This window comes from Gastrolobium bilobum, unplaced genomic scaffold (genome assembly GCF_033153095.1).
Source record: "Gastrolobium bilobum isolate Gb01-03AN ecotype WA unplaced genomic scaffold, APGP_CSIRO_Gbil_v1 utg2195, whole genome shotgun sequence".
Taxonomy (NCBI): domain Eukaryota; kingdom Viridiplantae; phylum Streptophyta; class Magnoliopsida; order Fabales; family Fabaceae; genus Gastrolobium; species Gastrolobium bilobum.
The window spans coordinates 178,111-239,058 of NW_026895782.1; the positions used below are offsets into that span (position 1 = coordinate 178,111).

The 60,948-nt window shown below is 33.0% G+C and overlaps 4 protein-coding genes across 8 annotated transcripts; 1 reads left to right on the forward strand and 3 right to left on the reverse strand.

The window, feature by feature from the left end:
- Nucleotides 1-836: 836 nt before the first annotated feature.
- Nucleotides 837-12,171, reverse strand: LOC133295863 (uncharacterized). Of its 3 annotated transcripts, XM_061494728.1 has the most exons (16): nt 12,022-12,171; nt 11,658-11,837; nt 11,526-11,577; nt 11,331-11,438; nt 9,471-9,555; nt 8,097-8,151; nt 7,361-7,751; nt 6,489-6,595; nt 5,742-5,801; nt 3,991-4,089; nt 3,766-3,876; nt 3,544-3,615; nt 3,329-3,445; nt 2,837-2,986; nt 2,280-2,380; nt 837-1,325 (listed from the first exon to the last, which is right to left on the reverse strand). In XM_061494728.1, the coding sequence occupies exons 1-16, from the start codon at nt 12,082-12,084 to the stop codon at nt 1,001-1,003; spliced, it is 2,076 nt and encodes a 691-aa protein (XP_061350712.1). In that variant the 5' UTR covers nt 12,085-12,171; the 3' UTR covers nt 837-1,000. The 3 variants fall into 3 exon arrangements, with proteins under 3 accessions (XP_061350712.1, XP_061350714.1, XP_061350713.1); XM_061494730.1 differs by lacking the exon at nt 6,489-6,595 and having other exon boundaries at nt 7,356-7,751; XM_061494729.1 differs by lacking the exon at nt 6,489-6,595 and having other exon boundaries at nt 7,356-7,751; nt 11,331-11,450.
- A 23,463-nt stretch (nt 12,172-35,634) lies between these two features.
- LOC133295950 (serine/threonine-protein kinase PBL34-like) lies at nt 35,635-39,828 on the reverse strand. The gene is made up of 6 exons (XM_061494887.1): nt 39,410-39,828; nt 38,324-38,643; nt 38,090-38,225; nt 37,258-37,391; nt 37,055-37,178; nt 35,635-36,442 (listed from the first exon to the last, which is right to left on the reverse strand). Exons 1-6 carry the CDS (start codon nt 39,534-39,536, stop codon nt 35,991-35,993), a joined length of 1,293 nt encoding a protein of 430 aa, XP_061350871.1. The 5' UTR covers nt 39,537-39,828; the 3' UTR covers nt 35,635-35,990.
- A 9,028-nt stretch (nt 39,829-48,856) lies between these two features.
- On the forward strand, nt 48,857-52,142 carry LOC133295883 (uncharacterized). 3 transcript variants are annotated; one of them, XM_061494768.1, is made up of 4 exons: nt 48,857-49,200; nt 49,456-49,636; nt 51,399-51,574; nt 51,654-52,142. In XM_061494768.1, exons 1-4 carry the CDS (start codon nt 49,039-49,041, stop codon nt 51,912-51,914), a joined length of 780 nt encoding a protein of 259 aa, XP_061350752.1. In that variant the 5' UTR covers nt 48,857-49,038; the 3' UTR covers nt 51,915-52,142. The 3 variants fall into 3 exon arrangements, with proteins under 3 accessions (XP_061350752.1, XP_061350751.1, XP_061350750.1); XM_061494767.1 differs by having other exon boundaries at nt 49,456-49,615; nt 51,378-51,574; XM_061494766.1 differs by having other exon boundaries at nt 48,860-49,200; nt 49,456-49,615; nt 51,354-51,574.
- Nucleotides 52,143-54,601: 2,459 nt separating this feature from the next.
- Nucleotides 54,602-55,689, reverse strand: LOC133295948 (calmodulin-like protein 3). Its single transcript, XM_061494885.1, has one exon. It carries the CDS (start codon nt 55,574-55,576, stop codon nt 54,905-54,907), a length of 672 nt encoding a protein of 223 aa, XP_061350869.1. The 5' UTR covers nt 55,577-55,689; the 3' UTR covers nt 54,602-54,904.
- Between the last annotated feature and the right edge of the window lie 5,259 nt (nt 55,690-60,948).

Consider the following 60,948-nt stretch of genomic DNA (forward strand, 5'->3'; position numbering starts at 1 on the left):
TACGTTTGTCTTGTCCACTGGGTACATTTTTAAAATTATTATCAGTACCGTATCAGTAAAATAATAACTGAGTAGGAATATTACGGAATTATCAAATAATTTAAATTTGAATGTGACACTTTGTGGGAGTACAGTTTTAGTATTCCAACTAATTCTCATGTTTAAATAGCGTAGGAATACCTCATAAGAATAAAAGAATTTCAGAGTGATTCATTTACCATTCGATTAGTTCTCTACGCCATCCTAAGGAGAATATATCCCAAATTCATTTAGCATTCAAGCTTAAGTGAATATATCCCAAATTCGCTTTTGCTAGGGACTTTTGGTTTCCTTATTTATGCAAGTCTTTTGGATGAACTGATTAACACAGTACTGAAGATTACGACGATTTCAAATTCAGCAAAGATAAAGCTGAAAAATAAAATAAAATAAAATAGGGCAATCTGGTTCTAAGCAACTGGGCTAGTGTGCCTTAAAATGCAGGTAAATAAGAATACCTAGTTCGCTAGCCTCTGTATATATGCATGCCATCTTTAAGAGATACGATATATATCTCTACTTGATGAAGTTAACAACTAATGGAATGGAATTCCGCTTTGAACCAGAGATGCCTTCGAGTTCGAGAAAACAGGAAGAGTATCAACTCACAACGATATACCTACTACAACTTTTATTACGCTAATTCTTAAAAGTAATCTATCAATTTATGTTTCACGGCACAGTATATAATCTACGTTTATTGGACTCGCCTCTAGCAATAAATACTGCCCTATCTTTGTGATTGTGAATTATGTTCAGCCATTAATTACTAGAGAGAGTACACCCCTTGCGGCAGGGACAAATTCAATGGCAATTGATGCACTTTGATTCAAGGGTACATATATAATGAAGAAATGCATTTAATATGCGCTAAACACCGTATTCTAACCAAACCAGGAAATACAAAATGAGGTTCATATATTCATGTATCACTAAAAAATATATGAAATAGTGAATTTATTTACAACACTTCATCTTGTTGGGCGTAAAACGAACCATCATCAACAGGCAACGATGGTGGGGTTCCAGGTGGTATATGAGCAGCACCGTTCTCACCAGCGCATATGCATAGAGCCTCTGCATCTCTGAGTGTTGCATCAAGGTCAATGTGACCACTTAGCTCATTTATAAACTTCAAAAGGGTGTCAAAGTCCATTTCCTCTCCCATTATTTTATTACGGTATCGTTTCAAGACTGCGACACATACATACAGGTGCAGATGCTCAGACGGATAATGTGTCCATAACACTTCCCACAAGCGCATTGTTTTCTCGTAGTCGAACTCCCTGAAATGTCAATCAGTATTGTTTAGTTGTCTAAATAAGTATGGTAGATAAAAGTCTCAGATAAAAAAAGGCAAGACTAATCAGACTTGCAAATTAGAAACTCTAATAATATCACTAACATCAAGTAGATTAATTTGTAATCTCTTGAGACACAAAAAAAAAAAAACAAAACCACCAAACATTTAATCTCTACAGAACCAATTCTATGGATAATATAATTTCCGCCCAAGATTCTCTATAACTGTTGAGGAAACTGTTCTCAAGAGAAGAGAGACCAGACTTAATCTTCTCAGGTACGGGTCAAGAAATCTGTTAGATTTTTTTTTGTTGGGTGGGAGGGGTTTGTTCAAAAAAAATTGTTCAAAATTGAAACAGGATGAAATTCTTGGACATTCTTATCAGACAGAGGGCGCTTGTTCTCTGCAAATGTAAAGCCTGAAGTGCTCTTCCAGTATAGAATCCTTCTGATACATCTTACGAGATTTAAAGCATAATCACCGTAAAGTGTTAGCAACCTAGAGAAACGTTGTCCACAATCTGTATATCATAAGTCCAAATTAATTTTCACAGATTCCCTTCAGGTAAAACACAGATTCATTACGCTAATCAGGAGGCAAAATCATCTCCAGCAAGCAGAGAGAGGAGGAATATAATTCAGTGAGGACCCAGTTTTCTCAAAGAAAGCAGTTCAAACAGAGATTCATCAGGACCATTCAGTTGCAATCGAATGGTAGTTTTCAGCGGTATATTTGGTTATTGAATTTGAATTCTATCCAAAAAAAATTCCATCGAATGACAGCTCGCCTTTTCTGTTGCCGGCATAGGCAAACCATTTTCAAAAGGTAATAAGGACAAAATAACTACATTTGACAACATAGAAACTCAACACTACAAAAATCATATGTACCAAAAATTATTAAACAACGACAATTATAGCAAATCAAGGAACCTAACCTTTTGAATTGAATCAAAATCCAGCGGAAACAAAAGAAATAATTCAAGCAGTCACGCTGCTTAAAATAGTTATGCAATTGACCATCCAGCAATTCCACCAACTGTAACAAAGAAATATATTTAGTTAGGAGTGGCAAAGGATGCCAAAAGTAATACATCTCAGTACCAGAATTCCTACAAAGGTTTGGAGACCAGTTATCCAGAAATATAGCATATATGGTGGGATGGTGACAGATAGACATACCAAAAGAGAGAGACTCTCAAAGTATTTTTATCAAGCTTTAAAGCTTAGTAAGCTTTAGGTTGAGGGGAAGTGTTAAAAACCATGTCTAAGTTCATCTGGTCGCTATTCAAACCAACCTCTGCCCTCCATACCCAAACCAAAAAAAAAGTTCATTTGGTCAAGGTTCATTGTACCTCTTTGGTTATGTAAACTCCTCTCCATTGTGTAGTTAATAAAAACAGATATTTTCTCTCTGAAATTCAACACTAATCAATAAAAATTAATAATGGGGTGTGTATGTGGCTTGTCAAGGAGAGAGAGAACAAGAAAAAACCTTAGATAATGCAAAAAGTTGTGAGTGCATGCCATTTTGGTCACGATTAAAATTGGGTCCAAGACGTTCCATTAGAGCAACGAAACACCAAAATGCCTCTGATTCATCACCCATCACAAACAATATTGGAGACAGAAGATCACTCATTCCCTGCAAAACAGCATATATATAAGATCCCTAATCATATGAGACAACAATCCTCAACCATTACTTGGTTTTCAAATTTGAGGAAGGGGAGAGGATGGTATACAAACAATAAAGGGGCTTGACGATTCATGGTTTCAAAAGATACTCGATTCAGAAAGATAATAGCTACTAAGATAATACTCCCTGACTGTAGTGAATACATAATATTTTTTGTTTAAGCAAATCACACATGCATATACAAGAGGGCCTATAACTTCAAAAAAGTATAAGAACCAAATTTTTGGTGTTCCAGATATATAATATTAACAACAATTAAGATTAAGCCCAAGATCCACTGCATAGTACCTGACAATAACCAAGATCAAAGTTGTAGAATGAATATGTCAACAGGATATCTCGCAGAACATTAACATTTGGATTGTCATCCCCCTCATAGAAAGCAAGTGATCTATCAGTCCTCACCTTCAAAAATACAAGAAAAGAGAGTTAAACCTAAACAAGCATCATTTATCTGTTCATTTGTAGTCATTCTAAATCAGTTGCCCTAGTTTCCAACTTACCACATCTTTCTCAATAAGACCTTTCCTTTCCCTAAATTTTGTGAATCTTTTAGCCTGTGCCGAGGAGATACTCTACAGAGGAAAGTACATAAACAAATCTCTATTTTGAAAAAGGCTTAATTGAGAGAATAGAGAATACGGAAGAAAAAAATTGTCAAAAGTGATGGTAATATCCATTATTAGAATTCATAATTAAACGAGGATTGATTCAAAAAACAAAACCTGCCACTGGTTCTTTAAGGTCTCATACTCCGACTTCTTAACTGACTTCAGGTATTCTCTCTCAGCATATGTTGATTCATATGAATAGTATCCCAAAAGCAAACCCCAAACCTATCATTTATATAAAAGCCTTATTAGAGGAAGAGCAAACCTCATATGAACAGTATTTTAATTTATAATAAAAAATACTTGGCCTAAAATTCATCACATACACAATACACAAACCTCATTTCGTAATTTGTGGTCAAGTCCACCATAAAATATTCTCTTTCTGAAAGCTTCTGAATCTGTGACTCGCCCTTCAAAATCCAAGAAGGTAATCCACTGCAGATGTTTGACCCCAATATGCAATTAGCAAACAATATCTCAAAACTTTAAGTATAAATCTTCTAACTTGATAACATGAATGATATCCCTCAACAATTCTTACAATCAGCATAGCCAAGAAGCACACACCAATTAAACGACAGTAGCTTGAAAACATTTCATTTCAAGGTAATATCAAGGGCACGATACCAAAACTACTGCATAAGTTGTCACATCACCTCCAGAATGCTCCTTTATGGCACAGTACAGTTAAAAAATAACTTAAGGTGTGTTCGGGATGGAGGGTTTTGAAGCAAAAAGAATGGGGGCATAAATACTTCATTTCGAGTAAATATTCTCCAATTTAAGAATTTTTAGAATGAAAGGAATGAAATGATAGATTATCATGAAACCTTATAATCCCTCGTTCATTTTTTTGGATACATCTCGTTCATTTTTATGAACACTATATAACTCTCTTAATTCAAAAATGAAAATTTTACCCTCCCTTTCCTTTCCCTCCAAAACCCTCCATCCAAACATGGTAACAGAAAGGAATTGACATGAAGTCACGTATCCATACTGACACCTAAACTTTCAAAATTCATGAAAATAAAAATATGAACCAGATCAAGACATAGAACTTAAAACTGATAGAAATTCGGCATGCACACTTGTCTAAGACACTAGTACATAAGCATACCATCAAATATGCAGGATGAATAAAATTATTTCGGAGTTACTTTCTTTCCACTCTTAACTCCACATTTTCATAGATAAGAATCTGCATTGTGTTACAGTTTAAATCCTTGAATTTCCTTTTTTTTTCTAAAAAGCACAAAGTTGTCCCTCTTTTGTCCCATTGTTACACGTTGTAAAATTAAATTATTAAGAGTTAAATTACAATAACCCCCTTGATATTTCAGCCATTTCCAATTATCATACATAAAGTTTATTTTGTAACACATAACTTCCTTGAAGTTAGGGTTAGATTATTAGAATTAAAAACATTGATCACGAGAGAAGCAAGTGCCTCTTTCAATAAAAGAAGGTTGAGTAGCATGTGAGCTGGCTCAACTCATTTCCAGCACTACCTATGGGATGCTGAATTTTCAAGAATTTAACGCTTTTTAGTCTAACCCAAACTTCAGGAGGGTTATTTGTGATTTACTATTATTCTTATTTGCAACAAATATATCATTTAAGATAATAAGGAAAGAAAATATCAATAATTAGATTATATACACCTGATTGAATCATAAACATTAAGGAACTTCTTTCACCCAGAGATACATTCTGTTGACACTCACAGAGGAAAATATAGAAATATAAACGTATATATATATATATATATATATATATATATATATATATATATATATATAGGTGTTGTGGGGGGGCTTGTCAAGAAAAGAAAGCTAATTGAAATTCCAGGTGAACAATTAAGCCAAAACCATCATACTGCCCATCTAACTTTTGGTCCAGCCATCACCAGAATGAAACAATCCTTCTAGGTTGTCATTTGCAAAAGCAACAATAAGGAAAACTTGCATTACAATAACGATGATCATCATGACAAGTGAGCATTTCCAAGAGAAAATCATGCATATAATCTTATGCTAGCAGCCTGTATAAGAAACAATATCATTTATGGAACATACAGCTCATACCTCTTCAGAACCTAAAGGAGGTTGCCGCGGTTTTCCCCATACTAGTGATAAATTATCAAACTGTTAGAAGAGAAACAAAAGAGGATATCATTAATATTATTCGGTGTAAAAGGGATCAGGAGAAAAAAAATAAAAAAAGACAGCTATATATAGTATGGAAAACATGAGCAGTATCCTAAATCAGTCCATATCCATACACTGATACACACCAAATATGATATTACTTCCATAACAACTATATTAACACAGATTGACAGATGCCACCAAGGCACAATGTGGACAAGTCAATTGACATATCAGACAATTTTTAATACAGTCAATATCACCTTGAACAAATTCTAGCACCTAAACTTTCTTTTCAATTTTCTGTTTCCGCTTTCTGTAATTTCATGTTTTCGGCATTTCGACTCTTATGTATCTGGGTTGCTGTAAGGAGCTAGTCTCCTCTGTTCTTCATGAATAGAAATACAGTTCCAGCAGATGCACAATATCCTAACTAGTTCATATTGTATGTCACAGCAGGACTATTTCTGCAAACAACCGGTGCATGATTATAATATTACCTAAGCACCCATTATCCATCAATGACAATAAACTATAGATCTTTAACAAAACTCTCTGTAAGACTCACCAATGATAATGGCAAAGAGAGTAGCTAATGAAAATTATTGTCATTGAAACACTCATGGTACAGATTTTAACAAAAAATAAAAAGGACTGTGACCCATAAACAAGACATTCCTGTACCTCCTTACAACTGATAAGCTCAAAAGTTCCCACACTGGTGGCAGCTTTCTCACCATGTTCATGTTTCAAACATGAAACATTCTGTTTAGTTATGATGAAAGTCCGTATCAGATGGTCTGAGAATATAACTTCAAATTATTCAACATTAGCTCAAGCTGTGGGGCTGGGAATTGCATCAAGACTTAAGGGATTTCCTCAAAGCGTATTTTTCTGCCATAATTTTAACAGTCGGAACACTTACAAGATATAGGCCATAAATCTTCACACTGGATGCAACTGAAGAGACTTAAAAAATCCCCTTCTGAAATGCATTATCCAATAGGTTTGTTCCAGGCATGACATAAATCAACTTAAGCACTACCTTGATGACCTTACTATATACACTTATATTTTAACCAAGCTCTGTCTGCACAATATTCTCAACACTGCCAAAGCTACTGCCTAATGGATAATGGTAAAGAGAGTAGCTAATGAAACACAGCCAACAAATTAAGAGATCCCAACATATTGTTCACAGGATAAAAAATACACGAGTAGACATAATTACAACATCCTGTACTAAAGCAAAGGTTGCCAAAAAATTAAAAGGAAAATAAATAAACAAATTCTAAAAAAATCCGATTTTAATGAAGATATATACTATTATTCCACAAAACTACACACAACGGGGAACCCTTAGACATAACATATTGATTATAAAATGCCATTTCACCGTTCATTCAAAGTTAATTATATTCGGGGTAGAAGATACCAGCAAAGTAAGCACCAAACGTTTCTAATCCAAATAATTTTGCAACTACAACAAAAGTTATCTTGCTGACGTTAAGCTAACAATTACAACATCAGCACCAAAGAAAAAGGGGTTACCTCCTGAGAATCTGAGACAACAGGACTTTCATCAGAAATGTTTCCTGCAACATTGGAAGGCTTCTTAGGATGATCAAGGTTAGTCTGGATATGGGTTCTCCTCTCATTGGCACTAAATCCATTACTCTGGTTTTCACCAAAGAGTTGTGAAGTTGTTTCACGGGCAAATTTTGTGACAAGAGAGAACTTCTCTAAAACATGAATAGAGATGTCCCGAGGATCATGAACTTTATGCCTTGGTCTCCCATGGAACTGAGTAACACTGGCACTTCCATTATTGATATCACTATCAGCCCCCTCTTGGTTCTCATTCAAAGTGGATTCATCAACTGACATATTTGAAGGTCCGCATGCAAGAGAAACAGCCCTGGGCAGCTCCAAGGAGGACAAAGTTCTCTGGAAGTCAATTCAAGCATTAGAAAGTTTAGCAGGCCAAATAAAATGACATAATATTCAATGCTATAAATTAAGTGGCACTCAGAGGCCTAAGGGAACTCCAGATGTAAGCATTTGCATTCTTCCCATCTTTCTTGCTAGAGAGACAAGTTATTAACATTTGGACTGTCAAAATAAAAGAGGTTACTCGTGATCTTGTATCACTAGCGACATAAATTATCCTCCTTTTGTAAACATTTTCCTTCATATATACTGTTGACATTGCTAAAAGTCAAACATAATATGCATCAATTATCCAGTTGCTAAAACCAAACAAACTTCAATTGAATATCACACAGCACACACCTGCAGTGTATTCTGAAAATCATTCACAAGGAAAATGTTTGCATCTTCTGCAGACCTGAAATGCAGCACAACAAGAAACAAAAAAGAGATATTTAACATATGTCTCCATTTGGCACACAAATAAGAGCAAAATTGCAAGGAAAAAACAACTAAAAATGATAGATGTGTGCTGTCAATATAATGTTTTTCTTGATGCAATGAACATGGCAATGAATTTGGAAGTGTATAGGATTTTATTGGAATCATTCCAGCATCAAAGAGTGATTTTGATGCATGTGGAAGAGGAAAAGGCTAGTGGAGATAGGTAATTATAGTGTGCAGAAAACATGGGCAGATGATCACCAACATTTGTAAAACATTGTGCCTAAGGTGTCATGAGATGTGTCACACAGCTGATCACTTACTTGAAACTAAGAATGATTAAATTTTTCACATAATACATAGAGAATTCATTTAAAAAGTTTTATGATGACAATCAAACAATGCCCACTGCAGTTTCATCAATTTCAGACACAGTGAAACAAAAACATCATTTATAAATAAACAGTAACAAAAAAATTGGCAACAACTTGAGACAAGACTACACTGAAAAGTAATTATCAAAAAAATTAATCAGTCTATCTCTCCACCGGACAAAACATGGATTTATTCACAAATCAATTCTTATGACAATTAGAGCCCAGGAGTATTGAGAACTTATCGAATAATCAGCACATTAGCTCTGGTGTATGATTAACTGGTATAACAAGAAAAAATTGCCAAAGAAATGAATAACAACACAATTTTGTAGAAACAAAGGGAAATGGAAAACACATCTTGATTCATTTTCTCTGAGATTCCAAAGATAAGCCTCTAAAAAAGAAACGGAAGAAAAAAACAGAAAAACAGAAAAACAGAAGATAAGCCTCCAAAGATATCTATGAATGAATTTTCAAGACATATTCAGCACATCTTCCCATGTAATCAATCATAAGCAAAGAGAAGCATCTCTGTAAACAATCAGCTGAGAAAAATATTATTCAGGGCCAGAAGTCATGATGTGATGATAAGAAGAATATTTTGTCATTCCATTTTCAATTTTTTTCCTTTTCCCCCTTTAACATAAAATGTTATCATTCCCTTATTATATTTTTATCTTTCCCTCCTAAACTCTTCACCAAGCCTAGTCTTCTATTGATACAGCAAGACAAAGAAATGGGAATCAAATAACTCCTTTTGAATTGGTCATGGGGCTAAGCCCCATAACCACCCCACAGGCTTTCTTAATTCCCAGGTAAATTTCAATATTTTATAGTATATCATCAATAGATTGGTGATTGTATTATTAATTAGCCACATGAAAAAATAAAAAAGGGCATGAAACAAGAAGCCAACCTCACAAGAAGAACATGTTGCTTTATTGTAGCAAGGAATTCTTTGACTCCTCCACTATAGAAGTATAGTGGAGGATAAGCAAGTCCTGCAAAAAGATTTTATTCACACAAGATTGAATTGTAGAAAACAGAATATAAAGTATAAGTTGAGTCAAATATCTAAACCTGCCCTAGCTATAACTATCGTTGCCAAACAAACACAAACATCTTACTTACCAAATCAAGATTACCCAGAACACTTAAAAATACTACAACTAGATATAATTAACAGAGATCACGTCAAGAATGAGCCATAACTGACTTTCAAAGAGAAATCATACATCCAGCATTTAAGTGCAGCAGCAGCTATGCACGCACTCAACAGATAAACAAAAAAAAGGAAAACAAAACAATTTTTTTATTGATATAATTGGACCACACAGATCAAGGGTAGAAACAACCAGTGCCCAGTAATTGAGAACTTGGAAAAACGGGAAGTTATTAGTTAATATAAAAGTTATTTAATAGTTATTGATGTCGGAAGCACGGATGCAAGAAAACCAGTAAAAACATGTCAGGAAACAAACAAATATACAACTCCCCCGACTTGCAAAGGTAGGGGTGAGAAAATTCTTATACACAATCTTACCCTTGTATTTTTGCAAAAAAGCCATTTCTTGACAAAAACATCTCAAAATGATTTTGAAATGCAATAAAGTACATCAACTGCAAAAAAGACATTTTCAAAATGCGTTGAACTTGGAAAAAAGCATCAGAACAGACAAATATGTTTGCATTTTCTGAAATGTATCATTTAAAAGGAATAATAGTGTGACTTTTTAATATATTGTACCGTTAATTTTTTAATACATTAAAATATATATTTTTTACTATTACAATACAAGTATTTTGCAAGGGCGAGCCTTGGAGCAGCGATAAGGTTGTTTCTTGTGATTGGAAGGTCACGGGTTCAAGCCTAAAAAACAGTCTCTTTACAAAAAATTGTAAGGGTAAGACCTCAGACAATCGATCATCATCCTTATGCTCACAAGTCAGGGAGCCTTGTGCATTGGGAATTTGCAGTGTATAAGAAATGTCTTGCACTACCTTTTTACTAAATTTTTCAAAAGTTACTCTATCCTGTATCCATGCACTGCAGTAAATCAATGCAGATGTTAATATTGTGCATTAATCTATCACCTACTTCTAGAAACATTTTCCTATTTATAAAATTTTCCCGTGCTATATACAGGTTAAAGAGTCAAAACCTCCACAGTTTATTAGGCCCAAAAACAAATGTTCTCAGTTTAGCTTTTCCTACATCAAGCTGGCGGGCTTATTCTAGGTTCCCTTTAGTCTTTTCTTGGGCTTATAAAAATCAGCACTGTCTGATGCGAATAACCAATTTCTCAACATTTAATAACCAAGTTAGAATAGTATGATTGCAAAAGCTATCCACTTATTGAGTATCTGCTCAGAGAATTGGATATATAGTTTCTGCCAACTTGCACATTAAATCCAAGGGAATTCCATCCTGGCACATTAGTTTAGTTACTTTAGCCAACAAAAGTGCATAACACAAGTAGGAATTTCAATTCAAATACCATATAAAAAGAATAGATTAATCCACCCAACGCAGTATTTCATCTACATTTATACCCAAAATAATAAAGTAACACCCCGTAATAAATTCGCCATTATACATGAAACCACATGTACCCCACTATGGCCTTATGATTCAATATATTATCATACGCATAAATACACATAAATAGTAAGGTACCTGGTTGCTACAGAGCAGGGTGGGGAACAAAATAATGAAAAAAAATAAAAATAACCCCAACTGATATAAAATCCATTAGATTTATCAACAGAAAATCACCTGACGATAGAACAACAATGATATATTGCCATCCAAGAGCAGGATTATGCCTCCGGATGGACCTGATGTCAGTGAAGGGCACCGCCCTTATGGTGTAAAGTTTTCTGTCTAAAAAAGAAACTGAACAAATTTCAACATAGAAACCACAGTGCACAAGGCAGTAAAGTCATCCAACCTACTCAAAATGCAAACTACCTCTATCAGACAAACTGGCCTCTGAGCTATTCCCCTTGTAAGGTATCCAAGTCTACAACGAAAAGAAGAGATTTGTATAAACAACAAATCATACCAAACCAAAAAGTAACGAAACAACCAACCAATTATTACCATAAACAAGGAAGAGCTTTGCTTAATCAACTTCAGTCTTCCACTAATTCTTTCGGAGGCGAACTGAGTCGGATGAATTGCTACATTGTCCTTCGAATATACAATTTCAGCACCGTCCCGATCACTAGACGAGGAGCTCTGTTTGGTTCTGTCGCTCTCCAGCATCATGCTTGCCGATCCCTAATCCGAATCAATCACACAAAAAAAAGCTCGCGAACTCAGTTAAAATTGTGATAGAAAGGATAAAAAGCAGCGCAAGATTAGATTATTCAATTGATTCGAGAAACCCTAATTGAAATGCAATTGGACTGGAGGAACCAAAAGGTCACCGGAAATTGTGAAGTGAAAAGGGCGATACTCTTACTTGTTGCTGCGACGCAGCGTAATCGGCATCGTCGGACAAATCGTGAAGCTCTGATTCTAGCATCGGTGAATTTCGCAGAAAACTGAAAACACAGAGCGAGAGAGAGAGAGAGAGAGAGGTGCCTTCGAAGCGAAGGAAAATCTGCGTTGCGCGAAAATAAACAGAAATGCGAAAGGAGAGGTCGTGACGTTTGTGTTGTTACTTGTTGTTTGTCTTCAACGCGGGTACACCGTTGGATACTAGCAGCAGCAGAAATTAACGGCTGAGATCGACGAATTACCACCACCGTGGTATTTAGTCAACATAGTAACTAAAATAGTGAAATTACCACCACCGTTGGATACTCGCAGCAGCCGAAATAAACGGCTGAGATCGCCTTTGCCTTCCACCACCGCCTCCTTGTAAGAAACTTCCGTTAGTTTGTTTTAAATAAGTTAATTTACATAACAAAATTTATCATGCTATTTGTTATTATTATTTATTTTTTGACAAAAATATTTTTGTGTCATTTTAATTGAAATTACTGTGAAATAATTTTTATATAATAATTACAGATTTTATTATATTTTCATATTAGTTTTATTAAAAGTTTAAATAGTTTGTTATTAAATTCTATCAAGAGACTTTAAAAATAAAAGATTTTTCTTTGAAAATAGAATATATTATGTTTTCATTAAAAAAATAAATTCTTTTCCCCGAAGGATTCAAGCAAACACGATAATACTTGTACAACGTTGACTAAAAACACGCTTTTTTTTCTTTTTCTTTTTTAAGTTTAAATGACAATAGCCCAGAAAACCAGAAACAGAAAGCAATCAATATTTTTCTTTTTTAGTAGGCAGCAATCCATATTTTTAGTTATTGATTACATACGACCAAAGCATTAATACGAGTTTTAACTATCAAAGCTAGGTCAGCTAAGAAATCACCCTTTTAGCTTATGTATTGAATAAATTTGAAACATAAATGTTAAAACAGTTTTATGGAAATTGTTCATGAACGAAGTGGCGTGATCTCCATCAATTAGTTTTCTTCTTTTAGTAAAACCATAATTAGCATTTGTAAACTAAAAGGCAACAAAAATGTTGATGAGTTATCTTGCAATAACTTATCTCTATATAATAAAGGAATTTATATTTCTTATACAACATAAGAATAGTTTTCTTAGGCTACACTTACATTGTTTTACGTGCTAATTTTTTTAATTTTTTTATTTACTTTTTTTAATGGGGCCATCTAAATATGTGTGTGTTGCAAAAATTCTCATCTTATGTGACATAAGAAGTATAAACTCCTATAATAAATTATGACGGAGATTATAATCACTTGATAGTTTGATGAAAATCAAATCAATTGCTTTCATTTAATATTATTTATAATTGTTGATTTGATTTTGATTCAATAACTACAAAATTGCGTGGTTGTAAGAGAATGTAAGAAAAAAGGAATTATAAATATAATCTTTTCCATAAAATTTAATTTTAATTTTTTATTAAATTTCTTTTTCTTGAAGACACATATATTTCATATTGGTTTAATATTTTTTATATTTTTAAAAATATCGTTATTAATTTTTAAAGTTTTTATGTTTTTCGAATTTATGTTATTTATAGATTTATCTATGTTATAATTTTTTTCTTTTTTAACTATTAGCTGTTTATATTCTTAAATTAATTTATCATTCATTTTTTACATTAAAATTTTATTTATTTTTTTCAAATCTGAACTCCTCATTTATTATATATTAAATTTAGAATTATTATTTTTAAGTTTTTTATATAATTTTTTTTAAATACAATCCTTATTTTTTTAATTTAAATTTGAATATTTTTAAATCAATTATGCATATAATTTTATAATTTTAAATTTTATTTCTTTTGATATGCATTTTTTTAAAGTACACTTGAAGTAATTTATATATACATTTTTTTATAATTTTTCAATTTTTTAAAAGCATAAAATACTCGGCATAGTATATAAGATATTTATTACATACGACCAACTGTTTTGGTCACTATATCATATTTAAATAATACTTAAATTGTGAATAAAATAATTAAATATTATGAATAATATTCAATGAACTCCTACGCGAGAAAATATTAAATAAATATAATATAAATTATAAAATTATTAGTTTTTCTTCTACTAACAACTTAAACTTTTAAGTTAATATCATTTTCTACGCACAAGATATACACATCTTTTATTTACTCCCACTATCTTATATACACATTGATTTAAGTATCCTGAGACCCTTTATCGTACATATTCCTCTCATTTTTTCATCTAAAACTTATAAAGAAATCTCCTTCGGTCATCATCAAGTAACGCTCTACAATTTTTTACTAATCTAGATAATTTGGATTGACCAAATAGTATGTGCGTTTAGTTTATATATCACATCACGTTTGAAACATGGAGTGGTTAATTAGTATATTTTACTTTCATCCCCACCAGTTTCAGAACACTTTTTCTCCTTCTTTTTCTCCTTCTTAATTAACCTCTAGCATTTCACCTACTCATTTATAATATTTAATTATTTCATTAATAGAATAAGGGTGGTAACTTAATGAAAATTGAATTTTAAATCACTTTGTCATAGAAACTATGATACATACAAATAATTATTTCAATAAAAAAACTTATATTTTTAAATAAAGATAAATTAATAATTTTATATTATACTTGCTTGGAGGCTAGGTGGCCGAGAAGACTTTACGACGTCGGGGTATCAGCTAGGGAGATGGCTATATGTTCAAGTTCAACTATAGATTAGTTATGTGACACGATTTAGGTTACTACATACAGAGAAAAAAGGAATCTAAACCTGAATCTATATGAAATGGGTCTAACAGAATTGAGTCTACAACACTAGGCCACATCAATATGTATTCAACAATAGGGCAATGTTTTTCTTTCTTTTTTTCTTTTTTTTGGTATCCAATGTTTTTCTTCTTTAATAAGAGACAAGAATTACTTCCTACACATATATCAGTGTCAACCAACCTTCTTTTTTCTTTTTAAAAGTAATGGACCTCAATAAACTATTTCTATTGCATAAAATAACTATCATATGCAATGTAAAATAATTATTTCCCTAAGTTTTAACAGGAAAAAGAAAAAGAAAAATAGCACATTGGTTTTGTGCGAAGAGAATGAATTTTCCGTATTAAGAGGGAAAATATACATATATCGGATCAATTTACGAATTCAGTATTCTACTATTCTCGTAAATTGTGCTTTGTAGGTTTTCGAGAAATGCAATTTTCTTGGGACTTTACCATATTGTCACTTTTTAGGTAAAAAATTACTGTATTGTCACGTCAGGAAAAAAATTTGTCAGAATTTCACGTCACAATCTCGCTGGTCTGACAAGCGGGAATGGTCTGGACACGTGTCAGCGTTTTAATGGTCAACCATTCTCGCTGGGCTGACTAGCTAGAATGACAGAATGCTGACACGTGACAAAAGTACAAGCATTATCTGGATGTCTGTACTTTTGCCACGTGTCAGCATTCTGTCATTCTAGCTGGGCAGTCCGAGAATGGTTGACCATTCAGATGCTGACACGTGTCCAGACCATTTCCGCTTGTCAGACCAGCGAGATTGTGACATGGCATTTTGGTAAAAAAAATTTCTGGCGTGGCAATTCGGTAATTTTTTATTAAAGGAGTGACAACATGGTCAATGTCCCAATTTTCTTACTGTTGTTTTTATTATTTTATTATTTTCATAATTATTGGATTGTTTAAGTAATAGGTATTATTTTATTTGTTTTGTTATTTGAATTTCAACTTTTCTAAAGAATAGATGATAATTATTAATGGAGTTTAATTAATGTTAGTGGTTAATTACTTTAATGGTTGACTTGTATTATTAATCTAAATATTGAAATATTTGTATAAAGATCACGAGATAAGAAAAAATATTTTGGATATTTGTTTGTGTGCTTGTGTTTCCTGAATTGATCTCAACTCCTTTTATCTTCTTCCAAAATAGGTGTATGTAACAAATGTATTGTAAAGCTGGGTGGATTTATTAGGTATCTCTTATTCTTCACTCCATTGCTGGAGTGACATAAAATTAAAAGACTTAGCTAAACATTAAAATGAGATTTTCAATTTCCACTAAAAAAATGAGATTTTTAATTTACTTAATATTATTTATTTTTTAGACTATTTAATTGCAAAGTTGATAGTTATTACAATCAATGTTGTTTAACATTTATTTTTTAATTAATAATATCTCCCTCTAGATATAGATAGATATATTCCATTTAATATTGTACTATATTGTACTTGCACAATTTCTCTTAACATTATTAATTTTGAAAATAAAAATAAACCATCAATGTCAAATTAAGTGGTTATTTTGTTTTAAGTGCTTGTTTGATATGTTTTATTTTTAACTTTTTTTTATCCTTAAAAGCAAAAACTTAACCAAATATAATTTTGTAAAAGCTCTTATTATAAAAGAGCTTTTTTTATAATAAAAAAAGTTAAAAGTTAAATGGTCAGGAATAAAACTTTCTTTTGACTCTTTGACCCATTTGGGCTCTTCCCAAATACAATTCACCTGTTTGGTATTGACTGGTACGATTTTATAGTTAGGGGTGTTCGGTTCCGCCCTAGGTCCAGCGGAATGAGTTTTGCCCCACTCCCTAGTGGCAATGATAAATTATCTTTCATGTTATGTGTAAGGTTTACTTAAAAGTTAACGCATTTACATATTCTAGCACTTGCTTAGAGTCTATTTGGATAATTTCTTTTTTAAGTTAGAAGTTATTTTTAAGTTAAAGTTAAAAAAAGAGCTTAAAAAAAAGCTAAAAATTGTTTGGTGATTATATAAAAAATTTAGCTTAAAAATACATATTTCAGGAAAAACATATCTCTCTCTCTCTTTATGTCTTTTCATTCCAAAAAATACAAAATTTAAGAAAAGTTAATAAGAGCTTAAAAAAAAGTTTCTCCTAATAATTTTTGACTTCTTTTTTTTTCATTATAAAAAAGAGTTTTTCATTATAATTTTTTTTATCAAAACATGTTTGACTTAACTTGTACTTATAAGGAGAAGAGAAACTAGAAATAAGAGGATTCAAATAGACACTAAATCTAATTTTTCGAGAGCATATTCTCCAATTGTGTTAAATATGTAGATCTCTCCTCAAGATAATCTCTAAGACGAACTTTTTGAGCTTGAAGAATGGCAGTTTGTGTTGGGCACAAAATAGAACTTCTTGTGTTAGGATACCTTGTCTTGTGGGGTGTGTATGTGATATAAATAGAAGTTAGGTAGTGTTTGATTCGGGAGAATTTTTTTTTACTAGGGAAATGTAATTGATAGGGAAATAGTTGGAAAGTGAGTTTGGTAGGAAAATGTAAAAAAAGTTGTTTGGTTGACCCAAATATTACCAAAGAAATTTATTTAAATATGCAAAATTTATGTTCGGGAGAAACTTTGCACCTGTTTTTTCACTTCCCCAGTTATCTCAAAATATCACATCTCAAGTGGTATTCTGCAACAGTGAATTTCATCTAAAAATCAACACAAAAATTATTTTCCCATCTATCCTATTTGCCTGGTATTTTTTTAAAAAACCTAAACCAAACGTAGTATTTTCCAATATCCACTTACACTTTTCCATCAATCCCAAAATAAACCTTCAACCAAACACTGCCTTCAAATGATGGATGACTTGCATACGCAAAAACGGATAAGGTTGCTTTGTGCTTTGTCTTCGCTTAAATGAATATGGTACTACTACTAGTTTTTTTTTTTTTTTTTTAGGTATCAAGGGGGAAAGGGTGGGGAATTGTGTGGGGAAAATCAAATTCAAGCATTCCGCTGGGGTGGGGGGCGAAACTGCTTAAGAAAAAAAAAACAGGTAGGTTCCAATGGGGTAGGGGCGAAACCAAATGTTCCCCTATGGTAAAATCATCTCACCCAATACAAAACACATTAATTGGATCTAGGAAGACCCCAAATAGGTCAAATAGTCATTTTTTTTAAATATGTGTTGGATTTTTGGAGTCCTTATATTTATTTTATAGTTTTACTCTTATTCTAAATTTGTATTTCTAAAATTTATTGTTTATCTTAATAATCAATCCTAATAACAAACTATTTTATCTTCCCTCTTTCAAAACTATTAGAACAACTTTATATAATCACCATATAGCTTTTAACTTTATTTTTTAAGTTTTTTTTTTTTTTAAATCTAATTTAAAAATAACTTTTAACTTAATAAAAATATGTGTCAAATAGGCTCTAAGTAATATTCAGGGTTAAGATAGTGCTTTTTTATTTTATTATCTAAAAGACCAACTGCCAAGAAAATAACAGTAAAAAGGATTTTTAAAAAAGCTTGATTTTATTACATGGATGTAGCCACGTTGGGAAAATAAGAAATAAAAGGAGCAACTAATCAATTTTTTAAAACACAGTTCGATATAGAAAATAAGAATTGTGGGAAATAATTAGGTTATAATTAACTAATTAATATGAATTGAAAAAATAATATTTATGGGATTAGTGTTTTTTTTTTTTTATATCTAGTGGTAATTTATCCTTTTAAAAGACATAAAATTGTGTCATTTTAGTCAAAATTATTGTGTTCTATAGTGAAAGAAACAAAAATTACGCTGAAGGAAAATGAGAGATTTTTTAATTTAAATATTAAATAAAAATTACTAATTTTAACTAGAATGATTATTCTTTAAAGGATAATTTTTTTTCGAAAACTTATTAATTATAGACTAATTAAACAAGAGTCTTAATTTTTATGAATAAATATAAATAGATTAATGTTTCTCTTAAGAGAGAACTTTATCTCGGAAAAATATTAATCCATAAATATTATAATAATAATATAAAATTATAACCTTCCTTAAAGTATAATGTTATTAAATTACGAGACTTAAAATTTTGGGAGCCTCGGGCCTTTCCTCGAGAAGATTTGTCCTTTGATTTTAGCCTGGCATTTCCCCAAAATTTTGGGCCTCACACTTCGAAATGTCAATAGGAAAAGTCAAAGTTCGTATTTTCTGCACTCATAACAAAAAATGATACAGCATAGAAAAAAAAGGAAAAAAAAAAAATTATTGCATTGTCAAGGTAGAAAAAATGCATGTGTATGCGATGCCCCTGCCATGCCTACTTTTCTTTTTCCAAATTATGCTGATCTGCATTTCTGTAATTTACACAAGATTAAGCAGATTTTCTAATTTCTAATTTTTAAAATCAAGCTTCTGCATTAGCATTGAACAGTCTCTGCTATCCCTAAATTCTTATTTTTTTTTAAAAGGAGAGTACAAGCTCATGATGCCCGAAATTCCACTACTGTGTAAGCGTATAAGATACGATACTCATAATCCTGTAACATAATAATTTTATATATATCTTGATTTTCATAAGTTGAGAAATTTGTTTAGCTGGGGTATTGTCCCTAACCCTCGATTAAATGGATTTTTTTTTTCTTTTTAGAAAAAAGATATACCTAGCCAATGTACAGAATAAATTTCCCTAACCCTTCCAACAAAACAAAAAACAAAAAAGAGAGTAAAGAACATTGACATGGATACTCTTTGGCAACAAAATAAACATGCTTTCAGAAGTTTCCATTTTCAAAATTTAGAAATCTTCTACTGGTCACTGCATTAGCCAATTGCCATATGCTCAACAGAGAGTAACTGCTGTTATTAATAACCAACGTTCTAGGTGGTAACTGGTAAGGCTAGTTGGCCCCTTCATATGTGAAGTTAACAGAGTCCATATACAAATTATGCATGATAACAGAGGAGAGACAAGGAGGAGGAAACAACTGAAGTTCGTCTATACAAGTGTCTTTATTGTCTTCGCAAACAGACAATTCCCCTTGACTTGATTGCCATGCTTAAATGAAACATATATCCGTCACATTCGAAACGGTAATTTCTTTATTTTATTTTTTCTCGATACCATCTCTTCATTTTCTTCCCTTATTTCATGGCAATCTTTTTACTTGTTTTAATTAAGTTTTGATATGATAAAGTAAGAAATGGAATATCGACTGTTTATATAAATTTAAAGCTTATATAATCTTAACTTACTACAATTTAAAGATATATATATACTTTATTACCAGAACACGTGGATCACGTTCGAGATACGCAACTTAAAAACTTAACCTGGATTCAATGGGTGTATGTTACGGAACTTGAGGTACCGTCCAAAAATTAGCTTAAATAATGTGAGTATTTAAGTTCTTATAAACTTCATATTCGGGTCTTATAAATTTCACATTAATTGTATAGGTAACAAATAACATTGTCATCTTTTTAAGGGCTGACGTCCAATGCGACTTTCACTTTATTAACGCTGATCCGATGGTAACACTTTCCTTTCTGGCAGCAGCTTTTCTGTAGACTAAACTCTTAATGGAAGCACCAATTGTCGAGGACCTTGATGTTACCATCCCAAAAGCTAGCTCAAATGGTGAAAGAGTGACCTTATAAACCCATATTAGTTGTATAGAAAACCAATGTGAGACTTGTAACAGTGTAGCAGCTCAATTGACAATACAACTGAGTAGGTGTGTGTGGAGGGGGGAGAATTGAGTTCGATTTTCACCAAATCTATTTTTAGTTGTGAGTAACCAATAACATTGTCATCCCTTTAAGGGTCAACGCCTAATGCAACTTTCACTCTATTGACGTTGATCCGATAGTAGCACTTTCCTTTTTCGCAACTTTTCTGTAGGCTCAACTCTTAATAAAAGCATCAATTGTCAAGGACTTTGATGTTACCACCCCAAAAGCTAGTTCAAAATGTGAGAGCAACGACGGACTTGCATACGGTGCAAGTGTGTGCAAGTGCACACACAAAATTTTTGAAAAAAAAAAGAATAAATATATTTAGGGTCATCAACAAAAATTATGGGACCCGATTTAATCTCTTAAAAATAAGAAATAGACCCATATTTGGGGGGGGGGGGAAATTGAGTTCGATTTTCACCAAATCTATCTTTATTTATGACTAACCAATAACATTGTCATCACTTTAAGGGCCAACGTCTAATGCAACTTTCACTCTATTGACGTTGATCCGATAGTAGCACTTTCCTTTTTCGCAACTTTTCTGTAAGCTCAACTCTTAATGAAAGCATCAATTGTCGAGGACTTTGATGTTATCACCCCAAAAGCTAGCTCAAAAGGTGAGAGCAACGGCGGACTTGCATACGTGCAAGTGTGTGCAAGTGCACACACAAATTTTTTGAAAAAAAAAGAATAAATATATTTAGGGTCATCAATAAAAATTATGGGACCCGATTTAATCTCTTAAAAAAAAGCCATCTCGTGATTCTTTTAAATTTCAAAATAGACCCATGTTCGTATGGGGGGGGAGAATTGAGTTCGATTTTCACCAAATCTATCTTTAGTTGTGACTAACCAAGAACATTGTCATCCCTTTAAGGGCCGACGTCCAATGCAACTTTCACTCTATTGACGTTGATCCGAGGGTAGCACTTTCCTTTTTCGCAACTTTTCTGTAGGCTCAACTCTTAATGAAAGCATCAATTGTCGAGGACTTTGATGTTACCACCCCAAAAGCTAGCTCAAAAGGTGAGAGCAACGGCGGACTTGCATACGTGCAAGTGTGTGCAAGTGCACACACAAAATTTTTGAAAGAAAAAAAGAATAAATATATTTAGGGTCATCAACTAAAATTATGGGACCCAATTTAATCTCTTAAAAAAAAGTCATCTCGTGATTCTTTAAATAATAGACCAATGTTCGTGGGGGGGGGGGGGGAGAATTGAGTTCGATTTTCACCAAATCTATCTTTAGTTGTGACTAACCAATAACATTGTCATCCCTTTAAGGGCCGACGTCCAATGCAACTTTCACTCTATTGACGTTGATCCGATGGTAGCACTTTCCTTTTTGGCAACTTTTCTGTAGGCTCAACTCTTAATGAAAGCATCAATTGTCGAGGACTTTGAGGTTACCACCCCAACAGCTAGCTCAAAGGGTGATAGCAACGGCGGACTTGCATACGTGCAAGTGTGTGCAAGTTCACAAACAAATTTTTTGAAAAAAAAAAAGAATAAATATATGTAGGGTCATCAACAAAAATTATAGGACCCAATTTAATCTCTTAAAAAAAAGTTATCTCGTGATTTTTCTAAATTTCAAAATAGACCCATGTTAGTCCTTTTGAGGGACTAATGTGGGTCTTTTAAAATTTTAAAATAGACCCAATTTTTGTTGAGGACCCAAAATGTTCTATTGTAATAGTTTAGTTGACTCTTGATTACTTTTTTTTTTGTATGTTAAGTTAAAGTTTTCTTTTATTTCTCTGTTTATATTCTTTTGTATTTTAATATTTTTTTCTAAGTGTGCAGACATAAATAAAATTTTCTAGGTTCACTATTGGGTGAGAGTGTGATCTTATAAACCCCACATTCGTTGTATAGGCAACCAATGTGAGACTTGTAACAGTGTAGCTCAGTTGACAATACAAACTTAGTAGGTGTTGGGGGGAGGGGGAGGAGAGAACTTAGTTCGATTTCCACCAAATCTATCTTTAGTTTTGACTAAGTACCGACTCTAAATTAATTATATAGCTAACTGAAAGAGTTGAAACTTATAAGGATATCCAGAGAACTTACTCGTCTCAAGCAGATAATTAGTATCGATATAAAAAAAACTTAGCTTGAATTTGACTAATCGGGTAATAATAAGTTAATATCCCTATATATATGTATTTTTTTTTTAAATTTAGATGTATTATTTTGGAGATATTTTAATCGGTTCGTTGCTTTATGATTAGTCCGATTTGGGACGGATTCCGAAATTAAGGCTTTAAACCTCTCTCAAATAGGATACTGAGATGGATCGAATGCTTTCACCCTACTTGCTCAGTTTTTTGGCGCTAGCTGAACTATCATCATTTGATAAATTAGACGCATTTTAGTTACTTGCTTGAGAAAGTTAATTTAAAGCAACTTTTTTTGCACATTATTATGTCTGACATCCTTCACATCTAAGAGGACATGAAAAAAAGGAGAGGGTAAGTGTGTAAATGATAAAGTGATACCAACTCTAATTAAACAATAAAAGTGGTGCATGTATTAGGTAATGTAAGAGGTAATCTGCGTAGGCAATTAGCGATATTCTTTCCCATGATTATATCTTGAGAATACGTAAGTTAGAAAATAATAATAATTAGAAAATGAACTAGAAAACAAACACAAGTTTATCTGTTTAAATATCGAACAACCAAATCGCCATCTCAAAACAGAAGGAAAAAATAATAATAAATTAATATAAAGAGTCAGGTTATATTTACAAATTTTTTGTTTACAAACTACATTATTTTTTCTCGGAAAAACATAGTGTAATTTGTAAAAATTTATCAAAAAAATTTGTAAACAAATCCTTCCCCTTGTATAAATAGTCAAGTTTCAAGAGAACATGAACAGCATTATAACGAAAAAGGTATGAGCACATTGTCATTAAAATATTCTCTTGAACAGTAATACTTTAGAAAGCATGTTAGCTTTCTTGATTAGAAGAGGGCCAAACACTACCCCGCTAAGCTTTTAGAAATCACAGTTATATTAAGAAAATGGATGTCCTTGTCGAATGTCCACCTTCATCTGACAAACTTAAAAGACCAGCATATTCTGATCTCTGACCATAGAGAATTAATGTTTCCCCTCCTGCACTTTTGCAATGAGGCTAGAATTTTAAGTAAATTTAGAAATAAAAAGGCCCGAAATGTTCATGAGCTAGGTAGCTTTTGACCATCCCTCAGGCTTTAGTTAGCCCAATAAAGAGAAGAAGTTGGAATGGAAAGTCCTAGGATCTGGTGAGGAAAGAAATGAGAAGTGGAATGGTTTAAGGCGTGGGGGAATATGTTTGGGTAGTGGCACGCGAACTTATCGCCACAAATCATGAGTGAGAGATACAAGTGGGTTCTTTAAAACCCTTTTACAAAAGGGTCTTTTGCACTTCCCAAAACCTTCAAACCGGGGCAGAAGAATATATAGAAAGAATGACATTTAGAAATGAAAAAAAGAAAAGCAAGAATAAGAGGAAGTGGCGAAGAATGGAGAGGAAAAAAAAGAAAAGTGGTAATTAGCAAAACCCAAGGAGTGTGTCTCCTAATACAGGCCCAAGGCAGGGCCCCTTTGGCGCCGGTGTCCCCGCGCGCTTTTGTTTGTTGGTTATTTTTCCTATTTGTTGTGTGCGAAAGATGGCAAACTCTCTACGTTCCGAAACTTCTTTCAAGACAAATCCATTCTCTGACATTATGCACTTTGTTCCCTATATATCACTCTCTTTCTCCCTTTTTTTTCTTCCCCACGAATGCACAGTTTGACCACATACTTTTATTTTCTAGCATACTTAATAACATGAATTACTTATATTAATATCTGCACATTACCAAAAGTACCATATTTGAGATAATGTGTGGCATAGACAGAGGGTTGGTCACTAAAGATCCAAAGGGATGTGCCATGCAACGCAACTTAATTAGTCTAATTCAAGAAGATCATGCGAGAAAGACATGGGATGGTCAGATTTATTTATTTATTTTATTTTAAAATGAAATATGTGATTAGTCACACAGCAACACTAGGTTATCTTGGTCCCAAAAAAAATAAAATGAAAATCCAATTTAATCTATCGTTACCCCTTTTAAATTATCCTAGTGGTCTTAGATGGACTTTATTTTTTAGAAAACCATGATTTGTTCATACAAACAGGGTGCATATAAGCCAACCATCTTATTCTCTCTTGCTAAAAGCATAATCAAATGCAAGCAAGCATGATAAAAAAAGGGGCCTAGTTAAAAACAATAATTAATGCTAGAAAGAAAGGGTACAATTAAAGGAGTTGTTTGGGATATGTTTCATTTATATGTGTGTGTGTGTGAAGAATATTTCAGGTGCATGCGCAAAGACAGAAGAGCTTGATTTTATTGAGTACAAACTAAGCATGACAAACCCTAAAGTAAGTGTTGCTCCCCCTTGACATCATTCCCCTCACCACCTTCACCTTCTCATCCCGAGGCAAAACCTACCAGTATATACATTCTCTGCTTCTCCACCCCTCCAATTCTCACCTCCACACCTCTCATCTTCTACCCTTCTTTCTCTCTCTCCCTTTGTTCATAAAGCTCAAGTATTTTATTTTGCTACACATATTGATCATATATCATTCCTCACTAACTATTCCTTCTTTGGATGCCCCATGAATATATGTTATATATGTATATGGTCTAATGAGGCCAGTCTAACCCTAGTCAATTATTTCCATTCATCCTTGAAAAAAAAAAAAAAAATCTTCCATCTGATCATCATCAACGTTAGAAGCAATAGCTAGAGTTAGTGTGAATTACAAGATATAACGACAAATTACCAAAAAAAAAAAAAAAAAAAAAAACCTATGCCTCTGTCTTTTGTCCATTTCCCAGTTTTTGTTCTACCCGTGATTTAGTATGTGGAGAACCCACTTCAATTTGCTAGGAATATAAATGTATTTATGGGTTTCGTGCTTTCCACTTTATTAGTTTTCATTTAGGCATGGTGTTGGCGCATATATAGTTGCACCCGCATGCATTGATAGTGACTCCCATCAATTGGAGAATTTAAATTGTGTGGTTAATTAGTATAGTGATGTTCCTAAACACCAACCTTATATCACAACCTCTCTTCTTCCAGTTCCACCATGGTCGCATTTCATATTCATGCTTTAATTACTTACAAGATGGACACCCAATAATTGTGATTAGGTGCACAATGGGACCATATAGGATATTCTTTATTAATGTTGAAACACCTTTTTCTTCCTTTTTTGGTAGATAGGCTATTGGAGAGCTAGCCATGAAAACCACTTGAAATTTTCACCAATAATCTCCACTAAATATTTGGTTATAACAATGGATCTTGATCAAAGTCATATCCATGGTGGTATATTGATCAGATCAACTTTTCATCTTAATTATAAGAGAGAATGATGATGATGATGATAATGATAATGTTTGGGATTTGGAAAGCAGAGAAAGCGATGTTGGTGAGGTTCAATCCGAAGACGGATTTTACATGTAGAAGCTGTAAAATACGATCTCAGATTGAGCCGCGCCAATATCACTTTATTATTTGATGAGAGTTCCCTCCTTTGCTTTCCAGCTCATCCCAACTCATCAGATTCTCTTGTCAGAATATTTCCATTATTGTTATTCATACATCTTATCATAACAAAAATTTCCCTCTTGGGCCAATTCTTGAATTTAAACTAGTTGGTGCCACGAGCAAATCCACCGAATCTCAAGTGCAATAGGATTGTGATTTATATATGACTACTTTCTTTCTCATACCTAGCACACAGGTAAGTATATATCTATACACATATATGCTCTCTCTCTCTCTCTCTCTCTCTCTCTCTGTTGGTGCTGGTTTTTCTGGTCTGATTTTGAGTATGAATCAAGGAACAAAGTTATTACATATATGTGTGTATTCTCCCTCGTGCAGGTCACTAATTTCAAGGTGATCCGACAGAAAGTATGTGACAAAAGTTAAAATGGGAGGAGAAGTGATCATCAGTGGTAGTGTAGCTATGCTTATGTATTGATCTGTGTCCAGAATCCAGATTCATGATCCTAGTTTTTCTTTCATGTTTGAAGGTAAAAAAGTAAAAATGTGTTGTTACATAACAAAAAGTTTACATGCATTTTATTTTTTCCATTCTCATCTTTTATGTGTGAACTTTATGATATATATATATATATCTAAATACATTTTCAATTTTAACTTTTTACATTTTTACCTACTCAAAGAAATGGACAAAGAGGCTTGTGTCAGTTTGTTAAAGAAGTGTACTTTCGTAGAAAAGTGGGAAACTTATTGAAATACATGAATGTGAATCTCCCAGCTAAACTAACTAGTTTAACGAACGGAACACTATTGTTTGATCAACTTCCAAAGTAAATCATTGTATAGTAATTTGATGATTGAGCTACGGTTTAAGTCAAACTGAACCCAATTTGTTTTAATAGAAATCATTCTGGAAATTTAATTTGAAAAGGAAAAGAATGGTTGGTTTTGTGGGAAGCTTTCTCAAGCTCACTCCTAGCATGTTTAGGGGTGTGTATGGTTCAATTTGTTTTGATTTTCTATAGCGAATCAATTTTAAAATTTGGTTTGATTCTTAAACGGGTTCGAACAAATGTGGTGCAATTTTAGTTTGGTTTTACGTTTAGTTTGGTTTATTTGATTTTTTCACACTCCTAGTCCTAGGAATGTATAAGGTTTGGTTCGGTTTGATTTTTGATTCTAACCAAATTGAATCAGTAAAGTGGTTCGATTCAAGAATCGATCATGTTTCGATTAGTAAACCAGTATGAGTCGATTCTTAAAATGATTTGAAAAAATATGATTATTTTGATACTATTCGGGTAGGATCACCATCTGATTGGGTTTATTTCACACCCTTAAGCATGTCATAGACGCGGGTTTATAACTTTTGATAAAGCAGTAAATCCTTAATATTACAAGTGCTATCAAAGTGAAGTTTGCACTTCGCAGGTTTGAGTCCATGAGTGTCGCTGAGTCCACCTGCAATACGTTATAAACGCAAGGTTATATGCTATTTATCAAAAAAAAATAAAAAATATAAGAAAATAAAGTTGCGCTTAACTAATAATTATTACTTTCCGCGAGGTTGATAGGAAGAGTGATCTTCAAATTATGTCTTTAAACAGTTGGAGTGCTAACAAATTGATTAATATCATGATAATCTTGATAAATGATAGAGTGGAGAATATCACGATTCAGAAGTCGAGAATCTCCTCCATAAAATAATGTGATGAAAACAAAACTCATCCATTTTATATAAGTTGAAATGTAGATAAGTATTTATTTTTGTAATGATAAATAAATAAATAAAATTATCAATCTACGCCCGAAGCTGTACTTGCAATTTTCTTCACAAAGGAAATATGATGTCGCACCTAACAAGGAAGCACATATTATTGTCAACCTCGCGAGTTAACTCTTAAATTTTTATGAGCTTACGATCTGAGTTTTTTTTTTTTTTTTTTTGGGTCAACCTCATACTTTTTCAAGTTATAAACTCCAATGAAGCAAATTCACAAACATAAATTAGTTCTGCAGTGGAAGAGACTATAGAATAGACTATAGAATGATGAGTTTCTTCTTGTGAGAGCATTGCAAAAACCCGGTTCATGGTAGGAAGTGGGTTGGTATTCAGAATTTGGGTGCGCACATGACCGTAAGTAGCATGATCAAGACCCATTACGAATTGACACACATGGTTCTGTTCTGTTTCATCAGCAACAGACTTTGTAAATTCGCAAGCAGCACCTGTTGTGCAACGACGTAGGGACCGACTAGTCTCCAGTTCATCCCAAATGGCTCGTAGTTTGGTGTAGTAGTCTGCCATAGAGGAGCCATTTTGTCGTAGGGAGGACATGGTGCTTTTTAGTTGGAAAATACGAGGACCATTGGAGATGGAGAAGTGTTCCTTCAAGTCATCCCAGTATCAAAACATTTAATAAATGGTTGTAATTGAGGATCAATGGTATTGTGGATCCAGCTATTCAGCATAGAATTGCATAGAGTCCAGACAAAAAACTCGTCGGATTTGTCATCCTTTGAGGCGATGATATCTCCAGTTATGAAACCAAGCTTATTTTTGGCTTTGAGGGCAGTTTTGAGATATTTAGCCCAATTGTCGTTGTTTGATTGACCACGGAGCAAGACAGTGGTAAGGAGAATACCAGGGCTATTAGATGAATGAGTGTAGAAAGGAGATTGATGGTCAGTTATTTTGAACGTTCTATCAGCCATGGTTCTTGGCTGAAAAAAAAATTGAAGAAAGAAGGAAAAATAAGGAAGCTAGATCGATAAGTTTAGTATATTTTGTTGAGTTTTTTAGATGAATTCCCTGCAATATGTGTATTGTATTCATGAAATAAATTTTCTATTTTCATTTTACTTCGTAATAGAGTTGGAATGTTAAATACTACTTATAAATATGCTATTTAATTATGTTTGGCTACTAAGATATATTGTTTAAATAAATTTTTTGAAGGATGTAAATTCTTAAGAGTTTAGTTTCTAATTATGGCACTGCCAACTAGGGTTGGCAAAATGGGCCAACCCGGTCCAACCCGATCCAGCCCGCATTCAACCCGAAAAAAAGCGAGTCGGGTTAGGGTTGACTCGAAAAAAAGAGAGTCAGAAAACTCAACCCAACCCAACCCGAGTTAGGTTAGGGTTGGCTCGCGAGTTGACTTAAAAATATGGCTTGTGGGTTGGCTCGAAAGTTGGCTCGCAGGTTGGCTCGTTTTCAACCTATTTAAATGGCCCTGTAATATTAATGCACCAGCTATGTGGCTTCCATCAGCTTAAACAAAGGGTTACAAAATGAGAAATAAAAGAAAAATATTTTAGTTTCAAATTTTCTTCACAATAAATTTGCATCAACATCAAGAAACAATCAGAACCACTTGCTACCAAGTAGGTAAGATATTTGAACCAAACAGAGTCAACACACCTAACAATATAAAAATGACAGGAATGTCAGAAGATTAGAGACTTAGGTTTAGAGAAGGAAGAAAAATGATGACAGCATGTATGAGTTTTGTCCATTTTTGTACATTATATTTTGTATTTTTTTATAAAAAAAACTCAACCCGTGAACTAACTCGTTTGACACGCGGGTTGGCTTGTTTTTTCACGAGCTGGTTCGGGTCGGATTGGCTCGGGTTGACAGCTTATTTTTATCAACCCAATCCAGCTTATTTTTGATTGTTTACGAGCCAACCCGACGGATTGACTCGTTTTTGCCAACCCTACTGCCAAGCTCTTGACTTTGGCAACTTTGGTGAGGTAGATGAAAAGGACCTTTCAACACATACTGCCTTAGTTGTTTATAAATGGTTTTTTAGATTTTGTTAGTGTTCAAATTAATATGTTGCTTCAAGTATGCTGAATTTCAGTTTATTTATCCAAAATCTTTTACACGAGTCAAATTTTTCATTTCTTACCTCTCATCCAAACTTTGCATTGATTACTTTGGTGTTCCCTTAAAAATAAGACAAAAAAAAAATTCATGGACAATCTTTCTTTAAAATATTCAATGGGGCAGATTATATTTACAAACATTTTTTTTTATAAACTCTTACAAACTACACTATGTTCTCCCGAGAGAACATAGTGTAATTTGTAAAAAAATTCAAAAAGGTTTGTAAACGATCCTGTCCCAAATTCAATACCTAAATATGTTTGCAATTTTAAGAAGATACCAAATACATATATACTCAATATGATGTCCGAATCCTGATAATCAAATGATTTTGTTTTTGGGTGAGAAAATGATAATGGATAAATTTAATATGGGAAAAGATTCGTCTACAAATTTTGTTTATAAATTTTTATAAATTACACTATATATGTATTCCCGAAAGTACACCGTGTAACTTAGTGTATTTTCAAGAATACATAGTGTAGTTTGTAAATAAAAAATTTGTAAATATAACACTTCTCATTTAATATTGTATATTTTAATCAAATGAAAATGTGCTACTTATAGAAAAGAATTAACAAAGAAAAACTGGTTGAGCAAGTTGAGGTCCTCGAGGAAGAGAACTCTTTTCTTCTTCTCAGCAATAGTTTCTCATCATGCATGTTGGATCTGTGGTCCATTACTAGCCCATTACTTTCACGTACGCGCTTTTTTCATGTCAGTCAATACGACCTTGCCGTTCATTTAGCGTATAGTCCCCTTTTTATTACCAATACTAGCAAAAGCCTCTCTTTTTTCCACTTTGATTATTATTGAAGTTAAAGTTATAATCAAACTCCAAAGATTTTATTCTTGGGAAGTCACTACATGCTATCTGCTACGGGCTTTGGTGTGCATAATGATATCTAGAAGTCATAATCAAAAATTTGTACTAACACATAATTACATGTCCAAAGTTGGGGTTATATTTAAGTTGATGAGTTATTGAGAATAGAAATATTATTTAGGAATATTTTAGTATATTGTGATATTCTAGAATTTTTTATTTTCTCTTTTGATCCCTTTTAAGATGGGCAACGAAAAGCTCTCATAGAAGATGATATCACTCTGACACCATATTAAAATTATGAAAAAATGAAATAAGGGAAAAATTGATTCATTGATTTGTGATTGATTTGTACATAATTTGAGCTCTTACATAAATGAGCAAAACAAGAAACAAAAAATTCTAGAATATCATAAATCATAATATATCAAAATATTCCTAAATAATATTTCTATTCTTAATATGAGTTCTTCCGACCAGCAACGAAAAGCATAGCTCCTTCCAAAGGATGCTTTCAAGTACTTCTCTATAGTTTCTTTTTTTCTCTCAGGACCTTACCTCTCCTTATTTATAAAAAAGAAAAAGAAAAAAGAAGAAGCATAGCTCATTCAAGAAAAAGAGTATGGCACGGTAACATTCTTTAAATTTTGGAGTTAATATATAAAATGATCAGAGTTTTTAGTTGAATAAAAAGAGGTTGTCAAAATAAATAATGATTGTTATAAAAGTTCCTGCAAGAATTAAGGGTAAGAAACCAATTCATTTCAAATCCTAAGAATGATTAATCATACATTAATTATAGGGCTTTATACTTCTTCAGTCACTACAGAAGAATTTTTTTTGTAGCTGGCTAAAAAAACTGGGCCTGCCGTTTTTAGAAAAAAAAAACAAAAGAAAAAAAAATGACCCGTTTTTTAATGTGAGAGTAACAGCCGAAGATGCTTCTTTGCATTGACAGAAGAAGCTTTTTAGCCTTAATTATATGCATAGATCAAGCTTCAGTTAAAAATGAGTTTATATATATATATATATATATATATATATATATATATATATATGGATAAGATACTTTAAAATCAGTGTCAGATTTTAATCTTTGATTTTCGTCAATCAACGATTATTATTTATTGGGAATCAAACTTATTAATTAATATTTCTCCCGCTATTTGAGATTAACTTATCACCGGCCACCCTTTTTAACTATGTATTCCGGAAAATACATAGTTATAACGTTAAAATTGTTTTTTTTTCCTCAGTCACTTTTCAGAACCTATCGCCTGACGTGAAGAGAGAGAGAGAAAAACAACATTAATATTATAACTATATATTCTCAGAAATACATAGTTAAAAAGGGGTGGATGGTGATAAGCTTATCTCAAGTAGCTGGAGAAATTTTTTTCATATATATAGCATTTAATGTTTCTATAGTGAATGTAGATAACTTATCTACATTCACTCCCAAAATGATGTCGTTTTGGGGATGAAAGATTAAAAAATTCTAATGAGAAAGACTATTATAACTCTGAAATAAATTATAATTACAAAAGTACATTGATTTCTGTCCCATTTTGGGCTCAATGTAGATAACTTATCTACATTTACTGCAGAAAAAACGAACTCATATATGGTGTTTATATTTCTGCAGCTGCTGTACGTGCAGCAATTAAATACTTGCTATATATATATATATATATACTTGAAAGCATTGAATGCGGGAAATCATAACCATACAAAAGATGAAAACATTAAATGTCGGTAATCATAACCATACACCTGTCGTTGCTGTACGTAAAACGGCTGCAGAAATGATTTTACTCCCACATATATATATATATATTATATATGAGAAAAATATTTCTCAGGTTGTTTGAGATATATTTATCTCCGCCAAGTTCAAAACTACACCGTTTTGTTTATTTATTTCCTTATATTTATTGATTCACCTTTGAATGGTTATGATTCCCTTTTTCTCTTTCTTCTTTTATCACCATTGATTCATTTTTGTACGGCTATGATTTAGTGGATTTAGTGGCCGAAGATAAAGTTATCTCAAGCAACCTGAGAAACGATATATATATATATATATATATATATATATATATATAGTAAAATCATTTCTACAGCCGTTTTACGTACAGTAATGATAGTTGTATGGTTATGATTCCCCACATTTAATGCTTTCATTCTTTGTATGATTATGATTCCTCGCATTTAATGCTTTCAAGTATATATATGGCAAGTATTTGATTGCTGCTCGTACAACATATATCGGTTTTATTAGTCTCATTTTACATAAGATAGTTATCTTATGTTGTAGAGATAAAATGAGTGGGTCCTACCATTACAAGAAAAAAAAAGTGGGGTGCGAAAATCGAAGTGAGAGAACATGAGAGAAACTATGTTATGTGAAAGGAGAATAATATTTCCCTATATATATATATATATATATATATATATATATAGAGTTTGATGAGTATCAAGTGACTTGATGTAAATTAGGTCCAATGCACTATATTCTCCAGCGAGAATATAGTGCACAAATTTTTTTGCCTATGTTCTCCCGGGAGAACACCTGCAGAACACCATTGTAATATTTTTGCACTATATTCTCGCGGGAAAATATAGTCAAAATTCACTCAGTGGACAGTCCAGTGACTGAATTTTGAATTTTTCGATATATATATATATATATATATATATATATATATATATATATATATATATATATATATGCATGGTCTAATTTTAGTTCAAAATGATAACTTTCATATTCCAACGGATTTTCTGGGAACTAAACATCAAGATAATCTTTTATTTTTTTTGGAGCAGGCACCTTACTACATTTCTGTGGACTGTACTAGAAGAATAGGGATTATCTTACAAGATCAAAAAGATGTTGCATTGTTCTGACATTTTTTCCTTAAAGTGGGGAAAAAGAAAGAACAGCAATAATAGACAAGGAGTTTTGCCCTTTGAATTATACAAACAGACGCTCATTGTTTCAGAAAAGCAAATGGGAATCTGGTATCAATATGTTACACTTTTTTCATCGTGTGTTTGATGGTTAATTTTTCCTTATTCTGTGAACATTTTGGCTTCTGCTCCCCCATTTCCACTAGTAGCCTAGTAGGCCAAGAGGATTACACTGAAGGGAAGAAGGACTATGGATATTAAAAATGGACCATACAGAAGCTTTTGCTTTATCCTAATAGTGACAAGATAAGGTATTAAGATCAAATATAGCTAGTTATTTTGTCCAATTAAATCTTAATATGCATGCTGGGATATTAGCTCATGTTTTTTGGTCTTATAAACCATGTCTACTTCTGGTTTAGTTTGAGTACCCACCTGTTAAAAGTTTTGCCACTATCTTGGATTTGCACATGCTGGCATAATAAGGGGACAGAAAAGGTTTTCGTCGCCAACTAAGTAACCACTGAAATGGCATTATTGCTGGTTTTTCTGCCTTTTTACTTTTCTTGCTTTCTGCCACGATGTGGTGTTTACTGGGTTTCTTTCTTGCAGGAAAATAAGTTGGATTTGTGAGTATAACTTTTACTACTATAATAAAGATAAGATATCATAGTCCATAGACTTTGACAGGGCCCAGAAAAGTACGTGATTGGGTTGCCATTGTACTATTTGTTTGTCACCAGCTAAAGGGGGATGTTTAGCTCTTTTTCACCAAGCATGCGTCCTGTCCCAGATGACTAATTAATCTAATCGAGGTAAATATTGTAGGTTGTAACCTCAAGATTAAGAAGTACAGGGATGAGGAGTATAGTGATGTCTCAAATTCTTTTCCGAAAAATAAACAGCTCAATGATTATTGACTTTGTGGTGGACACAGTTTAAATATTGATTCAAAAAGGTCTGCACCTAACAACTGGAAGTTATAAGGGAATTGCGCATCGAAACTTACTTTGACCAAGAGTAAAAGTTTGATTCTTGATATCTTTACTCATCCAATGAAATTAAATTTGTAACACAAAAGTTTGAGTGGCTAATTTGTTTTTCAAAGGTGACTTGTTCCATGAGATATTTTGTAATGTGTGGTTACCATTAGACAAAATGGTCATAAATTCAATTTTTTTTTCCTTGAAATCTCTAATTTGAGCATGGTGACTTGCCTGTGACAGAACTAACTAGAGAGATGGGGCAAGATGGCCTATGTCAAAATATTCTCAACTCGGTTGGGGCACCTCTTATCTAAAATGGCAAAATAATAAAGATAAATAGAAGCCTATTTATGTGCCAAAAGAATAAAAAAAGAAGCCTAATCCCTCATGCTAGGGAATTTCAAAAGAAGGAATGTAGTGAGCTTACGAAAGACTAGCATGATTGATTCTAGAAGTGGCTAAGTTTCCGTTGCTGACGGCAAGGAGATTCTATAAATAATAGCTGATTTGATATAAGCACGAATAGTGGCTATCTTTCTTCAACATTAATATCAATAACACTTTTATCCCAAATTAGTTGGAGTCGGTCGTGACTACCTTTCTTACGGATTAAAAATCAAAGGAATAAGTTAAAGCAAATTCAGGTTCCTTCTTCCAATTCAAATTGTCACTGAAGACAGATATGAGCAGAATGCAGTCCACAGATAATTATGCTCAGCATAAAGACATATGCTCTCCATGTTTGTATCAATCATATAAGCTGATTCGGATGGATTTCCTTGAAAATATATGCTATTAGATTTGATTCAATAGAATTAAGGAAAGCATAAAAGTCTGACCACTAAAATAGAAAAATGTTATTTCCAGTGCTAAACGCAATTGATTCAGGTTGCTGCAAACCACTTTCTGAGATGTCAGACCTTTCATATACATACAGGATTTCTCAATTACAACATTAGCAAATGGCAAGTTTCTTTCAATATTGATGGTTAGCTCTCTAACAGAAGAGCACAAAGAAAATCAATATATCATTACTCTTCCATCAATCTTCTGGCTCTGACAGATTTTAAACACCCAAAAATTATGTAAGCTTGAAATGTCCATCTCCACACAACAACAACAATAACAACAACAACAAAGGAGGCATTTCAACCTTTGATTCAATCAAATGATTGAGCCAGCGATAAAGAAGAGGATCACTTCCCATCATCGATGCTGCTTGCCAGTATTCAACGGAGAAGCCCTGATGCTCTTGGATTGATTGTAGGTGATCTGTGGAGTTCCATCTGATTTCTTTTTTCGTCTCCCTTGTTGAGATAAACGAGAGTGATAAGACAAGATTGCAAGGTCGTTAAGATCCTGCAATGGAGTCAGAGCCTTCACAACTTCATCCATGTTAGGACGGCATTTGCAGTCTCTATTGAGGCAATTATAAGCTAACTGGGAAATTTTCTGCACCCCTTTTAGAGAATAATTTAGTTCCAAACGAGGATCCACAAGTTGGTACAGTTTTCGCTTATCAGCTAAATATGGCCTAGCCCATGAAACAAGATTTTGTTCCCCACTTGGACGCTTCCTGTCCATGGATCTTCTTCCTGTTAAAATCTCAAGTAACACAACTCCAAAGCTATAAACATCACTTTTAGCTGTCAAGTGTCCTGGTCAAAAGAGAAACAGAAAATCGTATAACTGGTTAGTTCTCATAGGTCTTAGAAAGGTTTCTATGCCATATTATGGTGCCTGGATGGATGAGCATGCAATAAAATCATCAGAATGTTGACATATGTCAGCATATTTGAAAATTTTGATGCTCTGTGCAAGCTCTTTCTTTTCCTTGGCAATGGAAATAAGTCTAAAGGTGTCATACGAGTTGATTATTCCTGCTAGTTGGTAAGTTAACAAACCCAGAGATCACACTGAATTCTAGGACATGCTTATGTGTTGCCAATGTTGGGAGTATTTAAGTTAAAAGGACATATGTAAACAGAAACAAACAAAATAAATACATAAAGTCAATCATTTTGACATGATACCCAGAGGACTATCGCAGTCTTCTCCATAACAATCATAAATCCATTGCAGGCCATCGCAGGATTCAAATGCCTTCTTGAATGATTGGCATGTGCTGCTATTACATAATGTTCTGCTTTGTGGCAGAAATTATAATCCATTATACAACTTTTAGCACAAGATTTTCAGAAACTCTTGTGGTGTATCTGATGCTAAAGAGTTTTCTTGTCATTTCAAGCTACTTACAGCTACATTGTTACCTGTCATGACGTATTCTGGAGCAGCATAACCATAAGTTCCAACAACTCTGGTAGAAACATGTGTCTTGTCTCCTTGAGGCCCTGCTTTTGCTAGACCAAAATCTGAAAGCTTCGCATTATACTCCTATAAAACGCTATGCGTTAATAATTTATCAAAGAAATAAAAAAAACCCTCTTAGACACTGATATCACTAACCGCATACCGTATCAAGCAAAATGTTTGATGTTTTAAAATCTCTATAAATGACTGGTTCTGGACCATTGTGGAGGAAGGCCAATCCTTTTGCTGCACCAAGTGCAATCTTAACCCTGTTGGACCATGGAAGAGGTACGGTTCCTTCAAAATGTAGACAACATTAGCGCTTTTATTGTAAGGTACAAGGATTAAGATGAAAGGGACCAGAACATCACGACTAGTTATAAGATGTTCTAGATCTGTCATCTTCATAAAGAATATGGAAGCGATAAGAGGGAAAAGGAAAATAAGAGTGAAAAGGAAAAGTGATTAGGTGATCTAGAATATGATTCAGAAAGGGTATGAACTCATGGAAGGAAATAAAAAAAAAAAAGATTATGCAAATTTCTCAAGGCATCCCAGTAAATACTGAAATATCTTCTATAGGAAACATACAATTTCTTGTTCATTTCCTCAGAATACTTGGTATTTAATTTGGTAATTCTACAGAGGATTTCCGATAACCATAGAGTGTATAATTCTTCCTTTAACTTTATACAGTCATTGGCTACAGCTCATAAAACACTTCATGACATTGTATGCAGACAAAAATCTTAAATGAGATCACATTTTGCAAGCTAATTTTAAATGGTTATAAAAGTGGTAGTAATCAATTGTGAATTCAACAAGCCATTGTTAAATGCTCCAAACCAGATCACTTTGTAAAAATCCAATGGTTTTGTTTATTCTTCAAGCAACAGGAAATGATTTGTGCTAGAAACCTAGAAATTGTTATCACATAATCTCTAGATATAGCATTCCTTATAATTCCTATATAGTAAGTCAAGGAAGAAACTCACTTCTGAATAGATGATTTTCTAGACTTCCACGGGTCATAAACTCATAAACAAGAAGCCGCTGATCATCTTCAATGCAGTAGCCGATAAGTTTCACAAGATTAGGATGGTGAAGCTGTCCAAGAAAGTCAACTTCAGCCTGCATTAACAAAATGCCATGTTACAATCTACTCCAGCATGTCCTAAACAATTCTTTATGATATTAATCTACTAACCCAAAGCAGATATATTACTAACCACCCATTCTCTATGGCCCTGAAGACCATCAGGCTTCAAGCTTTTGACAGCCACTGTAATCCCTGACCCAGGTTTTGCTGGGGCTGTTCCATCTTCCTCAATCCATCCTTTAAAAACAAAACCAAAGCCACCCTCCCCAAGAATGCTATCAGGTCTGAAATTTCCAGTTGCAGCTTTTAGTTCTTGAAATGTAAATTGAAGGAGCTGGCAAGGAGCCTTATTTTCCTTAGGTGTGGGATCAGGATTGTCAGAAGATAGTCGAGCTTCATAAGGAGGACAAAGGGCTCGATTGCTAGCATTCAGGTATCGTGTCTCAGTTGCTGCATCAATATAAAACAATGTGAAGGCTTCCTTCTTGAGATTATAACTATTTTATACATGAAATAGATTATAATTGCGTTTGGCTTTGGTTTTGGATCTAATAATGTTACTGGAACCAGCATAAAATTCACGGTTTCAACTACAAAATCCGGCAGCTTAATTGAGAGTAAGTTGATAACTTCGAAAATCAGAAAAATTGTTCACTCAATCCCTACTGAAATGAGAAATTGAAATCCTTTTGAATTTTACAAGAGGGACTAGTTTCCTCCTTGTGTCCCATGTTCCTTCAAGGGAATTATGCAGTTAGATATGCTTTTTTTAGAGTCTATAACAAGAGGATGGGGAAAGGGTTCAGGGAAAGCAAAGCGAGAAAGCAGAAAAAAGATCCATCTTTTTAGCTACCCACATCATAATTGAACTCCATAAAAATGCCTGCCACAAAAAAAAGTAACAGTAAAAGAAAAAAGAAAAGCTTTCCCTGAAAATTCCATAATTTTAAGCAAACCCAGAAATAAAGTGCTTCAAAACTGCACAACCCTGCAGTGGAAAGAGAGAGAGAGAGAGAGAGAAGGAGAAGGAGGAAGAGATGAAGAGCTTCAGAAAAAGAAACTAGTCAAAAAGAGAGGAGACTCATATGGGGCGGAACAAAAATGGAGCATTAATTAGACGCTGACACTACACTAGTCCTTGAGATTCAAAATCAGGAAGGAAAAACACACAATGGAAGCACTGAATTTCCACCATGGGGAAATAGTTGCTATATACCTGCATCATAAACGAGACTAGTACGAGGGATAGTGTTAGCAGGGTCTCTGGAAGCTGAGGATTTGCACGCACCTCTAACACCGCGTTTCAGAACAGCCCAGCACCCGCACTTCTTCTCCTTCTCCATGTCTCTTTCTTGGTCACAAGTTTCATGGGCTTTTCGTGAATTTGCATAGGAGAGAGATACGTGAGAAGAGATCAACCATGGTTGCAAAAGGAAGAGCAGAGAGTGAGAGCAGGGGGCAGAAGAAAAGAGAGATAGAGAGAGAAGAGGTTGTGCTTATGCTTATGCTTGTGTTTGTGTTTGTGTTTGAGATTGCAGGCATCATCATCGCCATCATCGCAGTGTGTACAAAAAGAACTTTTTTCCCACCACCTTTTGTGTGGGGGATGGGGAATGGGACACTCTCTTTCCTACTCTGTTTTTACCTGCTTGCTTGTAAATTACCAAAACATAAAACTCATGTCTAACAAAGTTTTTCCATTTTAAGATAGGCCCCTCCATGTCTTTCACCACCACCCATCATCAATCCTTTATACTTTACTTATATATACTTATCAAATATTATGATTTGCATATATTTTTCACTTTTCTATATAATTTTCATGAATACTACAATGGGTGTGTGTGGGGTGATAAATTATCCCATATTACTTATGCATATAACAAGATCAAGTTATCTGATATAAAAGAAAGGGATATATTATTCTGTCTACTCTTATTCTGTCTAAAAGGGAAATAAATCTTTGGTACTGTACATTCAGTACATCTCACCAATGAAAATACTACATGTTAGTTAAAATTCTGTTTTTTCTGTCAGATTTTTTTTCTCTCCTATGATGTGTAATGATGAGATGCACTGAATCTAGGTACAACAGTAGTACCAGAGATTTATTCATAGTTATAGTAAAATTTATTATTATTTATATAATATTCATTAATTTTATTTTTATATTTTCATTCTCATAATATGACAATAAATAATAGGATAAAATTTAAAGACTGGTTGAGATTGGGATTTTGCTTCTCAGTCTCCTTCTATGGAGATTAAAGTTGTTGCTTGGTGTGCTTTGATGGACGAGTGGGACCAATACTAAGGATTCCACAAGTGAATAATGTAAATGAGAATAAAATGCACAGCTAATTGTGGATTTGTAGATTTAGGATTTGTAATTAGGCCATTTGATAGCTGAGCCTGAACCATGGTATATCAAATGACTAACTTTATAATTTTATGCTTTGCCACCGTCATGTATTGATTTTGTTTCTACCATCTTTAGCTAAGTGGTAAAAACCTTTGCACTCCGTGCTACGAAAAGGGTTAATCTCATCCAATTGAATAGGAACATACTTGGGAAACAGAAAAAGCCATAAAAATAAAATAAAAATTTATTAGAGAAGAGAAGGTATGCAATATGGTTATGATAATTTCATTGGTGTTATATATTTAATTCAGATTTTTGTATACATTTAACATTATCGTACCTTTCAGAGTGTCTTTGCCCGTCTTGCAAAATAGTATGTATGGAACAAGAGGAGATGTCATTGATCTTTTTTTCTCTCGTACGTTTTATAAAAGTTTGATATTATCGAGAAATCTTTGACAGTACGATAAGAGCAATAATTCAGAAAATGCATAGCGATCGAGCCTGAAGATAACATCCCCCCCAAATAAAGGCAGAGAAAATAAATTTTCAAAAGCCATTAATCCATTATCTAGATATGATGTTTTCAGCATTGGATAAATTAAAGAAATAATACATAAAAAAATGGGTTCATGACTTATTTCACAATTATATTGGACTAGTTGTGGTTTCTAGAAGGATGCTTACAAACTATTACTATTTATTCTTATTATTATTATTATTATTATTATCAACTGAAAGTTGAAGTTCAACGATCCAAAGCTCAATAGCAAGATCCAAAGCTCAATAGCAATTTGATCCCATAAAAGACAAGGATAGGCATATTATTGGGGCTTGCAATACAACATACAAATCCTCATTGGGTACTGAACGAACATATAGGGGACTTCCCTACACGGCTTTCACTTTCCTCTTCTTTATATCTATTGGAAAGATTATGTTAGTTGTGAGCAGCATCTTGGCACAAGAGACCCGCAAAAAGGGTTTGTGATATGTAAGCAATCTCCAAAAGCTTATAATTAGGCGTCAATTAAGTTACACTAATTAAACAATTCAGAGTCATATTATTATTATTGTTTGGTCAAAACTAATAGAAAGATGGTCAAGAGCATATTTGAGTGCAATGCAATCCCATCACTCTTTCTCTCTCTAGGCATTCAGGTGAGATATATTCCTAGAGGATGAGCAATGGGTCTATAATATATAGTTGGGTTTCTCTTGAAGGGGTATATTTAAGGGAGAAGGGAAAAGAGTGAGTGGGGATGAGAAGAGGGGAGGGTGCTTGGTGAGAGGTCATTTCATCAACCAACTATAAACAAAATTGTATTCTATGATGCTTGGGGAGATGAAAAGCAATATGAGATCCTATTCTTTCTTTTTTCCTACACTGTGCTTGCAACTTGACAAACCTTGTTGGAAAGGAGTGATGCCAATTGCCCCCACTAAGTTTGTGGGTCCTAATCATTGGTCCCCACCATATACCATTACTCACTAGTCACTAGCACATAGAAGACACACATACAGGATGAGGGAAAGAGGAAGGTTTTGAAATAGCGACCAGTGTAAGGCACTCAAGGTTCATCATATGGGCAAACAAGAATTCCAGAATTCCTGTTGTTGGAGGGATAAAGTTAGCAACCCAAATAATTGGCAAGAGAGAAAAAAAAAATGCTCGGAACTAGATCTTTTGCAGATATAATGTAGCGCACAATAAATATGCTAGACCTTTCGATTTGGATTGAGTGCTAACTCCACAACTATTCGGCAGGATGTGTTAAATAACTAAAAAATTGAACCGAACCAAACCGAACTGTCCTTAAAATAACTGATTTTTAAAAACTGGTTCATGAACCGAACCAATTTTTAAAGAACCAGTTAATGAACCGAACCGATTTTTAGAACTAGTTTAAGAACCGAACCATTTTGAACCGAACCGAACCATTCTCAAATCGAACCGAATTGATTTTTATAACTATATTTTTTAAATTTTAAATTTTTTTCTTTTCAAAATAGGATCGACTCAAACCAGTTCCGAACCGAATCACTTCCGAACCGAACAAGTTTTGAACCGAACCAAACCATTTTCTAACCGAATCATTTAAATCAATTCAATTTGATTTTTCAAAAAAATCGGTTCGGTTCAACCCATGCTCCCTGGAGCCTTATTTAGGGCCCAAAATTTGCATACTATTATTATCTTCACGCTTCGTCAAATTCACAAGCAAATACATAAAGTATAACACATTGACTGACTTATCATCTGCATGTAAACTATTGCAAAAACGGCGAACCACTAAGGGGTAACATGGTTCCGTCCAGTCAAGCATCAACATCATCATCATGAATTCAAACAATAGGGTCAGGATTCAACACGCAGGAGATGCCATTGGTAGTAAAGGTACATAGATAATATATCTTAAAAGAATATGTCGTTTATGTCCAGATGCTTCCCGCTTCTTAACTTTTAACAGTTTCAAATGAGCTTTTATTCTTGTGAGATGTTTGATTACATGTCTTGAGGTAAAGTAGAACATGAATCTAAACCGTTTATATTGGAAAATGAGATCTGGAGTAAGATTTGTCAAAGAGAAATTAAAGGTGGAGATTCCCACAGTAGAAGAATTTAATGGACCAAAACTAATGTTCTTTTATTGCTAAGCTAGCTAGTAAATAGCTTAAAGATGCAGTTGGTTAATGCTTGTAGGTACATGCTATTGTTGAGAAAGGTATGGTGTCCACTTGAGCTGTCTTAGCCCCATTTAGGTCAAGTATACTTTAGGCTCCTAAATTATTATCTCAGTCCTATTGCTATAAGATTAAAAATGTGTCCAGATAAAGTTGTGATGAGAAGCAAATAATATTTATTAAAAAAAAATTAAATTATTATTAATTTTACGTAGATTAAAAAATGGGAGAAAAGTATATTAAAAATTGATTTTTGATACTTTAGATAAAATTTGAGAGGGTATTTATTCATGGTGAAAATTTTATCGTACCGCTGCTCCTAGTATATTATTTTGAAATATTTTTAAGTTAATTATATAAATCATTAAGAAAATTTAAAAATATTTATTTCACCATGAAATGAAGGTAAAATAAAAGAATAAAAATGATTATTTATAAAAAAATAAATTATAAAAATGGGGCTGGACAGGCTTAGTTTTCTAGTCCACCTTTAAAGGTGGAGTAGGCCGGCCCATTTTTTGGCGGGCTTATGCTTTGCCATCTCTACTCACTTGGCCTCACATGGGTCCCATATATTTTTATGTGTGTGTAAGAAATAAATTTATCTCTTACAACAAGAGAAATATTAAACTCATAAATAAATAAAGTTAAATGAAATCAAGAGACACAAGTAGGGGTGTTCGCGGTCTAGATTATATCAGTTTTGAAGCAAAAATTATCTGATTCAATCCCTTCAGTTTGATCATTTAATCATGCATTCGTTTTTTTTTAAATCCGATCTGATCCAATCCAATCCAATTTAATTCGGTTTGGTTTGTATCGATCTTCGATTTTTTGAAAAACCTAAAATTTCAGTCCTACAAGTCACTAGCTATATCAAAATAAAGTCATATAAAGTTACAAACTACTGGAAAATTCAAGTCTTCAAACTATAACAAGTCTTAAAACTTATGAAGAGTAATTTAGATTAATATACAATAAAAAAACTAAAACAAGATAGTTTGCTATCAATAATATCCAAAATCCAAGTCTACAAAACAATAAGATTTCAAGCACTATCTTTCAAAAATAATAAATACATAATATATTAGATCAGATTGAATTAGATTGATTTTTACCAATCAAAGCGAAAATCGATCAAATTCAATTAAAATATGTGATTTTTTTTTCGATTAATTTAATTACCGATTTTTCAGTTCGGTCACCGCAATTTGAATCGGTTGATGAATACTCTAAACACAAGATACTTCTTACAAGATAACGTTTCCTTTTGTAAATTATGAAGGCACATGCTCCCCGATCAAATATGAAGAACATAATATAGTCTATCGAACATAGGAAGAGCTTTCTTATATGTCATTGGATTTTATTTTATTTTTTTCTATTTTCTTCCTATGTTATTTACTATAATCTAAGAATTTTCATCTCTAATTTTAACAAAATACCAAAAATAAGGTTAATATGTCACAAGAGAGTGGTATACTTTTATCTCCATGAATACTCTCACAAATTTTCATCCATTTCTCGAGCTCCATTAAAAGAATTCTGTCAGAGTCATAAACTTATTAAAAAAAACAGGTTAAGTAAAGAATGCTTTATTTGAGGGAAATGTAATTTGAGGGGAAAATATTTAAATAAATAGAAAAAAAGTTTAAATATCCTCATGTGCTATTGCTTTGATTCACTTATATCGGCTTTTTGACCTTTTTGCCCCTCATTAATTAATTAATAACCAATTTGCCCCTGATCAAGAACTATCCACCAACCTGCCCCCTGTTAGTCGACTACCTTGCTGTTTTAGTCGAGCAAATGGTCAATCTTCAGAAAGTGGACTACCGCAAATTTAGTCAACTAAAAAATCATCTTAATCGACTACATTTTTGGGATATTTAATCGACTAAGTAACGATATTTAGTCGACTAAATGTCGACTGAAACCCTATATTTTCCATGTTTTCGGTCTCATTTCGATTGTTGTTGTTGTGTAAACCTAAATAGCTCCCTTTGTTCATGTGTAATCCTCTCAATCCGATTGTATTTCATCCCACCATCTCTACAGACCTAATATTGTGAAATCATTGTCTCTGCCCAATTCCAAACCCCAAAATTCGAACCAAAACCCCCAATTTCAGAACCCAAGTCCCAATTTCGTGAGGAAGATGAGCACAAGTCCAAACATGTATGTGACAATGATCTACTATGATGGAAAGCATTATGAAGGCCCCAATGGTGTTCAATTTGAAGGAAAAACGAAAATGTTGAAAATCAAACGGGGCACTACATACAATGAGTTAAAGGAGAGAATTCAGCAAAAATTGGGTCTGCAAGGCAGCCAATGCGTTTAACGGATGATTGCCAGGGTAGAGACAACAGTTGGTAAGGATGCTATTTACTACATTGGTAACGATATATGTGATGATGAAGATGTCGAATGTGTCATAGATGCAATTGTTGACCGAAAATTTCAAAATTTTATTAAGATATATGTTGAATTAGATTGTGGTCAATCTTCATCTGCACCCATGCATACAAGAAGTGAACCGTATTTTGGTCATGAAGAAAGAGTAGTCGATTTATCTGCACCTGCACATGTCATAAGTCAGATAACACTGCGGGAAATAGATGAGGATGAACAGGATGCCGATATGGACAGCGATGAGGACGGTGAACCTGAGAGTGTTATTCTGCTAGGTGACACGTCAGATACTGACGTAGAGGGTGATTTCGACGCTGACACAAGCTCACCATCCCCAGGTTCGCAGGTTACGAGACCACTTCGTGTTGACCCTGTTAGCAGTGGTAAGATTTGTTTTTTAAAGATTTAATTTAGCAATTATTTTTTTTGTTATGAATGGTATTGACGGTGGCATTATAATGCATCCGTAGGTTCTGAGGTCGAGCCATTTTGGAATGAAAGCTCACATTATACCTTCATTAATTGGGCCCACCCTAATGATGAGACGGAGATATTGTATGGTGACGATGATGATCACGGTGGCTGGCAATTAGGGGATCCTTTATATTTGTATCAGGAGTTTCGTAGCAAATCTGAAATGCAACATGCAGTCAAATTATATTGTATGAAGGCTCACCGTACTGCCGTTGTGGCAAAAAGTGATGACCATAGATTTGTGATGAAGTGTCGACACCATAATGATGGATGTCCCTGGTATGTGAGGGCATTGTTGCCGAAGAATGGAAATACTTGGGTGGTTAGTAAATGGGTTAAAGAACACACCTGCCTAAACCAAGGTCTTACCCGGGATCATAGACAGTTGGATTCTGATGTGATATGTGCAACCATTATCAGTATGTATTATTCGATATATCTAACTTCCTAAGGTATGTTTACGTTAATCAGTTTGTATTCTGACTGTTGGTCGGTGTTTTTTTTTATATAGGTATGTTAAAAGAAGATCCATCATTAAAGCCAGTTCTGCGGCTCGTCATTTGTTTAGGGTACCTACAATGAAACATGTCAGCATTTAACTATATGAAACATGTCATGATGGTAATGAAAACTTGCAACATAAGGGTTGTAAACCAAAAGCAAACTTTTGCCACATACAAACTTTTCAAACAAAAAAATTCACACAATGCAAAAAAATAAACCTTAGTAGATTAGGGTTACAAAACCTACAACAAACGCTTTGATTAGAGTTCACAAATTCGGACAGCAAACAAATAAAAAAATTCCTAAACCTAAAACATAATGCAAGTTAAGAAACCTTACCTATCCTTCAGATTTCACGATTTGGACCGTATTTTGGGCCAATCCACACGCCTAAGGGAAGGGTTTGGGGCGTTCTTCAGCTGCTCCTGCGGATTTGGGGTTTGGGCCGCCTCCTTAGTCGATTAGGTCATCCTACTCCCCCTCTGCCGAATGGGGGGTTTTTTTAAAAAACAAATCCGTCGATATTTAGTCGACTAAATATCGTTACTTAGTCGACTAAATATCCCAAAAATGTAGTCGATTAAGATGATTTTTTAGTCGACTAAATTTGCGGTAGTCCACTTTCTGAAGATTGACCATTTGCTCGACTAAAACAGCAAGGTAGTCGACTAAAAGGGGGCAGGTTGGTGGATAGTTCTTGATCAGGGGCAAATTGGTTATTAATTAATTAATGAGGGGCAAAAGGGTCAAAAAGTCCACTTATATCCTTATATTTTTTTGATCACTTAACTATCTGTGATTGTTTCTATCAACTCCTTTCTTAACATGGTTAGAAATTTAATTAAATATACCTACTTTACCTTTCTTAGAAGAAGAAAATAAAGTGATAAAAATAAAGAAAAATAATATCAAATGTTATGAAAACATAGAATATTTAATAAAACACTAAAAGAAAATAAAAATAAAAAAGTAGAACAAAAAAAATCAGAGTTATGAATTTTTAATATGTTTGGTTTTATTTTTATTTTTAATCCTTGATCTATTTTATTTTTTTATTTAGATAAATTTTGTCTTTTTTATATTTATATTTTATTCTCTCTCATTTTTTAATTTATTCTACAAAATTCTTTAGTAGATGGGGTGGCACAAGCTAAAAACGAAGAAGAGAAAAATCAGAATAAAGTAGATCAAAAGTGAAAATAATAATAGAAAAAGACCAAATATTTCTAAATAACAAAGAATACAATAGATCAAAAACAAAAAATAAAATAAAATAAAAATAAAATAAAAATAAAACCAAATATATTGAAAACTCATAATTGTGATTTCCTTTTGTTTCATTTCTTTTTTATTTTACTTTTTGTCTTCATTATTTTTCTTCTTCTTTTGGTCTCTTTATTTTTAATTTTAGTTTTTTTAGTCAGGGTTGCGATTTTAATATATTTGACCTTATTTTCCCTTATATTTTATTCTTTATTTTTTATTTAAATACATTTGATTTTTTTTTCTTTCCGTCTTTTATTAAATGTTCTAATTTTTTATAATATTTGGTCTTATTTTTCTTTTCTTTTTTTATCACTCTATTTTTCTTTTAAAAATAATAAAATAGATATACTTAGTTGTTAAGTTCTTAAAAATGTTAAGCAGGGATATGTATAAAAAAAGGGGTTTGCATTCGTCATTTAACATGACACAAAAAAGTTTCATATATAAACAATATTTTGTGGGGTTCACACTTTTTGAAGCAAAAAAAAAAAAACAAACAAACTACGGCACGCAAAATGAATCTCTATAACAATATGCAATCATTTTTTTTACAACATAAATTTTATAAAACCCTGAAAAAAATCACGGGAAGTTAATTTTTTAAAGAAAAAGTGTAGGAGTGTAAGTTTTTTTTTTTTTTTTTCAACTTTTCCCAAATAAATAAAGGAATTTTTTTTTATCTTTTTAAATGATATAAGTTATATCATTTTACTCTTACAAAGAGTTAGAATCTTCATTTTTATTATTTTTTTCACTCTCTCCTCATGAGTTATTTATTTTTCTCACTTAAAATAATACATCTTTAATGAAAAACCTTTTTTCCATAAATAAAATTTTGCTCAGATCTTACCAAAAAAAAATAATTTATTTTTGCTCAGATCAAACCAGAGATGTGCTAGCAGGCTGCCAGGTGGACGAGTGTCCATCTAATTGCTTCTCAATTCTCATCTATTACCTTATCGCCTTGCTTTCTTTTTCATTTTCATGTTTTAGGGTTTTGATTGCATCTAATCCAATCCAATCCAACATTTGAAGTTGAAGACGACGCTCACCGTGGGGAATTGCATTGCATGAACGGTTCTTGGTTAGGGTTTGGAATCGGTGGTGCAAAGTGAGGAGAAGATTGGTCCCTCCGAAACATGTCTGCCATAGTGTGTGGGAAGAGATCAGCCCTATTCGAAGACCTTCCATCATCATCTTCTCCACCCCTTTCCAAGAGGATCCGTTGTTCCTCTTCTTCTCCTCATCGTTTTTCCCTCATCCACCACCTCACCGCCTTTTTCCCTGACATGGATAATCAGGTTCTTTTTTTTTTTTTTTTTTTTTTTTTTTTCTAGTTTGGTTTCATTTTTATTTTATTTTTGGCCTTTTTGGGGTCCCCCAAAGAAAAAGAGATGGAATACTTACATGGGTTTTAAAAAAAATTCAATCTTGTTTATTCATGGACTTCAAGTTGATATTTTGAAAGAATAGGTAACTATCTGCTGCTGCTGTTGATTCCTTAATCAATTATATGACTAGTTGGTTGCTGACCAATTACGTAATTTCAATGGCAGCTTCTGGAGAAAACTCTTGAAGAATGTGGCAATGATCTCGATTCTGCTCTCAGAAGCTTAAATGAGCTTCGGTTAGGAGGATCTGTTCAGAAGTCACTTGATTCTGCTGACATTGGATCTGATGCAGCTGTTGATCTTAATGCTCAACTTCATCCAGAAGGTATGCATGCGAAGCGATATTGTGTTAAAGTTAGTTGAAGTCAGACTCGAGATTATTCAATGCTTGCAGTGCAACAGATGCTTGATGAGCATTAGTTTCTTTGTGTTTTAGAATTTACATTGCCCCAATTGTTATTTTTTAAAATTAATACATGGGTTCTGAATCTTTGTTGGTGTTTTTATATGCTAAATGAAGTCTTAATCCACACCTGTTTGCATTTTTTGAAGAATTATAAAAAATCCAAATTCCAATGGACAAGACAATATGTGGGTTCTAAGTTTTTGTTGTTTTTATAGCTACTTCAAATCATAACCTTTATCCTTTGAAAAAGATTTTTAAAAGACCCAAAATTGTACAAGACATTTTGAACAAGTTGTCAGTTAATTACATATTATACTTGTTACATTCAAAGCCTGCTATCTTAGTGGTGTCACTGGGCATTTCTGGCTGGATGGGATTTGTTGAATGGATGAAATGCCCAAGTTTTCTAGGACATGTGTTTTCTTTAAAGCAGATTTTGCCTATTGAGAGTAATATTAATCATTGGTATGGTTCTAGAGATGTGAAGTTAATATTTAACACACTTTACCGCTTTGAACTCGTTTTCCTATCTTCTTATGCGATGGTTGAATGCCTGTGCCTTGGTTCATGCTAACATGCTCATAAGAAATATGGGATTTTTATTAGTTGATAGTTTTGAAGAGAAAACTATAGTGTGAGAAGGGGAAAAGAGATTTTTCTTAAAGTTAATGCTTTTCCCTTCTTTTCATGCATTTTGCAGCGAAGCAATTTTTTTATATTATAGAAATATACCATGATAAAGGGGGCGAACCGGAGCAGTGGTAAAGCTGTTCTTTCATGACCAAAAGGTCATGGGTTCAAATCCAGGAAACAGCCTCTTTGCAATTATGCAAGGGTAAGGTTACGTACAAGGATTATCTCCTCTCCACACTCGCTAGTCGGGTTTAATGGGGAGTGATTTTTTTTTTAGAAATATACCATGATGCCGAAAGCGCATAGAAAAGATGGCTAAACAAAAAGTTAGGATTTCACGAAAGAGTAACCCTCTGGTTCTTAATTTCTAGTAACAAAATAACAAAATTCAACTCCTAAAATAAGGGTCATAAGCACTCTTTTATAGACTAATAACAAATTGATCCAAAATTCAAAAATCTTAAAAATAATAGAACTTCCTAAAATAAATGTAACATTAATTAACCTCTAAAAATAAATAAATATTTATAATTAAATCATTCAAAACACGTCCCAAATCTTAAATCTTAAATAATGCCAAATGTGTTGCGTTCCTTTTATTGCCAAACAAATCACAATTATATCCGCTGCTTCATTTGGACTGGGATTCGATTGTAATTCGTTATATTTCAAATCACTGTCTCTTTCAATGATTAGGCCATACTTATTGGGCCACAACTCTAGTTGACTACGAGCTTCTTGAAACAATGGTTGGGCCATGTACAATGGGTCAAGTAAGTGCATCAATAAGGGACTTTATTTTCAGTTCTTTGCGTAATAAAATATTAGAAGTTTTTTGGTCTCTTATGTTCCATGTTACTTTATATTCAATCAAATTTGGAAATAATGTATGGTGATATATTGTAGTTACTATTATATTAGGCAGGTTTAGCTACTTAGAACCTTGATTTTATTTGTCATCCCATGATTCATAATGAACTTTTGTCATCCCATGATTCGTAAAGAACTGGTTATTTTGTTGTAGGTGAAGGCAAATGCGATGCGGAAGTTGCAGCTTCTGATGATCCAGTAGCTGGACAAAATTATCCTATCAATGGTGCTGAATGGGTAGAGCTTTTTGTTAAAGAAATGATGAATTCTTCAAACATGGATGATGCCAAAGCTCGAGCTTCAAGAGTGCTAGAGGTTCTGGAGAAATCCATTTGTGAGCGAGCAAGCGCAGAAACAGAAATGAATTTCCACCAGGTAACTTAATACACACACATATATATAATACTGTGAATTGTCATTGGGTGTAATGTATATATTGTTTGGTTTACTATAGGAAAATATGATGCTAAAGGAACAAGTGGAGGCCCTTATTCAAGAAAATATTATTTTGAAGCGAGCTGTATGTATTCAGAATGAACGACTGAAAGAGTCCGAAGATAGGAAAGAAGAGTCAAAGCATCTCAAGCAATTAGTATCACAGTATCAGGAACGGCTAAGAACTTTAGAGGTCAACAATTATGCGTTGACAATGCACCTAAAGCAGGCTGAACAGAGCAGTTCCATCCCTGGGCGTTTTCATCCAGATGTTTTCTAGGCACCCACCTCCTAACAACAACGTAATCAGTCTTAGCTGTTTGTTTCTGTAGTTTAAATAATCATGAAGAAGGAACGAGACAATGAATTTTGGAAACACAACACGATTATTCAGCTGAATGTATGGTTGTCTGTACCCTTATTTTTACTCCACCTTTTAATTAATGGTGGATAGTGAAGATTTTTTACATCATTTAGATTTTTGGTGATGATATAAATCCGCCTTTTCCTCAGAATTAAAATTTAGTATCCTGCTTTTCCATTTTTTTTTATTGGTAGAACCTACTTTTCCTCTTACATCTATCTACCTTCGGTAGACCTACTAATATCAACAATTCATTTAAGGATTATTATTCATTGCAAGTAACTTGTTGAATAATATATGTTGTAAAAATTAAATATCTATAAAGAGTATCCTAAAAAAGTAAAAGTTTTTTATAAGTTAGGAAAAAAATATAAGGTCTCAAACGAGGTGTGGTTGGAGGCTTCTATTTTTTATTTTATTTTTAAATTAATCAATTTTCATATACGCACTTAAGGCTTTAAATCATAAATAATATAAATTTTTTTAAGAAGGTTATACTTACAATATTTTTTTTTTTACAACTTCTTACAATTATATTTTAACACCGTTGATTTTCGTCAGTCAACGATTATGATTTTCGTAAATTAAACTCATTAATTAATTATTAATTCACAATAAATGATAACCTTTGATTAACGGAAATCAACGGTGTTAAGATATGATTATAAGAGGTTGTAAAAAAAAATTGTAAATATAACTTTTTTTAAAAAAAATTACATAAATTATTAATATTATTTAAATAAAACTAAAATATCCACTGTAAGATAAAGCCCAGTGCTAGTAGTCCATGGGTGTAGGCGTTATACAGAAGTCTACGGGGAATCTTGTTTGTTAAGCAAGCAAAGCCTACTAATAAAGTCAAATAAATTACAATGCTTCATGTCAACAAAAGGATAAAAGAAAATATTATAGGGGACCATGTAAAAAGTAACCATTACTCTTTCCGACTATACATTAATACATCATGCACTTCTGCTTTTCTAGACACACTTTCAAGCAATGTTATAAAAATCCGAACGATTCGGGTTGATTCGGAAATTGGTGAACCGGTTATGTAATCGGTCTGATTTTAATATTGAATCGGCCATGTTACAGAACCGGTGTGACCTGATGCGACTCGGCTAATTTTCGTAAAAATCGGTGACCTAGTCGGTTCAACCGGTAACTCGCCCGATCTATAAAAAAAATTAATTTATTTTCATAAATTAATGTCTTCTTTTTTTACTCTCAAACACATTTTGAAATATTTGAGTGATTTGTAACTTATTAACTTACATAAATTATGTACCTATAACATTAATATTATCTTGATTATGCAATATGCAGGGAATTTTCATTTGATTTATAGTTAGAGATGTCGTTTACTGAACCTGAAATCCTAGTATCACAAATATTATATGTTTGATTAATCTTTTGTTGAACAATGATGTGTAATTTATTATTTTTATTTTAAAATATTTGAAACTGATATATTTTTTACAAGTATTTAAGTATATGTATAGTTTTTTTAATATAAATTATAGATTTATATATACTTATCGGATTATGCGGTTGAACCAGTGACCCACTGGTTAAACCAGTAACTCAGTGATCCAGTACCTCGACCATGTCAACTAATAACATTAGTTTGAAGAACTAAAAAAAAGGAACAAGCAAGCCCACCAACAGTGAAGTGTACGATTGAATTATAGTTTATAAACTTAAAAGTGTTAAAAATAAATTTGTAATAAAGGGATTTATCACTTATGTTTAGCAAACGTGATTTTAGTATAATAAATGTTGTTTTCATAATGTTAATCAGAATTATTTTTGGACCTATAACAATAAAAAATAATGAGTTTATTTTTAAAAATAATTCAAATATTTTTAAATTTGTCGTGTGTATATATATATATATATATATATATATATATATATATATATTATATAAGAATCAATAATAGGAAAAATAATGTTAAAAAACTATTCAATTATTAAATTTATAATAATTAAATTTATTTCTAACCCAGAATTTTGGCAAGAATTGTAGAGTATGAGATCATTGGGTCCTCAGTAACCGTAAGTTTGTGAATTCAGAAGCAACTCAGTCTTTGGACCGAAAGCAAGTTTGGGACAAGAATTGAGTTTGAAATCGTACTTGGACATATAATTAAACAAGATTCTTTGTACCAAAAAAAAAAAAAACATTCTTCATGGTCAATATCTCATTTAATGCCAAAAAAAACATGTTTGTGTGGTAAGAATGCGCACCCAAACACACACATATATACACACACACACGAGGTATGATCTTTTGATATCGGAGCCAAATTTAAAATTTGATATTTCATCTGAGAGCCATTAGATCATCGATTCTTTGAACTGGTTCAAAGATCAAATTATATTTTTAAAATTGGTTCAATTTATTCAAACTAAATAAATTTTCAGATTCGGTTCCACTCGGCATGTAAACCGAACCGTGCACCTCTAATTAAGTCTATTATTTGAATTGAAACAAACATTCTTTTACAATTTACTTTCCCAATTTCATATAGAATAGAAAACAACATTGGAAATTCAAGACTTCACATATAGTAGTTTGAGCTGTAGAGCTCAATTGTAGGCTGAATGATATATATGGTTATTGGTACTAATAGTATCCACACACACAAAATAAAGAAAACCAATCTCTTGAAAAGGAAAGAAAGAAAAGAATAATGGGTCATAGCCATAGCCATAGGTTACAGAAACTTGGAAATTAATCAGGAATTCACACATACTACACCAAAGCACTATTTCATTTCATGTACATACACACACAATTTCAGTTGCGAGTGTTTTGAGTTAATATCATAGCGGATATGGATAGAAAGAAACGAAGAATACAGAGAAAGACTGGGAGTGGTAGTGGCAGAGCATGTGATGGACTATGCAACAAAGACAAGCTTTCCTCCGTTAATCATCATTGTCTTGAACTCGTTAAAATTGACCATACCATCTCCATCCATATCAACCTTCCTAATCATCTCTTTGCACTCTTCAACCTTCTTCCCTTCCCTTAATCCTAATGAAGTAAGCACCAAAGCTAGCTCTTCCACTGATATAAGCCCATCTTTATCTTTGTCAAACACATCAAAAGCCTCCTTTAAATTTACCTCTTCACCTTCCTTGCCAATACCCTCTTTCTCCTCTTCTTCATTCCCTCCCATAGACTCACTAGTCAACAAACAAAACTCATCAAAATCAATCAACCCATCTCCGTTGGAATCAAACTTTACAACAATATCATCAATCTCTCTATCTGTCATGAAGATTCTGATGTTCCTCAGTGACTCCCTCAGCTCATGCCTTGTTATGAATCCATCATCATTCTTGTCGAAAGTGGAGAACACCTTTTTAAGATCATCTTTCCTGTAGCCATCCCTCTCAACCTTGGTCATTTGTGAAGAAGATGAGGCAACAGCGAAGTTGGTTTTGCAAGCATTGTTAGGGAAGAATATTTGCAGCCACAAGCGAATCTTGTTGGTGGGTATGTAGTAGAACACATTTATGAGGCCTGCAATGAACAGAACGGCTAGAAACAGTGCAGTTAGAACCATGTTTTGGCCAAACTAGATATCACAAACAACAAGGGTAGGGATAAGATAAGGAAGAAGAGGAACAAATTAATAACTAGTTAGAACATAGGAGCTAGGAGTATACGAGTCCTTGTCTGCTTTTGAGGTTTTTATTGTTGTTAAAAAAAAGATATTATTTTTTATGCACGAGACAAATTATCTCATGTAACATATAAAAAATTACGTGTGATCTACTAAAAACAAAAGAGAGAAATAAAATAAATGATTTTCATCCATTTTTTTATGTATTAAATGAGACATATTATCTTATAACACATGAGAAACGATATTCCCTAAAAAAAATTCCAAGTGTAAAAGAAGTTACGCGTGTTTGGTACTTTGGTGGTGGTGGTGCTCTTTTTGATCCCACAAACCGCGTGAACTGTAATATATATATATCTATGTATTAAAGTAGGAAAGTTGAGAACATTTTGAGGACAAATCTAAGTGATATTCTTCACAAATCACAAGCTTAATTTATGGTCTTTCTCGTTAATTTTTTCATTAAGCTATGAGCTATCTATCTAGTGGTGAGTGTAATAAGATGTGTGAAGAAACAGTATACCACAAATGATGTCCATTTCCCCCATCAATCATGTTCTATAGGATAAAAGAATCCTTTTAATGTGCTCTTTAAGCATCCCCACATAACTTTAGTCATGGTTCGACAACACATACCTTTTTTCCACCGGGAATTTCCAAGAGCTTACATTTTCTTTTTCGATGTTAATATTTTTATTTTTTTGATTTAACTAATCCTAATTACTTCTTTTATTCAAGTTAGCTTTTGTCGGTGTTCTTACAAACTTCGACTTTTTGAGCCAGGACTAATTCGGAATGCGGGGCGGGTCAGGAATAAAGATATTTAAACCCTTCCAAATGTGGCATGTAGGGATCGAACTAAGGCCCTTTCATTTCCACTTATTCAATACCAATTGAGCTATCACCATTTGGTAACGTTAATATTTATGAACAAGCGGTATCCTAGCATGTTCCAAAAAAATTACTCTATGGGAACATGTTAATTCGTTCTTATATATACATGTTAATTCATTCTTATATATACATGTTTGGAATGCGGAGCGAGTCAGGAATGAAGATATTTAAACCCTTTCCAAATGTGGCAGGTAGGGATCGAACCAAGGCCCTTTCATTTCCACTTATTCAATACCAATTGAGCTATCACCATTTGGTAACGTCAATATTTATGAACAAGCGGTATCCTAGCATGTTTCGAAAAAAATTACTGTACGGGAACATGTTAATTCGTTCTTATATATACATGTTTGAAATATAATTCATGATTATGTAAAATAACAAGAGACGAGAAGAACATTGAAATAAATCTGTGTATTGAATTAATTCAAAAGAGTACAAATATAAAGAAATACTAATGGATTTAGCCCATACATAACCTAAATCCTAATGAAATAAGGAAATAGATCTTTATAAATAATAAAGATATTCTAATGATATTCTTTCCAACACTTGCCCTCAAGCTGGAGCATATAGATCATAAGCAACAAGGTTGAACAAGAAAAACTAAGAAACATAACATCAAAATAAATAAGTGGGGTTGTAACATCTCTACAACTCACCTAAAGAAAAATAACAAACATAATAAACTAAAATAAAATATTATCTATATCTCGAATACATCCCCTCAAGATGGTGGAACACTTCATCTTGGGAAGAAAAAAAACTAAAACAAAGCTTCACGGAATATAAGTCGGAGAAATCGACAGCAGATCAATTGGAATGACCATTAATTTGAAGAGCTGATAAAGAGACGGTGCTGGAATGGGCATCAGCAGAGGAAGAAAAGACGTCAGCCAAAGAAAGGCTAAGATACACATCAGCCAAGGAACGGCTGGGTAAAAGACAATGTTGCAACCAGAATACTGATGAATCTCCAAATTACTATTTATTAAGGGTCAATACGAGCATGAAATTGATTAAAAGTAATTAAAAGTTATGAGAATTATAATTAAATTATTATTTTATTTTCAATAATATTCTTATAAGTTTTTTTATATTTTGCCGTAAATTTCAGCTCAATAAAGAGATAAATTGGGGAGATCAAGTAGAGTTGCTTTGAATTTCTGAATCATTCAAGATCTTATCAAATCTTCATTTGAATATTTTTAAGGAAAACTTTCCATTAAATAAAAAGGGGAAGATTTGAAGGATTGAATCAAAGATATGATTATACATTATAGTGAAGATTCCATTGAGGATATTATGAAAAATCAAAAGATATGGTTTCATTCCTATAAAAAGGCATCTCTTGGAAACACAAAGGCACAATTTGACAGAGGCAAGCACATTCAGAGGAAGAAGGAGAACACCGGAGTCCAGAGTTGGAGATTTCAGAGAGAGAGAGGAGCTTGAAGGAGACTGAGCAATATTGATCCTTCTTCTTCTTTATGATTTCTTTTTCTTTCTTTGTTTTGTTTAAGCTAGCTATGTCTGGCTAGTTTTCTTAGTAGTTAGGAATATGGATCCGACGTGAATTCTTGTTTTGGTTTAATTCTTTTCATTAATAAACTGTCTCAAATTATTTGTGTTTACCTTGATTTGCATGTTTAAATTCTTGTATGATCTGGCCAATTATATAGGGATAAAGAGGGTTATGATTCACTATAAACATATTGAGATCTTGGTCTAGACAGGGGTAGAACACCAATTCTTGCATGATCTAGACATAGGCTTGTAGGAATTGCAATTTTTTGTAATTCATCGCGCTTAAGGCTAAATCTAAAAGGAATTTCTAAGACATTAGGATTCTGATTAGGTTAAAGGGTTAAAGAACTAAGACATTAGGATTTAACCAATTAATTTCTAGATGATGAAATGTTTGAAATAATTGAGATAAAATATTATTGATTTGTAATTAAACCAATTAAGTGCCTGTTTGGATCCTCTTTTTTTAAGCTAGAAGCTACTTATAAGCATAAGTTAGGCCAAACAGGTTTTAAGAAAAGCTCTTATAATGACAAGCTCTTCTTTTTATATTGAAGAAAAGAGCTGAAAACTAAAAGCTCCTAGGAGGAGCTTTTTTTTAAGCTCTTATATGTTTTTCTTGAACTGTGTGCTTTTTTTAAAATGAAGAGTGATAAAGATGGAGAGAGAGATAATTTTCTTGAAATATGTGCTTTTAAGTAATTTTTAAGCTAAGTTTTTTATGTAATTTCCAAACAGCTTTTAGCTTCTTTTTTTAAGCTCTTTTTTAGCTTTAGCTTATAAGTAACTTCTAGCTTAAAAATAAGAGGATCCAAACAGGCTCTAAGAAGGATCAGAGGAGAAGTAAATCTAACTGCATTTTTATTCTTGATTTTAAAACTCAATTTTTTATCAAATTATCTTTTTGATTTATTTCTTTTACAGTCATTTATATTTGTTTTTTAATTAAATATTGGTTACCTGAGAAATTACTTTTGAATTGTCTAACTTAGATAAAAACGACGAAACTATTGTTTGAAATTAGTCCTCGTGGGAACAATCCTTTTACTTAATCACTTTATTACTTGTACGACCGGTATACTTGCCGTGTTCGCAACAAATACAAGTCGACGGAGCCAGTGTAACTAGAATAATCCGTGGAGTAGGCAACAACAGAAATAAATGCTTCAACTGGAATACAAGTCGGTAGAGCCAGTGTAACTCGAATAATCCGCGGACCAAGCAACAACGGAGATAAATGCTCCCCCTAAATGGGAGGCCCAAATAAAGCCAAATAATGACAAAAATAAATCAAATATAAGCCAAATCAGACTTAAATAACACCACAAATATATGTGAAAATAAAATAAAATAGGTCAAATACAAGCCATAAAAGAAAGTCAAAATAAAAATAATAAATCAACGGAGAAGAAGAAGAAGAATGTATAGCCGGAAGAAACAAGATTTGGCCGGAGAAGAAAAGATGATGCGGCCGGAGGAAAGAGACGCTGCCAGAATAATGACTTGATTTGGTTGCTGGAGAGAGAGAGAGAGAGAGCGGATCTGAGCTTCGCTGAAAAACAAGAACAAATTTGATGAGATGAACATAGGTAGGTGAAGACAAGTCAGATTGTGGACAACAGAGGGAATCCGACAGTGGACCCTTCACCGTGCACAACTCGGCCGCAGCGGCTCCTTCTGCTGAGGCAACGGACGACAGCGGCAGAGACAAGGTGGACTGAGATGACTTTCTCAGATTTTTCAGCGCGACGAAGATGGAGGTCTGGCGAACATATCCAGGAAGACAGAGACGCACGAACAGATGTATGGAGGTCTGACTGGAACGTCGCGCAACCAGGAGGGAGACGACGTGCAAACACTGGCATTATTCTGGTGGGTGATTTCTCTCTACTACAATATTAAAATTATGAAAAAAAATAAGAAAATGCGGACAAAGATTCCTCTTGTTAGCTCTGATACCATGTAAAATAACAATAGACAAGAGGAACATTAGAATAAATCTGTGTGTTGAATTGATTCAGAAGAGTTCAATATATAAAAAAATATTAATAGATTTAGCCCATACCTAACATAAATTCTAACGAAATAAGAAAATAGATCTTTACAACTAATAAAGATATTCTAATCATATTCTTTTCAACAATTCAAGGGCAGAGGTATTCTTTTTTTTTTTTTGATAACATAGGGCAGAGGTATTCTTTACAAGTAAGTTAAGGTACTAGCTTCGTTTTGTTATTAAGAAAGTCATAATTATTTACAAAAAAAAAAAAAAAGAAAGTCATAATTTTTTTCACATTTTTACTATGTTAAATGATTTTAACGTTTAATATCTTACCCAGTTACCACCTTATTTACATATTTAATTGGGTCTAAATTTTTAGGTAAATTTTAGAACTGTATAACGAAACGTTAATTTCTTTATGTCAGTATCTTATTAATTTTTCAGAATTTTTAACACCTGAGGAATTTGATTCACTACCTTACCCAAAGGTGAAGATATTCTTACCCCACGTGAAGTCATCCGTTCCACATCCAAGGATATTTGGTAGTTGAGTGGATTATGGAATATTGTAGCTAAAGTTGTATTTGGATGACAGCACCCAAGTAAACGGAAAAGAAACCGAAATTGAAACAAGATTCTTTGTTCACGAGTTTAAAAATATTTAAGATGGTAATGGAACATAAGAAGAACCATTCTTAATCATTTCTCTTCAAAGACCCAAATTTTGTTCTCCAAAATTGCGGTGAAACAAGAGAACTCAAAATAATGTGTAATATAAATAAGAAAATATTTTATCAATATAAATAATACAAAATAGGAGACCTTATAAAAAATACAGAGGAATAAGTACGGAAAATAATATAATAAAAACCTATACCATCAAATTTAT

Excerpts from the sequence above, each read along its gene's own strand:
- LOC133295863 (XM_061494728.1), bottom strand. The coding sequence starts at position 12,084 with ATGCTAGAATCAGAGCTTCACGATTTGTCCGACGATGCCGATTACGCT. Across the intron at positions 7,752-8,096 it reads ATTTTCAGAATACACTGCAG|AGAACTTTGTCCTCCTTGGA; the intron begins GTGTGTGCTGTG and ends ATTGACTTCCAG. Across the intron at positions 3,446-3,543 it reads GTCTTATTGAGAAAGATGTG|GTGAGGACTGATAGATCACT; the intron begins GTAAGTTGGAAA and ends GTATTTTTGAAG.
- LOC133295950 (XM_061494887.1), bottom strand. The coding sequence starts at position 39,536 with ATGGAGAAGGAGAAGAAGTGCGGGTGCTGGGCTGTTCTGAAACGCGGT. Across the intron at positions 38,644-39,409 it reads TAGTCTCGTTTATGATGCAG|CAACTGAGACACGATACCTG; the intron begins GTATATAGCAAC and ends ATATTGATGCAG. Across the intron at positions 38,226-38,323 it reads AGGGCCATAGAGAATGGGTG|GCTGAAGTTGACTTTCTTGG; the intron begins GTTAGTAATATA and ends TTGTTAATGCAG.
- LOC133295883 (XM_061494766.1), top strand. The coding sequence starts at position 49,039 with ATGTCTGCCATAGTGTGTGGGAAGAGATCAGCCCTATTCGAAGACCTT. Across the intron at positions 49,201-49,455 it reads TCCCTGACATGGATAATCAG|CTTCTGGAGAAAACTCTTGA; the intron begins GTTCTTTTTTTT and ends TTTCAATGGCAG. Across the intron at positions 51,575-51,653 it reads CAGAAATGAATTTCCACCAG|GAAAATATGATGCTAAAGGA; the intron begins GTAACTTAATAC and ends GGTTTACTATAG.
- LOC133295948 (XM_061494885.1), bottom strand. The coding sequence starts at position 55,576 with ATGGTTCTAACTGCACTGTTTCTAGCCGTTCTGTTCATTGCAGGCCTC.